The 72,089-nt window shown below is 39.6% G+C and overlaps 1 pseudogene; it reads right to left on the reverse strand.

The window, feature by feature from the left end:
* Positions 1 to 11,532: 11,532 nt before the first annotated feature.
* LOC114698343 lies at positions 11,533 to 53,128 on the reverse strand (annotated as a pseudogene).
* Positions 53,129 to 72,089: the final 18,961 nt, after the last annotated feature.

The raw sequence follows: 72,089 nt of genomic DNA on the forward strand, positions 1-72,089 counted from the left end.
GATACAACTGTTTGTTTTTGTTGTTCTTTTTAATAACAAAAGCTTATCTCAGTGAAAGTCATGATGAAAATCTCTGAGGAGACAAATAAATTCACTTCCTTCAGCATCTATTCATGACCAATGCTTTACTTCATTATAACTTAAGGGTAAAAAGATTAAAAGATGCTCCTTATCCTATAAGAATTCACCAGTCACTAAATAAGAATAACAAATATATTCTAGAAAATATATAAACAAGCCCATACATACCTGGGGTCCTAGTTGACAGCATAGAGAATGCTTTGGATCTCAGAATGCCTCAGCCAAAATTCATTATCTATCATTCAACTTAGAGAAAAGAAAGAAAAATGTGAGATTATCCATCCAACTGGCAGCCCACAAATCCCTGCTCGGCAAATGCCCCAAGAGGAAGAAGAACAAGTACTCTAGTATAGCATGGAAGATAACTTCTCCAGATTCTTCTCTGTATTCTTTAAATGTAGATGAAATTCTAAACGGTCTTATTAAATAAGAGACACAGAGCCAAGTACAGAGTTAAGAGCCCAAGAGATCTGAGCACTTGCTGCCGTCCTTCCCCTGAGAGAGAGATCTTCTTCCTGTGTGTCTTGTATTTTATTGCTTTCCTGTTCTGCTTTCTCATTGGCTCTAAGCTCAGCCACATAACTTCCTCGCCACTGCCTGTCTACACAGACCTCCTGGTCTCTATGGTTAATACTGGGATTAAAGACTCAAGGGCACCATGAGCCACCATGCTTGGCTGTGTCCTTGACCACACAGAGACTCTGTCTGCCATGTGATTGGATTAAGGACGTGGACTACTACCACCTGACTTCTATTCCTGGCTTGTTAATGACCTCTGATCTTCAGGCAAACTTTATTTGTTAACATACAAATAAATTCACATTTCAGCACAATTAGAATATCACCACAAACATCACTAAAAATTCTACCAGGAAAGAGAGGTTGACATGGAACCGATTGGATTCAGGCTGCCTGAAAACTTTAAGTAACCAAGAAACATTCCCTATGTCTTACTGAAGATGCCACTATCACTAAGCAGGTCTTAGGGAATTGCCTTCTACACATTGAAGCCTTCTCCTCTTGCCATGTATTTTAGGGTTTATTGGTTCTTTCAGTCTTTTCCCTAGACCAGTGGATTAGTCATTTCAATGCCATCACCAGTTCCTCTCTTTATGTCATATGGCTCTTTAAATCAGTTACTTACATTGCTGATTCTTCTTCAACAACATCCGTATCCATCTCCTCTCTCCTTCCAAGACAAAAGTGCACTTTTTCCTTTTCTGGGTGTAAAATAATTTATCCATTTTCTTGTTGAGGGTCATTTGAATTGTTTCAGTTCTCAACTTTTGTGACTAGAGCTTCTGTGAAGATGAGAGTAAACATCATCAGTTTCCTTTAAAAAAAACATGTGTAAGAAATAGTTCATCCAGCATTCCTTCCAAGAACCAAAGACCGTCTATAATGTCTATTCTTGGTTGTCTACTTGACTACATCTGGAATTAAGTAAACCCCGCCCTCCAAAAAAGGCCAAACCTGTGAGAGGTTTTTATTTAATTTGAAGTAGGAAGATTAACTTCTAATCTGGATCTTGGAGATACAAAGATACAACTTTAATCCATATCTGTTGAGAGAGGGAGATGCACCTCTGTCTTAGATAGGATTTTCATACCTATGAAGAGATACCATGACCATGGCAACTCTTAGAAAGAAAACATTTATTTGGTATGGCTCACTTACAACTTCAGAAGCTCAGTCAATTGAAGCATGATCCTAATAAGTTTTAATAATAAAACCCCAGCATCAGATATTGTGGGTGAAAGCTAAAAGTTCAGAGAAGTAGATCAGCCACTAGAGAAACTTCTTACCTCTAGGAATCCTCAGACTGAATGGAATGGGGAAGATCCTATCTCTACCCACCTTATATTCCTGTCTCCACCACCCTAGTGCTGGTATTAAATCCATATGCCACCACCAAAAAAAGAAATAGTTCATCATATTTAGTCATATGTTTTATTTAATTCATAAAAAATAACCAGCATCAAAACTGATTGAACCATTTTGTACCCTACCAGGTCTACATCCTGGCTGATGTTTAATGTTCAGATTTTTAAATTAAAGCAATCCTAGAGGGGAAGTGGTATTCTATCTTGTGTCAGTCTGTACTTCACTGATGACTAGAAATGAGCAAATATTTCAAAGAATTAACCCCTGTGCATGAATCTCCCTTTGGTAAATAAAACATTATCTATTGTTATTGAGACATCTTATTATTATTATTGGATTTTATGTACTCTGATACATCCATATAAATGTCCTTTTTCATTAGTAATATACTGTTAATATGTGCTTTTATGCTGGCCAATTCATTCCATTAATGTGTATTTTATTTTTTAAGAGATAAAAGTAAAACAAAAGAAAATATAATAAGATGAAACAAAAGCCAACACATCTGATTTGGACAAAAAAAAACAAACAGGAAAAGAGCTCAAGAGAAAGCAAAATAAACAGAGACCCACTCATTTGCACACTCAGGAGTCTCATAAAAAATACTATACTGGTAGCCATAATATATATATGAAGGACTTAATGCAGACCTATGCAGGTTCTGTGCATGCTACCTCAGTCTTTGTGAGTTCATACATGCACTGATGCTGTTGAATTAGCGGGCTTTGTTTAGCGGGTATACTCCATCCCCTCTGGCTCTTACACTCTTCTGTCTCCACTTCTGCAGGGTTCCTTGAGATCTGAGGGGAGAGATTTGGTAGAGACATCCTATTTAGGACTGAGTATTCAAAGGTCTCTCATCTCTGCTTAATGTCTGGCTGTGGGTCTCTGTATTTTTTCCTATCTGATGCATGAGCAAGGTCTCTGATGATGGCTAAGCAAGGCACTGATCTCCAAGTGTAACAGAATTGCATTAGAAGTCCTTTTATTGCTATGGTTTATTGTTGTTTGTTTGATTGTTAGAAGGAGTAGTATTTTGTTTTATCCTAGGTCCCTGGTAATCTAGTCTCAAGTGTATGGATGTGACTATAATTACACCAAAATCATAACATCAGAGATGGTCTTTTCAAGAGGTAGATGTCTAATTCCTAGGGATTGGAACTCTATCTCAGGTAAAACAAAGTCAAGATGGGTTGAATGCATAGGGTCAGAAGGACAAAGAGGAATGTTGAAGCCATGTGTGGAAAATGTAGCAGTGAATCTTTGGGGCCAAGATTTTTTTCAGCAATAGAATACCCACATTAAAATTTCTCCAGTCTCAGAAGTGGAATATAGACCAATTCATGTTTCTGGGAACAATATTATAAGATACTATAAAAACAGCCACCAACCAATTTAGGCTGTACATAAATAAAGCACAACTACTGTTGAACTCTCAGAATTACCAATGACCTTACCTTTAAAATGGCTAACTGATAAACCTGTCTGGGTTGGACAATGACCTATGACATAAGAGAAACTAGAAGATTTAGAACAGCTGGTTCAGGAGTAGTTAAATGCTCAACATATTGAAGAATCTACCAGCCCTTGGAATTCTCCTGTATTTGTTATTGAAAAAAAATCTGGTAAATGGAGAATGCTGACAGATCTGAGAGCCATAAATAAAGTAATTCAGCCTATGAGCTCCCTACAAAATGGGATGCCCTTGCCCTCTCTGTTACCCAAAGAATGACCTATTATAGTGAATAACTTAAAAGACTGTTTCTTTATCATACCTCTACAAGAAAATTATGGAGAAACACTTGCCTTCACAGTACCTACTTATAATAATTCCCAGTCAGTCAAGAGATATCAATGGAAGGTCCTCCCAAAGGGAATGTTAAATACCCCTACCCTATGCCAATATTTTGTGCAAAAACTGTTGGAAATAATTCATGCAAAATTTCCACAATCCATAATCTACCATTATATGGATAATATCTTATTAGCTGATCCAAAGTTAGGTACCTTAGAAAGCATGTTTGAAGAAGTAAAGAAAGTTTGCCTCACTGGGGACTACATATTGCTTCTGAAAAATACAAAGAAGAAATTCTATTAATTACTTAGGATATAAGATAGATCTACAAAAAAAAAATTAGACCCCAAAAGTTACAACTCAGGAGAGATCTATTGTGGACTCTTAACAATTTTCAAAAATTGTTGGGAAGCATTTCCAATTTATAGAACATCATTGGAATACCTAGAGATGAACTAGTAAATTTGGCCAGTACTGTAAAAGGACTTAAATAGTCTAAGAGAATTATCAGTTGAAGCCGAGAAGAAATTGACTCTAGTAGAAAAGAAAATATGAGAGGCATGTGTGGATAGTATGAATCCAGAACTTAACTGCATTCTGGTCATACACCCCTCCAGACACTCCCTCATAAGGATTTTGATGCTGAGGGAAGATATTATATTGGAACGGATGTTTCTATCATATAAACTGAGTAAGAAATTAAAGACTTATGTAGAAAATATCTCTGATTTGATTCTAAAGGGAAAATTAAGACTTTGTCAGTTGACAGGAATGGACTCAGCAGAAATTGTAGTACCTTTAACTAATGAGGAAATTTCCTCTTTATGGAAAGATAGTGAATACTTGCAAAGAGCCTGCAGAAACTTTTTGGGAGAGATTAATAATTGTTATACCAAAAGCAAGAGAATAGAACTCATAAAAAGAATTGAATGGGTCCTTCCTCCCATTGTATGGCAAAAAAAAAAAAAACCTCTGGAGTTCCCATATTCTATACTGATATAAATAAATAGGGAAAGGCAGGATATAAATCAGGACAGTTGAGTAAAGTGGTTCAAAGCCCCTGTAATTTTGTATAAGAGGCAGAGCTGTATGCCATTCTTATGGTACAAATGGACTTCACAGAACCTCTCAATGTAGTCACTGACTCTCAATATGCAGAGAGAGTTGTTTTACATATTGAAACTACTGAATTTATTCCTGACAACAAAGAATTAACTTCAATATTTATACAATTACAGGAAATCATCAGAAATAGGGAACATTCTATATATATAACAAACATCAGATCCCATGCAGGTCTTCCAGGTCTTTGAGCACAAAGTAATGATGAGATTGATCAATTATTAATAGCTAATATGCTAGAAGCCTCAAAATTTCCTAAGAAACACCATGTAAATAGCAAAGGTTTGAAGAATGAATTTTCTATCACTTGGCAATAAGACAAGAAAATTGTAAAAAAAAAAAAAAAAAAAAAAAATCCTACTTGTTCCTTCTCTAACCAAACTCTATTACCTGCAGGAAGCAATTCTAAAGGTATAAAAAGAAATGAAATTTGACAGATGAGTTTGTTTTATTTTTCAAAATTTGGAAGATTAAAATATATACACTATACCATTGATACCTACTCAGGATCTCAATGGGCAATTCCTATGAGTTCTGAAAAGGCTAACTCTATGATTACACAGCTATTAGATGTTATGACCATCATGGGAATACCTGTACAAATTAAGAGTGACAATACTCCAGCATGTGTCTCAAATAAAATGAAACAGGTTTTTGCTTATTACAATATAAAGCATATTACAGCTATACCACACAATCCCACAGGCTAAGAAGTCATAGAAAGATCCCATCAAATTTTAAAGAATATGCTAAATAAACAGCAGCAAGTAACAATGACTCCTAGAAATAGATTACATAATGCTTTATTATCCTTGAATTTTCTCAATGCTGATGAGAAAGGGACAACAGCTGCAGAGAGACACTGGACAACAGAAAAACTTCTGAGCTAATCCAACCAGTTTACTTCAAAGATGTGTTGACCTAGGAATGGAAACCAGGATATGTCCTATGTTGGGAAAGGGGTTTTGTTTTCTTTCTTCAGGAGAAGAAAATATATGGATACCAACAAAATTAATAAAAATTTGCTTCAAACAGGATTGATGAGAAGTAATAACTCATCCACTGATGTGACAATTCTATAAGTTGTAAGGAAAACTCAACAAACAAGGGTTGGGGTAGGGTTCTTTTTTCTGTCTTTACAGGATAATAGGAACACCCATCTTCAAGAAATCATAAGGCCTTGTATATCTGTACATCTACAGCAGAAGAGAAGGACCATTTATTGTATTGGCCATTTGTATAATCTAGATTCTTTTTTTTTTAGATCTTTACCTGTGTAGTTAGAGTTATACTCTCAACAGAGGTACCATGAAAGAATTAATGCTCAGTGCTAAAAGTTTTCTGTCATTTATATAAAATGAAATACATTTTCCTATGAATTTAAAATAGCACTGTATTATCTAAGTAAATTCCTGCATGTGTAGAGAAAATAGACAGAATGCAAGGATAAATGGGGAAAAAAGGTAATTCCCAATTTTAATGGTCTTCTCAGATCATCAGTTACTTGTTTCATTGATTTTTCCTTACCACTTATTTTCTGTTGCTTATATTTTGAATATTAATTTATGTTTCATCAATTTTCACTCTGTATTATTCCATTTATTCTACTTGTCTTGAGTATGGTTTGCCCTGACTCTGTTCTCTCCCTCTAAACTGTAAGCATACATGGCTAATTCTAACCCATACCGCTTTCAATAATCTACTTTTTTAGCCTATCATATCTATATCCTATATTTTTATATCATACCCCCTTTCTATTTTTAGAAAGAGATTGATTATGACCAACAACAATTTGTAACCAACAACCTAAACAAAGACAAACATTCATCATTCATATTTGGGAATGTGGGCATAGTTTTCTAGGCTACTTCCTGCTGATTGTGAGCACTGGTAGTCTTGAGAAAATTTGAGATAATAGTCAAGTCAAGACTGGCTATAACCTCTGTTGATAGGTACCATCTGTTAAGTTTCAGGAGGTCTGGCTTGATCAAATCTGATCCATCTTAACCTGGAACAAATCCATAGCCTCTTGCTTCCTGAGGAAACAAAAGCAGAGCCTCCTTTCCAAAGCAACATATCCTTAGCTCAAAATTTTGAAGTCAAGATACCTTAAAAATATTCATATTGATTTAACTGAACACTGTTTACAATCAAATGTCTTTCTGCAGTTAAAAATCCCCAAAACAATATAATACAGACTCTGTGTGATTTCCATCTTTACATGGCTTATTTTTTATATTACTTTTACTATCTCTTTAAAGACTTTATTTTTTTAACTATTTCTTTATATAACTGGTTATCCTCCTTTTCCAAGTCTACATGGATTTTTACACATAATGTAAACCATTTAAAGTCTTATTCCATCTGAATCTGCCTTATTGTGAATCTATTGCTTTAAACTGCAGTGGCTAGTACTGAAGCAGAAAAGACTTGACTGCTGACTCCATCCACTTCAGCTTCCCAATATGGTAGTGGTACATTTACCATCAGCTCTAGGAGCCATGTGCACCACCAACTCTTGGAAGCAGTAGGTCTATGCCTCCAACAAAGCAGTGTGTAGCTCAGAAACCATTTTTTTTTTGTCTAAACTAGCAAAAACTAAATCCAGCACGCAGCATACTGTGTGGCTTGGAGATACCTCTGTGTACTGAGGTGGGAATCTGCCATGTGGCAGGTCAAGCCCGCATGCCACTGTTTACCCGCCATACTGTAGCTCACAGCTTGCCTGAGAGAAACAAATAAGAAGCCATTTTTGTAGCTGGAGAGTTTCTTTCCAGCTCCCTCCAAGCCCCACCAGTCCCGGAGCCCACTTATAAAATAAACGCATCGACTTTTGTATTATTTAAACTGCTGCCCATTAGCTCAGGCCTACCATTGTCTAGCTCTTACTCTTATACTACGCCCAATTTTGTTAATCTATATGTCGCCACGTATTCCGTGGCTTTACCTGTTGCCTCTACATGATGCTTCCTGGATGGCAGCTGATGTCTCCCCCCTCTGCCTTCCTCTCCTTTTCCTCTCTCCTCTTTGCTAGTCCTGCCTATACTTCCTGCCTGGCTACTGGCCAATCAGTGTTTTATTTATACAGAGTGATATTCATAGTACTTCCCCTTTTCTTTTTTTTTTTAAAATGGAAGGTTTTAACTTTAACATAGTAAAATTACATATAACAAAACAATTATCAAGCAAGAATTACAGTTACAATATTAAAGAAGATATCCTATCTATCTTATATTTGTGAATCTAAGGTTTTATATCTAGCCCATCTTTTATCATAACTGAGGAAATTATAACTATCTAGTCTTTAACCACATCAAAGACCTCAGAAAGATATAATGCTACCTATGAAATGGGAGAAAGATACAAGCAACTTTTGGGAGTCTTGTAGGGTAGACAGAGACAGCTGGCAGTCTGGACAGTCATCCAAAGTTCTCTTGTAAAGTTGGGGCATCTGTCTTTAGCCCACAGGGCTAGAGTCTCTCAGTCATTTTTCTCAGTGTCCTGTAGAATGTCTGGCAGTTTCTTCTGCGAAGCAGGAACCTGAAGGACCATTTTGTCAAGCAAAGTTCAGTGGTCATTTTTTATGGGTCCTGCATGTCCAGTCAATCAAGCAGTCCAGGCAAGAACAGTTTCTTGCCTAAATGGCTATTTTTGTCAAGGTGAAGATAAACTCCATATGGAGTGTTTTCAATGCCCATCCTCCTCTCTGAAGTAAATCAGTGCTGCCAGGAACAGACATGTCTCACTGTCCAGAAAGTCTAAATTTTTAAAATATTTTAAATGCCTTTTTTTTAGGTCTTTGAAGTATTTGAAGATTACCTATCTATCTGAAATATATCTATGTATACCTAGAAGACTTAACTAACATGGCTACGAGTATGATTATCATAGATAACTAATTATTAATCTATTTTTAAATTATCTATTACAATTTTAAATGAGCTGTACAAACATGGTTCCATTTTATCTAGGTCATTATCCCTCATTACTCCTGGACAATATTTGATAACCATTCCTTTATATATAGTCTTCTATTAGGTTAGAACCTTCTTTTTTAGACAAAAGGGGGAGATGTAGTGGGTAGCCATTCTAGCTTTGATCTGGAAGTTCCAACCCCCATTGAGGCTTTGGTAACTGTCACGCCTACAAGGTGGGGCCAAGGGAGGACCCTGAAGACCCAAGATTCGAATGTGTGAGCTCCTTTGGTTCCTGGACCCTGAACACTGGAGGTAGACCAAGCAGAGTTCTCCAGAGAACACTGCCAGACTGCACCACGCCTTTCCTAGACCCTGCAACATACCTATCCATTCATTTGTAAGTTATGCCACTAAAAAACCTCCCTTTTAACTATGTGGAGTGGCCTTAATAATTTCACCAATACATTTTTAGCTCCGTTTTAGAATCTTTTTTTAAAAGGGCTTTCTCAGGTTTTAGGTGGAAACTCTTGCTCCACGTTGGGCAGCCAAATGTAGTTAGGAGTTTTCCTGTGTCCCAGACGGCTGGCAGGTGGGAGAAATCTCTCCCACATGCATCCCCAAGTAAACACACAGAGGCTTATATTAATTATAACTGCTTGGAAATTAGCTCAGACTTATTACTGACTAGCTCTTACACTTAAATTAACCCATAATTCTTATTTATGTTTAGCCACATGACTTGGTACCTTTTTTCAGTTCTGTCTTGTCATCTTGCTTCCTCTGTGTCTGGCTGGCAACCCCCTCACTCAGCCCTTCCTCTTTCCAAAATTCTCCTCATCTACTTGCTCCGCTTATGCTTCCTGCCTGGCTACTGGCCAATCAGCATTGTATTTATCAACCAATATTCACAGCATACAGAATGATTCCCCACAGCATTTTACCCTGACTCTGCCCTCTCTCCAAACTGTAAACATACATGGCTAATTCTAACCCATACTACTTTCTTAAAATACTCACTTTTGATTATAAATTTCCATCTAAACATTTTATCCATAACACATAAAATTTGATAGTTTGTGCTTATTATGATTTATTAAGGTATTTTCTAGCATTACCTGTAATTCCATGAGCTGTGTAGATACTTAGAAGCATATTGATTTCAGAAAGCACACACTGGCAAATCAGGGCTGCTGTGGGATCACCTTTCTGTATGCTGTGAATATGTGTTGCTGTTATTGGTTAATAAAGAAACTGTTTTGGCCTATGGTAAGACAGGATAAGAGCCAGGTAGGAAATCCAAGAAAGATACAGGAAGAAGAGGGCAGAGTCAGGGTAGATGCTAGCTGGCCAAGGAGCAAGATGCCAGCAGACCAGTAATACCACAACTACATGGCAAAATATAGATTAATAAAAATGGTTTAATTTAAGATGTCAGAGCTAGCTAGCAGTAAGCCCTGAGCCATACACTGAACAGTTTATAATTAATATTAAGCCTCTGACTGGTTATTTTGGTACTGGTGGGCAGGAGGGATTTATCCCATTCAGAGACACCGCAGTGCAGAAAGGCCATGGTACAGAGACACAGTGGCATTCAAGCTTGAGCACAGCATGTATTCCTGTCTCAATACACAGAGGCATCTTCAAGCCATGCAGCACATTCCATGGCAGATTTAGCTTTTGCTATAAAGTTTCTGGGTTGCAGACTGCTTGGTAGAGGCATAGACCCACTGCTTCCCAGAGTTGGTGGTGAGCACAGCTCCCAGAGCTGGCAGTAAATTAACCTCCACCATATTGAAAAACCAAGCAGGGTGGAGCCATCAGTCAAAACAGAAGCTTTGGTCCAAGCCATGCAGTTAACAATTTAAATACTCTCCTGGTCAGAAAAGATTTACAGATGCACAATAGTACAGATTCAGATGGAAAAAAAAATTCTAAATGGTTTATCGTATGTGTAAAAATGTATGGTAACTGTACAATTGACCATAATTCTAAATTTTCTCAGGATCTCCATAATATTGCCAGCACCCTCAATCAGCAGGAAGTAGTATAGAAAGCTATACCAAAATTTCCAAAATATTGTTTATAAATGCTTATTTTTATTTGGAAGAGAAAAGAAAAGGAATATAGGCAGTTTTTTTTTGGGGGGGGGGGTTGCTGTTTTTTTTTTTTTTTTCACAGTGGCCTTGATCTTTATTTTTCTTTACCTGGAATTCTACAAATTCCACAATGGATCAATTGATTTCTCTTGTTTAATGAACAGCACCAGTTGTGTCCACTGATACAATTCAAACCTGACTTTCTCAGTTCTCAAGTTTATTATGAAAACACTGTGGTGACTTGGGCAGTAACATCTTCTTACAGGAGGAAACAGTTCTATTCAAAACAACTCACCAGGTTTTCTGACAATAACAAAGAACAACATGGGGCTGAGATTGGAGAAGGGGATAAACTGAGTGCAGACAAATCATACAATTAAATTAAATGGTATCCCTGAAAAGAAACAAAACAAGAGGGGAGGCCTTGGTACTTATTTTAAAATGTTCATTAAGCTCCAATGATGGTTTGCTATCCTCATCTACAGTCATGCTGAGTAAGCTACAGTTAAGTGGAAATCAACTGGACTCACAGGTGTTAATGTTTACATCCTATTTCTGCAGTCTCTCGAGAAAGCAAAAGTAACCACAAATAGCGCTATGCCAGAAACTAGATTCTTAACCAACAATGTCACGACAGCATGCAGTGAACTGGTTCATTCTAAAGTGGTCACGGCTGTTGATGACAAGAGGCTTTGTATTTTTATATGGCACATCTTTTTGGTCCCTGTGAAAACAAGTTTTTTGAATGTTAACTATTTTCTGACACTTTGGAGTTACTGTTGCTCTTCCCAGTTCCATTAGGTCAATATACGGTTCATGGCAATACTGTACAAGTTTAAATTTTCATTACAGGAAGTAGTCTGGGGTATGACATGGCTCGCCTCTACGAGGCACTGGATCAAACTGCAAGAAAGAATACTTAAGAGTGTCATCAAGTTCCATGATTGCAGCTTGGTTACCACAGCAATAGCAATAGTTTGGAGCACTGAAAAATTGTTACTACATTCTGGTCATGGCACCAGTTACATCCCTCCATCACCAGCTGGTGAGCTCTGGACACCAATGTGAGGCCATTGGCATGATTATGTCTCAGAAATATCTTGGCCAAAGGTATAACCAGTTCCTCGAGGAGATATCCCCCAGCCACCACGGCCATCTGGATCTGACCACAGCAAGTCACACATTGGACCCTCATGAGGAACTTCTTGGAGGCGGTCAAGTGCTCGGATGTGATCCAGTGTGTCTATAGACCACCATGTAGACAGAAGATCTGCCCATCCACCAAGGCAGTGAGAGGAAGATAGTCAAAAAGGTCTGTGAAGTATTTCCAAAAGTTTGCATTTCCGTATTTTCTTAAACACTCATCGTAGAAACCATAAACTTGTGTGATCTGTCTGCTCTCATGATTCCCTCGGAGTATGGTGATATGCTCACGGTAACGAACCTTAAAAGTTACAAGCAGTGTAACTGTTTCAGCTGAGTAATATCCTCTGTCCACATAGTCTCCCATAAACAAGCAATTTGTATCTGGTGATTTACCACCAATTCTAAAGAGTTCCATGAGGTCATGAAATTGCCCATGCACATCTCCACACACATTGACTGGACATCGAACCTCTTGCACGTTGGATTCTTTGGTCAGGATTTCTTTAGCCTTCTTGCAGAGGCTCTTGACCTGGGACTCAGAGAGCTGCTTGCACTTGTTCAGCTGCTTGACCCACTGGTCCAGCTCCTTGGTGAACAACTTCTCGCACCACTGCCTGCACCCTGGCCACACGCACACGCTGCAGCCGATCCCCGGGTACTTCCTGTGGCCCCTGGAAGGTGCTAGACCTGCCCTCTGGCTTGCTCCACCCACAGTGCTGGGCCGACAACCGCTGTGCCTCCTCCTCCGCTCATCCTAGCTGGGGACTCGGCTTTCTGTAATTGAATATAGGCAGTTTTATAAAGAAATAAATAGTTTTAAAAATAAAGTCTTTAAAGAGACAGTAAAAGTAATAGAAATATGCAATGTAAAGATAGGATATACATAGTCTGCATTATTATTTATATTATTGTGTTTTCTTTGAATTTTTTGACTGTTAATGAGCTAACCGCAGAAAGACATTTGATTGTAAAGGTTGCTAAGTTAAACCAACATATATATATATATATATATTTTAAAGTTATCTTGACTTCAAAATTTGGGTCTAAGGATATGTTGCTTTGGAAAAGAGGTTCTGCTTTTGTTTCCACAGAGGATGATAAGCTGTGGATTCTTTCCAGGTTAATATGGTTCCATCAAGGAAGACCCCATAAAAGGTCTCTTTTGGTCTTTTGGGATCTATAGCCCAGATAATTCAACATCCAGAACAGCTTCAAGGCAACTGGCTGAGATGATGCAGCCTTAAAGACTATTCCAGTCAGGACCTGACCATAATTCTAAATTTTCTTAGGATCTCCATAAGATTACCAGCATTCTCAATCATCAGGAAGTAGTATGGAAAACTATAACCAAATTTCCAAAATATTGTTTATAAATGTTTGTTTTTATTTAAAGAGGATTGATTATAATGGTTAATGGTCATAGTCAATCTCTTTCTAAAGAAAAAAGGAGGATATGATATAGAAATGATAAAAAAAGGGTAAATTGTTGAATCTATGTTAATCCAAAAAACAACTGTTAATCTCAAAATACATTAGTATGGATTTTGATTTATTGATACAAATTTAAGGTCAATTTTGTTTTATTGTATTATATTTCTACTCTTGTTTAAGGTATGCTTATGCAACTCATTTAAAATTGTAATGTATCATTAAGAAATACAGATTAATAGTCATCTATAATAATACAATTTATAATCATGTTAGTTTTCTAGATATGCAAAAATATTTAAATTAGGTAATCTTCAAACACTTCAAAGACCTACAGAATATGGCATTTAAAATGTTTTAAAAACTTAGACGTTTCTGAACAGTGAGACACATCTCCTTCTGGCAGCACTGATTTACTTTGAAGAGGATGATGGTCATTGAAGACATTCCATATGGAGTTTATCTTCTTCTTGGCAAAATTGGCAATTTGGGCAAGAAACTGCTCTTGCCTGGACTGCTTGACAGTGTGTTGTATAAACTGGACATGCAGGACCCATAGGAAAATGACCACTGAACTTTGCCAAATCAAGGTGAGATGGTCCTTACCTACAGGACACAGAGGAAAGCAACTGATGAACTTTGCCAAAATAAGCTAACAGTTCTTCAAATTTAGTGCTTCACTGAAAAATCTACCAGATACTCCAGGCCTATAGGCTGAAGACGGATGCCCTAATGTTACAGAAGAATTTTGGGTGACTGTCCAGGCAGCTAGATGTCTCTGTCCTTTCTAGAATTGTGGAAGTTGCTTGCAATGCACTTCCTTTTTATTCAGGTAATATTATATCCTTCTGGTGTCTTTGATGGAGTTGAAGACTAGATAGATATTAGATTAGATGATTTATAATAATAAATTAGATATTAAACTTTAGACTCACAAAAATAGGATAGATGATAGAGTATTTTCTTTATTTTGTTAAATACAAATAGACTGGATATTATAACTGTAATTCTTGCTTGATAACTGTTTTAATATATGTAATTTTACTGTGTTAAAATGAAAACCTTCCTATTGGTGAAATTATTAAGGCCACTCCACATAGTTAAAAGGAAGGTTTATTTTGTGGGGTAACTTATAGGTGAAGGGATAGTTTACAGGGTCTGGGAAAGGTGTAGCGCAGTCTGGCAGTGTTCTCTGGAGAACTCTGCTAGGTCTACCTCCTGCGTCCAGGGTCCAGGAACCAAGAGAGCTGGCATATACGGATCTCGGGTCTTCAGGGTCCTCTCTTGGCCCCACCTTGTAGGTGTGACAGTTACCAAAACCTCAATGGGGGTTGGAACTTCCAGATCAAAGCTGGAATGGCTACCAACTACACCTTCCTTTTTGATTAGCTAGAAAAGGGGAAATGCTACGGGATGGTCTTTCTGTATGCTGTGAATATGTATTGCTACCATCAGTTAATAAATAAGCTGCTTTGCCATAGGCCAAAGCAGCTGAGAGTCAGACTGGAAATCCAAGCAGAGATACAGGGAAGAGAAAGGTAGGGTGGGAGGAGACACTGAGAGCTGCTTGGGAAAGCAAGATGTAATGCAATACAGGTAAAGCCAGGAGACTCGTTGCAATACATAGATTAATAGAAATGGGTTAATTTAAGATGTAAGAGCTAGCTAGTAAGAAGCCTGAGCCATAGACCAAACAGTTTGTAATTAATATATAAGCCTCTGGGTAATTATTTTACAAGTGGCTGTGGGACTTCAGTTGGGAGAGATTTGTCCAGACTGTGGGCCTGGGGAGGACTGAAAAACCTCCCCCTATACAGGGCTCTTCAACAAATAGTGCTAGAAGAACTGATGCAGAAGAACAAAACTACACCCCCATTTCTTTTGTTGCTGCTTATTTTTGAGATTGTAATTTAATTACATCTCTCCCTTTCCTTTGCTCCCTTCAAACTTTGCCATGTACCCTTTCCCTATTCTTCTTCAAATTCGTGGTCTCTTTTTTCCATTATTAGTCATGTAAACAAACAGAATGCATTTAAAAAACTAAAATGTGAGACCTAAAATATAAAACTAAGGGACAAGGGAGGGGGAAAGGAATAGGAGGAGAGGAGGAGGGGAAACTGCGGTAGAGATGTAAAATAAATGAATAAATTTAATTAATATTATATATATATGTATAATTACTGAAAGAACACACGAGTACACACACACACACACACACACACACACACACCAACTCATCAGATGTATAATTTGCAAATCCTAGATTTCTCCTCTTATTCCATGATTGTCTTTCTACTCTGTTGTTTCCTTAATTTGATCTTAGTTTGAGTTAGCCCACACATCTTTGTGGTCTTGTTTCTGGGCTCTTGTTTTCTTTTTTTAAAAAAAAAAAAACATTGCCTAGGTTAATGTCAAGAAGTTTTTACTCTGTGATTTCTTCTGGCAGTTCTTATTATTCCAGGGCTTACATTCAAGTCTTTAATGCATTTGTGCTTGGCTTTTATGTATAGATAGTGGTCCTGGGCAAGAAGCCAAAGTTAAATATGGTCTTTCCCTATCCCAAGATTCAGAGCTCTGTGCTAGCTGTTTTCCAATGTCTGAAAACAGTTTCTTTATAGAATTTGCCTGATTTTATAGTTTTTCATAGCAAAAGGGAAGTCCAATAACGATTTCTCCCCTGTGGCTGGAACTGTACCTGCACTGGAATATAATACTTTATTTCTTCTCATAATAACTCTATGAAATAAATATTATCAAGCCACTTTGCAGCTGAAAAGATTAGCCTTTCTGTTATCCTCTAAGACCCTCAAGGGCACAAAAAAGAATCATATTTGCTTTGTTGTTCATATCTGTTGACCAGGTGTTTGGTACACAATAGATGCTTAAGAAATAAACCATGGCAGGTGCTGTTTTCTTCATTATTTGGATGAAAACCTGAATCTCTGAAAAGAAAAACCAGAAACGTGAAGATGCCACTGATATCAAGTAAGTGCTGGGATTTTCAAACAGTGGGTCACGAGACAAAACTTGCCCACTTCTCTTTTTTTCTTTTTGTAAAATTGTTTTGAAACACAAGTGTGCTTATTTGTTTATGTGTTCCTTGTCTGCTCACTCACTATGATTATCAGCCACCTGAATATTTAGTCCTGCAAAACTTAAAATATTTACTATATGGTACTTGACAGAAAAAGTTTATCAGTTCCTGATTAGTGGCACTGTTATATACTTTTTGCCTCATTAAATTTCATAGCTACCCTGTGAGGTGAGAAATAATATCATTAACTAGATGTAGATCCTCAGACCCAGAAAGGTACTTGCCCCAGGTTCAATGGTTCATAAGAAGCAGAGCACAAATTTGAATCTGATTTATCAGGCTCTGAATCCTATGTTCTTTCAACTCTTAATAGTCAGATAACCATGAAAAGAAAATAGAAGATGATAAACAGAAGGACCCCTTTAGTGATTTGTACGTCATTATATATCAAGTGGAACCAAATCTCATGTAAGATGAAGAGTCAGATTTATATATTACAAAGAGCAATTTAAACACTTGTTATTTATTTTAAAAATATTTTTATGCCAAACCCTCTCCTCATTCAGAATTATGTGTGAGGTGTTTCTTATATATATGCAAGTATTTATTTGATTATATTGCTTATAGGGTATATGTTCATGTGTGCATGTATGGACTGTATTACATGTGCATAAACTTTTGCTTATTTTTTCCTGGTCATTTTATGAAGAAAAATTAACATAGGTATAGAAAGAAATGTTTTCAAGATCTGTAAGGTGGTAATTGGTAAATCAAGGGTGGACCCTAGTTTTCCTAATTCATTAACTCTCTACCTCTTTCCATTCCTTCTCAACTCTCCTCTGTGTATTCATAACATCAAACATTACCCTGCATATGAGGAGGGATAAGCTCTTAGTGTCCTCTAATGTCACACAAAATACCGAAAGCACCCCTGCTGGCAGCCTTGTGGGCCCCCAGCTATGCAGCATCACTGTCCAAATCAGTGCTTCTCTCCCTGCTTTTTTAAGTGCCTTAAACTCTGATCAATTGTTACTTAATTTGAAATCATCCTCTGATTTTCTCCACGTGCTGAGAATGAGAATGATTTGGGGGAAATAGCTGTGGCAGTAATTGAGAAGGAAACATTTGGAGAAATCTTCCCCCTCTTTTCAGGAAGAGCTGTAATCAGGATTTGTGACAACATGACTCCTTCCTTCGACTGTAACAAAGTTAGAGAAAGTGCTGGTACTATAAATTGAGAGTTCAGGAGGTGATGCTATTGACCTGGTCTTTTGAACAGGATTGGTATTATAGTTTCCCGCATAGAAACCAGTGCAAAACATTTCTAAAGCAATTTCTTCTTTGCCGGCAGCCCTTCCCTCCCTCCTTATACCTCTTTGCTCTCCTAAAGTGTTCCAGGTTCTTCGATCTTTCTGGTGGCTTCTGTGCATGACCCCCTCCCCCACCTCAACAACCTCCCATGGTGCCCAAGGTCAAATTACTCATTGGGTATAATTAGCAGCCTTTCTCACCATTTGTCCAAGCAAGTTTTCTGATCATTATTTCAAAGAGAGTTCTCTGTTAATAAACAGACAAACGGATATTATACAGACATGAAGAATGTCAACTTTGCAATACAACTAGCAGTCTGAGGAAATACAACCTGCCTGATCAATAGATAGCTTTCTTAAAGGACTCGTGTTCTAATAAAGATCAGAGATACATGCCACAGCTATCCTTATGGATGCTCTGAGTAAGTAGCCTTACAGACAAAGATTCTCAGAGTGAAAGTTGGTAGTGGAGTAAGAGTGTAGAACCTGAAAGCAAATGTAATAAGCCTCTACAGCCAACCAAGAAACTCCTGTGTGATAGGAGCTGGGCAGTCATTTCTCCAATAATAGACACTGCAGTAACATTCTATCCCACAGGGAGCAGAAGCAGATCTGACAGTCTAGGGGAGACCAAAGCGTCAGAGAACCACAGCAAAGAAGTGAGTCACTAAGTGGGCCACCGAATCCCATGGGGCCTGCAAAGCTGGCCACCATTTCAACTAGATCTGCACCAAAAGTTTTTAATTGAGTCTGTTGAGGATTTTCTTTTTTCCCTTAGGGGGATAGACCCTTGATTTTATTATAGTCATTAACAAGGGTTCATTTTAGAGCCAAGAGATAGAACATATTATTTCCATAACTTCAAAGCTAACCATATCTCCATGTGAGTTTCCACATGAAAGGTTCTATCCTGCCCACTGGATATCTACCCAGAGCTCACTTTCTTCCATCTTTCCCTTTTCCTTCAGTATTGCCTCTCCTGGTTTCAGACTTCACCCTCGGCTTTGCAGCTCCATTCCCCTTCACTTCCCTAAATCTAGCACAGTAAAAGACCTAGCCTAAGAGCTTGCATCAGTATCTGATTGGAGTTGCCTGGAGAAGTAGTATCAGTCAAGAGGATTAGAAGTTAACAGTCACTTGACCTTCATCATTCCCCTGCTCCCTGCTTCAAAATCCTGCAAAAAAATAAAAAATTAAAAAAATAGGTAGAAAAAAAAAGAGTAAAGGACCAGGCCACTCTTTTCTCCATTTCAGGTCACTTTTGGCTGAGGTTGTTGAGTCTGAGCCTCAGAAAGGAAAAGAAATGAGTCTAGAATTGAAGGTTTCATAGTCTGGCTTTTGTCATAAGGAAAAAGGCCCCCAAAGCACTGTGGTCATCTTAAAACATTAATAGAGAATAATAATGGAGGCATTCAAGAAAGCATGTGCAAGATGGTAACTAAGATACAACAAAGTTTTTTTCACACTAGTCTTGTACTGAATTCAGATGGATAGACAGATTATACTATTTTATCCAAGAGACTAGTCTAGACCAGTATGAAAAATACATTCTTTGGGGTCTTACTCATCTGTTTTCTAATTTGTATATCTTAATACCTAGGTAAAAAGGAGCTCCTCACATCTCAAGCTTGTTTTCATGTTGTTAAGTAAACATATCACCTCTCCCTACCTCACAATCACCATGAGTGTTACTTGGGATAAAGCATGCAACGTGACAGACACTACTCTGGACACCTAAGTGTTCAATACATCACTCTGTTTTTTTAATCACATCTGATTACCCTTAATCTGTTTCCCTCATGTCATCTGATCTAAATGCTGTGATTCATCTTTACATCCTACCTCTTTTTGAATCCATTCTCAACTCAGGTTTTGAGAATTTCATCAAAATATTTGCAAGTGATTATCAGGATAAAAGAAAAGGTTGACATTCTATACAGCTCCGGGGGGGGGGCAGTTTTATAGAGAGATGAAAAGCAGCATTTGGCTCAGTATCTGGAGTTGCTTTCCAACAATTTAAGCTAATCAATAAAAGATTAGAAATTGTGAATGCCTCATCTCCCCAGGTAGGGATGCTGCTGAACATTGCTGTATAAAAGCAGATATAAGCTCTGGTATCTGATAGACTCAAGTTCTAATACCAGCTCTGTCACTTACTTATAACAAGACTTTGAGTTCTGTAGCTTCTCTGAGTCTTTTCCCTTAATGTGAAAATTGGTCTTAATACCTGTCAGACCAGGGTTTGCTAAAGATTAAACATAGTAAGACTCCTTCCCCACTGCCTTGGCAAAAACAACAGAAAAGCTACCTTGGCCTCCCAGGGTTCCAGCCAAAAGGATAGAGAACCCATGGTGCTCCAAAAGCCTTAAGCAAAAGATAAGGTCATGATAATGTCAGCCAGTGTCAGAGAAGCCAGAAAGACAATAGCCAAAGACCAGTTCAGAGAAATAGCATTTACAAGACTTTCATTTGCAACATTTTCATGATACTCTCTTGACAGTAGCCTTACTATCATAATCCTACATCCAATGACTAGAAAAGAGGGGTATTTTTCGAAGGGGCATGAACAGAGTTTGGAAACAGGACTTTATGACCTTTCTAGAAGTGTCCATCTTTTATTTTTCTGGCTTAAGCATCTTTTCATACAGCATAACCTTTTAGGTGTTGAATTTTTGTTAAAGTAGGTTTAGATGTCATATAATAATAATTTGGATAGATAGTGTTTTCTGCAGAATTGTTATTGGTATGTCAAAGTGCCTACCAATAGTATCCTAATCACTTATTACACAGGGTAGAGATAATAGACCAAGTATGTAGTTTGGGATTCCAACACCTCAAACCACTTGATGTGTTACTGTAGGGAGTAGGAGGGGTAAGGTCCCTGATCTCATAGAGCTTATTATGCATTCAGGTCAAAATGGAGAAGGCAAGAAGCACAATATATAAACAAATGCAAATAGACAAGACTATTCTGGACAGTGATATGTGCTACAAAAGTAACTAAACAGAATACTATTATTGAGAGCAACTAGTAGGAAGGGTTGGGGGATTGGGCTATTTCATATGGAGTAGCTAGGGAAATTCTTTTCTAGGAGGTAATGTGCACGCTGAGACTAGAGTGATCCAGGGATCAAGACCTGCAAAAGTTGGGCAGAGTCAAGGGGGGCACCTGTATGTTGTGGAATTGATGTAAAGTCTCTCATAAGTCATGTGTTTGAACATGTGGTCCCTGCCCTTGATGGTATTTTGGAAGGTTATAAAGCTTTGAAGGTGAAGGTCAGTGGAGAAAACAGGTCACTGAGAATGAATGGGCTTTGAGGTCCTTCAAGCTCATCCCCACTTCTTGTCACTCTTTACTTCCTGGATGCAGAGGCAATGTAACTCTTGTTCTGTTGCTATGCCTTCCCTTCCACAATGGACTATGCCCGCTGTTACTGTGAACCAAAACAAATCTTTCCTAAGCTGCTTCCTGTCGAGTATTCGGTCACAGCAACAAGAAAAGTAACTAACACAGGGTACACTGCCCCCAGAAAAGGAAGTAGCTAGGGGAAAAGACTAGGGTAGAAATGGCTTGTCCCATCCCAGGAATGAAAGCCAGGTCCTCAATAACAAAGTAAAAATCCATAGGCGAGGAATTTTGAAGAATGCCCACAATAGAAGACTGAGATGGTTGTCCAGGATCCCAGCCAACAGTATCAATAGTGTGAAAATGTGGGACACTGGACAAATGTAACAGGCAGAAGAAGAAGAAGAAGAAGAAGAAGAAGAAGAAGAAGAAGAAGAAGAAGAAGAAGAAGAAGAAGAAGAAGAAGAAGAAGAAAAGAAGAAGAAGAAGAAGAGGAGGAGGAGGAGGAGGAGGAGAAGAGAAGAGGAAGAAGAAGAAGAAGAAGAAAGGCTAACTGTGGAGATAACAATAGGCAAGGATGTACAGATTCCCTGTACATCTCAGCTCATTCCAGGGACCCTCCTTGTAAGTCAAGGGTTCTCAACCTTCCTAATGCTACAACCCTTCAATATAGTTTCTCATATTATTTATTCTTGTGTATCTCATATGTTATTCTCATATATTCCCCCACCATAAAATTATTTGTGTTACTACTGTGCAACTGTAATTTTGCTATTGTTATGAATCATAATGTAAATATCTGATGTGCAGGATATCGACCTCTGTGAAAAGGTCATTTGACCTCCCAAAAAGGTCATGACCCTCAGGTTGAGAACCACTGGTAAGTACTCCTGAGGAAGAGGCTCATTTTACACACAAAAGCCCTTTCCATTTCTCCGTCTTGAAAAAAGAAGTCAGAAAAAGAAACTGTTTTAGGCAGGCTCTAACATTCCTTTGGGCTTTACAATTTCCACAGTAGCTAGTATTATAAGGAAACAGCTACTGAAATATCTAAATTTAGGTAAATTGTTTTGCTGTCATGAAGGAGTAATTAAATTTCATGTGGAAACAACTGTTTGATTGGCATTACTTTAAAATACCAAAAATGGGATTTGCTGATATTTACAAACTCACTGAATATTCTTGGGGAGAAAATTCACACGTAGATTTCCTGATTCTAAATATTTCTTTCCAGCCCTTCAACTATTAACCTGTGAGAGAAAGCCTGGTTCAGTACAGTGATGTACATCCTGGGCTTCAGAAGACAGCTCTGTTTCTGTCATATTGCCTAACATCTGTGTTACTTTGAGGAACTGACAAAATTCTCTTGCCTCAAATTCATTAGCAGAAATATAAAAAAAGTAGCATGCTCTCCTCATACCAAAGACTAACCATTATGATACTGCAACACATCTTTCCAGCCAGATTATTTGTGCATGTGTGTATGTATGCATGCTATGTGCATGTGTTTTCTCAAATGTAGGAGTGAAATATATAAGAGTGGTCTCCCACTGCAGCCACCGCCAGGACAAGCAGCATGTGAAGATGCTGGTAAGCCACCAGCCACGTGGCAAGGTATAGATTTATAGAAATGGGTTAATTTAAGATAAAAGAACAGTTAACAAGAAGCCTGCCACGGCCATACAGTTTATAAGTGAAAAAAAAAAAAAAAAAAAAAAAGAGTGGTCTCCAAAGTGAGTTCCAGGAAAGGTGCAAAGCTACACAGAGAAACCCTGTCTCGAAAAACCAAAAACAAACAAACAAAAAGAGTGCATATAAGTATACACATGTACATGTGCAGATGTATATGCATGTGTGTGGAGGCCTGAGTTTGACACTGGGTGTCCTGGGGCAGAATTTTTCTGGAACCCAGAGCTCACTAGCTCAGTGCCATGTAGTCAGTTTGCTCTGGAGATTCTGTCTATGCCCCCTAGGGTGAGATTTCAGGTGGCCCTTCACATTTCCTAACATTGTGAACAGATTTTCTGAATTAGCTCATAGAGTGATAGGTTTCATATGTCATCTTTCAATATCCTTAGTTTTGTTAACCTGCCTCACCAACTCTTCTTCCACCTCATTTCCCTGCCCCTTTCTCCCTTTAAATCTAACTACTCCAGTATTCCCTGCCTTCACTCTCACCTGCTATTCATGTGGGTGTTGGGGATCCAAGCTCCTGTTCTCAGGCTTCCACGGCCAGCATCTTAACCACTGAACCATCTCTCCTGTTTCCTAAAAATTATGTTTTAATTCTTACATATGCAAAGACCCAGGTTGTGCAATGCAGACAGAGTTCAGCAGAACAGCAAACTGAAACTAACAGCTCTCCGTTATATAGAAACTGTAAGCACCAACTTCTCTCAATTCTAAAATGATGATGTCAGGGAACCATCTCTACTTTTCTAGCAAAGAATGATAGATGTTCAATGCATTTGAGGTATTTTGATTTTGTGAAATTCTGATTTTTTTTTTTTTAGAAATCCAGCCCCTTTGGGAGAATCTTCTAAGTGAGAAGTTATAAAGAGCCTGTGGGACATGAAAAAAATCTGGCAGAGTTGAGCCGCAGGAAGACTTGTTCGTTCCTGGAACTCATGTTGATCGGTTAGTTATCTTGGTACTGAAAATAGAGTACAGCTAAAAATATCTACTGGAGAGGAGATACAGGTCCATCAGGAGGAAAATATGAACACAGGAAGATGCCATATTTTTCTACAAGCTCTGTAAAGGCATCAACTTATACAAATTATGATTGATGTGGAGGAGTAGGGCAAGCCAATGGTTGTAAATGCTAGCATCCTCTCAAATAAATATTGCCACAGGTCATAGTGACAGATAACTGTATGTGATGAAAGATAGTATCAAACATAAAACCCAAAATAAAAAAGCTTGGGAATATCAAGGACGATGATTTCAGGCCTGCCCAATTGGGAAACCACTAGTGTCGCTGACAAAGGAAAGGAATGAGCCATTCTGAGAAAGTGTGCATAGAAGGAAAAGAAGGGTTTTGCTTGGCAAATGTCACATGGTGTGGAGAAAATCAACAGCCTACTGGAGGTATCCAAAAGCAGTTCAAGAGAATGGGTGGAAAGCAAAGAGAGGGGTGCCATTTTTAACGATGCTGTGTAGGAAGCACACAGATTGTCTTCAGCGAGAGAAAGCATCCAGAGCCTGTACTAACTTTCAGAGATGCTCATAACTCAGAGTTGAGTGGCATGAGGAAGAAAAGGAAGGGTTTGAAATACATTGGGCAGAGAAGTAGAATGACTTCCCTCGGGAACAGAGTGCTTCATGGCAGGTAATCAACGTATTCTTGACCTTATTCAGAGATGTCACTAAAGGAAAAGAAAGATTCCAAGAAGAGAGGGCTCCACAATTTTGGTAACAATTCTACTTCAGGGTAAAGGAGGAAAACAATTTGGAAATCTATACAGAGGGAAGGTCTGGAAATGTGAGAGAGAATAAATAAAGCTAGGAATGGTATCTCAGAACATATGTAACTTCAAAGAAAAATAGAGACACAGAAACCTTCAAGCTACACAGGACAGAGAGATAAACATGAGGTGGGAATGTACTGGACTAAATAGAAGACCTTCCTAAAATGTGAATAAACAAAAGTGCAAAGTCATTTATGGTGAAGAATGTGGTTCAGAAGGATTATGAAATAGATGCTGGGAATTGTTAAGTAATTATATACAAACAAGGAAAAACACACAACTTAATTAATGCTTAATTGGTCACTAGTCACAAAATTAATATTTGCTGGATTCCTTTGTGTTATATGTACATGTATTTGAATCCAAAAATATAGAGTTTGTATTTTTCACTAGTGACACCGTGTGATAGGTCCAGAAAGATATCCAAGATTTTTTTTAAAAAAAAATCATTTAGAGTCAAAAGAAAACCACTAAAGAACACGGTGGGGCTGAGATTAGAGTCTTGTGCTGCTTAGAAAATGCCTCTCCAGATTCTAATGTATTTTATTTTATCCAGACAAAAATTACTACTTTCATGATTCCTCAAATATTCCATCTTGATCTTAGATATTATTAAATATAGTGTACTTTACATAGTGTTACTGTGAACTCTGGCCATGGACAGCAGCTCCACGTGAATTCATTTTAAATACTTTGGTCTGTATAACATGTCTATACTAGTGAAAATTCTCTTGGTTGTAACAGAATATCAACTTGAACTGACATAAGCCAAGCAGGAATCCAATAAATCAATTTGCTAACAATAGGAAAGAGGTAAGGCAGGGCCCTAAGATGAGTGAAGCCAGATAAACAACCACGGCTCTACCTCTCCATGCTGTTTCAGCACACCCACAATTTTCATTTTCTTCAACTGCAGAATGACTTTTAATATTGCTGTGGACAAAATCAGTTACACAGTCTCGATCATTCTCTGTGCTTTACCCCAAGGTAAAAAATCTTGGAGGAACGCTCTGAATGTGATTATTCCTGGACTTAGGAATTGTACATACCATATGTGAACTATAATTGTTCACAACTGAATTGTTCAGGTGCCCAGACCTGAACTATCAATAAGAATTATGAATAGTACACTCCAAGTATGTTTAAAAGTGGTTATCCAGAATAAAGGAGAAATCACAGTTACCTATAAAAATGACTAACCATGAGATAAATGTATAAAATAATTTTAATAGATGTCATTGATCTTTTGGGCAATTTTATTATGATTGATTTGATTTGTTTTCTTTTGTATTATTCAAAAATATTTATATGTAGAATTGGTAAATTAAATTACAGTTGTTTGTCCAGTGCAATATATAATAGCAACAAAAAATGAATGAACTTACAGTTACATAGAGATATATCTCACCACTACAATGCTGAATGAAAAGGAAGACTATAGAAAGGTGCATGACATAAAATATTCTATTTATTAATAAGTAGTTTGTGATGTTACAAATCAGGAAATTTTTATATTTTGTCTAGAAGACAAGGCAACAAAGGACTGGTAATATTTTATTTCATTTTATAATTTTTGTTTATTTATGTGTCTCTGTGAGGATTTGCCACATGTGTGAAGATGCCCATGGAGGCCAGAAGAGAGGGTCAGATTCCCTGGAGCTAGAGTTACAGGTGGTGTTTATCACTAATGTGTGTGCCGAGAACTGAAACTTGGGTCCTCCTGAAGAACAGCAAGCACTCTTAACTACTGAGCCATATTGCCAGCCCCTTCTTTTACTCCTTCGTGTAAATGATAAGGCAAGCAGATGGTCACTTTGTAACAATATATTAAACCACATATTTATTTATAATTTGTGTTTATCTGTAATGATATACTTAAGGAAAGATTTTGTCTATGAAATACTTGTTGATAATAGAAGGAAAAAAAGAAATGTATGGTTTCATCCGAAGAAATGACACACTAATAATTAGAATGTTATGGCCTCACCTAAAATACAGATCAGGAAACAAAGATTCAGACATTAAATACCGGGTTCTAGATCACACTGATAGCTAATCATAGATTCAGAAATGAAGACTTTTCTTGTCTTCCAATCTAAAATCCAGAACTTTCCACCAGCCTGAAATAATTTATACAATCCTATTTCTGATGCCAATAACTGTTTTTATTCATTTATTTGATATCTATAATAGGGCAGCCAGTAAGTTTTTGTCTATCAGCTGTAGCCCAGTAAGTACTGGAATAGGAATATGAGCATAATACTTTGTAAATGCATACAAAAAAAAAACCTATTTATTCTGAGTAGACTGGAGATGTCTTCACAGAGGTACATTTACATACATATTAGATAATCCAAGAGTCATATATTCCATAGTTAGGTAGATGATCTTGTAAAATAAGATTGAAACCTATGACTTTATCAATTACCTATTAATGAATATAACCTTAACACAATCACTCCATGCTTTGGTTCCCCTAGTTGTTAACTGAAGATGATCTATGGGAGCTGATATATGCAAATACTTAGAAGGTCTTTGGGTATATGCCTTAGTCAAATTTTGGGATACTAGCAGATACATCAACTGCTTTCCCAGATTGTAATATGAAAAGCCTCTAGTCCAGTCATCAACACAGTCCTTGTTCTTCTTTGAAGCCTAACAAGGATAATCTTTACTGTCTGCCTTCCTTTTATCATTCTGATCTTCAACATCACCACTAGAATCACCCATTAAACTCTCATTGTAGAATTGTAAGAACTCCAAATCTTCTACATTTCTCTCATAAACCAATTCCAAAATTCTAAAAACCACATGGTCAGACTTATTGCAGAAATGACCCAACTTCCTGTACCAACTTTCTGTATTAGTTAATTTTCTCATTGTTATGACCAAATACCTCCAAAGCAGCAACTTAAGTAAAAAGGGCCTATTATGGATCATGTAGCTAGAGTTTTCCTCTGGGTTTTGCCAAGCCCCAGCAATCTGACAGCCCACTTATAAAATAAACACAGAGGTGCTTATATTATTTAAACTGTTTGGCCTAATGGCTCAGGCTTCTTGTTAGCTGTTCTTATATTTTAAAATAACCCATTTTTATTCATCTATAAGTTGCCACATGGCTCGTGGCTTACCGGTACCTTACATCTCACTTTTCATGGCAGCAGCTGGCAGCATCTCCCTGACTCAGCCCTCCACTTCCCAGCATTCTCCTCTCTGCTTGTCCCACTTATACTTCCTGCCTGACCACTGGCCAATCAGCATTTCATTTACACAGAGTGATATCCACAGCACTGGATCATAATTCATTTGATCCTTTCCATCCTAAGGAAGAAGGCATGGGAACAGAAGCAAGTTGTTGCTTGTATTTGTGGCCATGCTGTTGGATAACTAGTTTGGTATTAGCTGACTTGAAGGACAATGAGAATGGACCACTCTCTCATACTCAGCAGTCTAGAAAACAAAGCACTGACACTTCAGGACTCTTATCAGAAAAAATGGGGTCTGAGTCATATCTCCAGCCCTACTAAAGGATTTGACATGGTAAATAATCCAGATGCTCATTAATAGATAACTAATCTAAACATCAAAAGATTAGTATGTAAGAGGAGGCATTCTGATAAAGAACATTTTCATTGCCCATTTCTTTTAATCCAAGTGGGCTAAGCAATTATCTGGGCAGAAAAAACACTTTCGGGAAAAGTTACTTGTTCTAGAGACTTTAAAATAGTCTAAAGACTGCCTACAATGAGATCTGAATCCCTTTTGGCATTGTCTTCTCTCACTCCACTTTATTCTGTAATAAACACTACCTATTTTCTACACTATGCTCTGTGTGACTCCTCTGAATTACTTCAAGAAAAATAATAAAGATGTGAGAGCAGAGGGAAGTCCAGACAGACAGATCCTGTTGAGAGAAATAGGAGTTTGCTTCATCACTCTTTTTTTTTTGGTTTTTCGAGACAGGGTTTCTCTGTGTAGCTTTGCGCCTTTCCTGGCGCTCACTTGGTAGCCCAGGCTGGCCTCGAACTCACAGAGATCTGCCTGCCTCTGCCTCCCGAGTGCTGGGATTAAAGGCGTGCGCCACCACCGCCCGGCATGCTTCATCACTCTTAACAGAGTGGAAAACAAAGACTGGACAATAAGTGAGGCCCACTTATAAAATAGAGGGCCAACTTCCAATGACCCACTTCCTCCAGCAATGCCCCACATCTTGGTTTCTGCAACATTCCAGAACAACCCTTTCAGCTGGGAGGCATTATATATACAAACCATCACACCAACACAAAAAGGGTACTGTGTTTTCCCGAGCAGAACAGTATTGTTACTGAAAAAAGCAAATTGTATCATTGTGAGGCTTTCCTCTGATGAGCATCATTGAGGCCACTCACAACTCACATGTGATTCTTCAGTCTGCAGTTCAACATTTTCCCCAGTCCTTATCATTACACTTGGTTTCCTTTCTGCACTTAGGAGTCAAGGATGGTGTGTAGAGATCTTCCCTTGAAAGCACAATTCTGCCAATGAACTATTGCTGTGCAGTGGTTTTCACTGCATCAATATAAGCACCTATTTTAATGATAAGAATAATCAACTGCTTTGTCTTCTAAAGGGTTCTTATTGACAACACCTTAGAATTTCTCTCCATGAGTGCAGTTAAATAAAGGGAAGGATAAAGCCAGATAATCCATAAATGCACAAGCACATAAATAAAATTTTAGCTTGTTCTTCTCATCACTCAGTGACTGGGCTGTCACCAAGACAAAAGATTCATTTACATAAACAACCAAGCACACCATTAAAGTTCATACCAGAGGCAAGAAGGCTCATCCAGGACTGGATGGGAGAATTGTAAGAAAATACTAGATTCTAATGCCCTACACACGTGAAATGGTATTTCATCCTCTTGCCTTAGCTTAGCCACTACTAGGACCATCGAAGATACCAGGACACAAATAATTTCCTTTCACCCCTCTCCGAGATTGCTGCTGCTCCTTTGTGTTTAGTCAACAATTGCTCAGCTAGATTCTTGTAATAGTGTCCCTCTAAGCAGATCTGCTTCTGTACTTGCTTCAGGCCAAGAGTGCTCTATAAAACCTCATGAGGAACCTCTCAAATTTGAGAAACAATCATGGTATTTCACCATTTGAAGCCATTCTTTCTTTTCTCATGATCCTATTTAACACTCTGGCTACACAGAACCACTGCAGGTTCTGAAACCTCCACTAACCCACAGTCCCTCCAACTTCTGTGTTCTTTATTCTGCTGAGGAATGTACCATTTGCCACCCATCCATAACTCTCTACTGAACCTACAAGGCCCAGTTCAAATGCTGCTACCTCTCTGGAGATTCCCTGAACTCTTCAGGTTGCCAATCTAGATGCTGTATTTTCACAGGCTTACTGCATCAAACACAGACCTTGGTAAAACAATCTCATTTTCTAATGGCTTGCTCACAAGAATATCTTCCAGGACTGAGACGTTACAGACCATGATAACAACAATTACATCATTACAATAGCAGTAATAGATCTTTGCTTTTGTTGACAACAAGGCTATTAATGATGAATCTTTGGCAGATTCTAGGCATTGGTTAAACTGTTTATTAACAAAAATGAATATAACTGGTGTTTATATTGATCTAAATGGCTATATGTTGGTAATGAAGTATAGTTTAACACAAGCCATTCATCATTTTATCAGATATTCACCATAATCCTAAAAGGTAGCCAATGTTATTGTCCTCAATTTGGAATGAGAAAAGTGAAGCTCTGGGTTTTAAGTGACTTCTCCCAAGGTGATTCAATGAGGGGGAGTCAAGGCCATAATATATAGTGCCCAACTCATCACACACTTCACCAGTTTTGTGCTGCGACTCCCAGAACACATTAAGCATTTAGCTAATGAACCAAAGATATGGGATACCCAAATATATGGCAATGGTTCTCTAACATAAAGCAGCAAGCTAGGATTCAGAAAATGCAGGAAAAGCAAATCCTGATGTCTGCTGTGAGTTGAAGCAACAGTTTTGGCAGCTGGCATGGGCAGTTAAATACTGAAATGAGTTAATAAGGAAAGCTACAGAATCTTCTTCAAGGGAAGGCTTTTGGTCCCCAATGGAAGACAGACACATCCTCATCTGTCTAAAATGGTTTAAATATAATCCTTTGTAAGGTCAATAAATTGGGCTTGCCAAGTCCTTCCCAAGGTCCTTATGATACTTGGATACACAGGCTTAATGTGGCTCAGTACACAGCCTGAAAATGAGAGGGTGCTGATCCTCCCCAGCCCGAAGTAATCCCTTCTTCCTTTAAACTCTCTTAGCCCTCTGACTCGACTTTCACTGTGACACATGCACTGATTGTTGCACGATGTTCTGCCCTCTGCTAAAGCAAAGCCCAACTGAAGCACTAAGCATGGGAGCTCTATTTTCACATCTTCCAGGGCACCTGATGCAACTGTACATTTTTTTTTTCATCGAATAAAACTACTCGTACTTATTCAGGAGAGTCCTGGAGTCAACTGAGAATAAGGCCATGGTTTTGTCCAAAATCTGTTGTCAAAACTGAACAACCCACACCATAAAAATGTTGTCCATTATCATCAAAGACATAACCTAGTTTTATGCATTCCTCCTCTATTTGTCTATCTATCTATGTATCTATCATGTATCTATCTATCTATCTCTACATGTACTTCCATAGGTATGGATGGACAGGTGGATATGGGTAGGTTGGAGTGAGTGTGAGATTTATTTTGAAATATGATCATGAGATGGTAAATTGTCCCAGGTTTGAAATGTCTGAAATAAACCAGCATTTTAGTCAATAAGAGAGAAATTCAGGTGTGTTACAAATAGAAAAGAGCATGGCTAAATATTCAAGCAAGTCAGTCAGCTACTAACTAAAAATAGTTCTAATGGAAAGGATTTTTCCATAGTTGTCAATCCCAAATGCTTCATAGTAATAATAACTAAATAAAATAAAAACACTTATTCTCACCATAATAACTATGGTTATTTAGAACATTAAAGTGAAAAAAACTTTCAAATGTTTTGACTCATTTGTTCCATATAACAGTCCTTACCATTTATATCACCACTTTAGAAGATATTTACAGGAAACTTGGATTGGAGAGATGAAGAAAATTGCTATGAGTCACACAGCTAGCAAAAGCAGAGTCTAGCCTGGAACCCAGGCATTTTCCTTATTCCAAATTTCAGAATTTTTACACTGCATCTTTTTGTCCACACAGTCTTTAAAAGGAAAACAGTTACCTCGGCAATATAGAAAATCTAGTTTTAGACAAAGTGACCCATTTTCTGGAACAGACAAGCTTTCTGAATGTTGGCAATTAAGCTTGAATACTAATTCTTCACATCTTATAAAAATATCAGTAGTTAGCATCATTGAGCACTATATACTGCCACAGTACTAAGCACAGGACAAGGAGTGCTCATTTAATCCATATATGTCTGTCGAGTTGGTCTTCTTTCCATGTTACAGAAGTGGAAAGCAGGATCTACAGTAATTTTATGTTAACTAACTTATTAAGTAACTTTCCTATGCTCATTTGAATGATAATAGCCCTCGTAGGCTGTATATTTTGGAACTGTTTGAAAGGATTATGAAGATAAGGAGATATGGCCTTGTTAGTGTGGGTGTGGACTTGTTGGAAGAAGTATGTTACTGGGTGGACTTTGAGGTTTCAAAAGTCCATGCCAGACCCAAACTTGCTCTCTCTGCCTGGAGGATGTAGCTCTCACCTACTTCTCTACCACCACATCTGCCATGCCTGCTAACATGCTTCTCAGCATGGTGATAATGGACTAAGCCTCTAAAACTGTAAGCAAACCCCCAATTAAATGCTTTCTGTATGAGAGTTGCCTTGGTTGTGGTCTCTTCACAGCAATAGAACATTGACTAAGACATTTTCCAAGGTTGCATGGCTGTGATCAGAACACACATCAGCTGACCCAGATCCAGGCTCTGTAATAATCTGGTGATCTAGTGATGTGTCTGGCTCCAGGCTTAGTTAACCCTGGGCAGTGGCTGCATTTCTGGGTATGTTCCAGCATGTTATGTTCTCTGGGCACACAAGAGAATCAGGAGCTCCTGAAGGGGGGCCCTGAGATGTGATTCAGTAAGTTGTCCAGGTACTTTTGAAGCACATAGAAGTTAGAGGTACACTGTGAGAAACTGCAGCAAGAAAAAGCAGTAAAAGAGGCCATGGATCTGAAAGAGAGCAAGGAAGACATATGGGAGGGTTTACAGGGAGGAAAAGTAAGGAAGAAATTATGCAATTGTGTTACAATCTCAGAAAGAAAAGAAAAAGCAGTAGTCATTTTCAAGCAATCTGTGACTTCTCTGTACCACCAGGGACAGCAAAAGTGAAGAGAGAGAAGTTGGGAGCAATTAATAAGACTGTTGGAAATGAAAATCTTTAGGGGAAAGTAAAGCCAAAAAGGGAAGAATTAACCTTAAATGGTGCATGGGAAAGCTGAAAACAGCAACGATGAGCAATTAATCAGGCAATATGGTACACTGTAATCAAGATTAGAAAATTCCGGAAGGCTAAATGACACAGAGTTTATTGCTGCGTGGTAAGTGATCATTAATAAATGTGGCTGTTAAGAGAACTAAAGAGATGAATAATTATAGAAGGAAATGTCAGCTGCTGAAGGAACAACTTGTGGTCTTAATCATTTGGAGAAATTACAGGTAGGGACAGTGCAGAACAGAAAGAAAGCTGTATTGTGAGAACAATATGGCATGAACTTGACACTTCTTTTATATAAAATCAAGGTGGTTACATAGACACCAGATACCAGTTAATGAAAGCTTGATCTGGCTAATATACCACCACTAAAAATAATAATTTGCATAATTTTAATAACACATTGGTTTGTATTGATTTCTGTCTTTGGTAGAGAAACAAGAAATTTCTTCACCGCAAGTAACGCCTGTAATCCTGGCGTTACTTCACTTGGAAGGTGAATAGAGGATAGTCAAGAGTTCCAAGATATGAGTTCAACAAGAGCCTCAGCTCCTTAGTGAATGTGAGAATAGCCTGAACTGCACAAAGGTCTGTTTCAAAAACCCAAAACAAAAGACAACAATAAGAAAAGAATTGTCTTGATAGAGTTGGTTAGACATAGAGATTGCTTAACTGGGAATTTACAGGGCCCCACTGGCTATTCCCTGACTATACCTGACTAACTAGTCCTGCTAGTGAGTAAGTATAATTTCTTAAAGGAGTAATAACTGCACATGAGTGCCTCTGAACCAGGGACAGACAGCTTCAAAGGCCATCATATTCTATAGCCTCACTAGGTCCCTTTAGAGGACTGATTTATTTTTCAAGATACAATGTGAAGGGACCAGAAAGTGATATCAAGAAGGAAGAAGAAGAGTAAGGGTCTATCTAGTACAGCTGCAAGGGAATGTGAAAGGAGAGGGGGTTTAAAAAAAATACCATAGAACTGTACAATAATCCTCTCATTTGATGGATACTTCTTTTTGGTTTTTCGAGACAGGGTTTCTCTGTGTAGCTTTGCACCTTTCCTGGATCTCGCTCTGTAGACCAAGCTGGCATCAAACTCACAAAGATCTGCCTGGCTCTGCCTCCCGAGTGCTGGGATTAAAGGCGTGTGCCACCACTGCCCGGCTTGATGGACACTTCTTAAAAACAAATGCACATATGTGCATGTCCACATACACACACGATTCCATAAGTTAAGGGGGAACAAATCAAGGAGAACACATTAATTAAAGTCAAAGGAAATATTAACAGTGAAATGGTCTAAATGTGTTTCAGCCAGCTACAGTACGTTCTTCTCAGACTTGGTGTTTTGCAGCAATTGTATAACTCATCCATAAAATTCACTAAGGTGTATTGTCTACTTACTACATGCCAGCAATCATTCCAAATTTACATGAACTACTGCTTATAATTTCCATAGTGGTTTTATGATGAATTGCTATTGCTGTATGACTCCATTTCATACTTTATAATGACATTGGAGGCAGAAAGTTAAAGCTACTATGGTATATAGTCTCCATGGACAGCACTAAGTACTTCTGCCCTTCTCTACATATACAAGTAGCTCCCCCACCCCATGAAGAGGTGACATGTACATTCCTCTCTTTGTACCTATGCTGGAGACAGGGAAACTGTGAGAGGTGGTATTCTAATATTTTTAGGGTGGCATCAGTAGTGGAATGGAGGACAAAGGAATAAAATTCTACCCACCCACTTGCAACTTGGAAGTCTTAGCCAACACCATTGAGAAGAGGACAATTCCGGCCATCTGGCCTTCAAGCTAAACCTAAACATTGAGGCTACCTATAACAAAGAGAAGATTGGTGGCATTCTAATTTCATAACACAGTATCTAAAATGTCCAGGACATAATAGATCAAAACACGGGAAAGTAATAGCATGTCCATCATCCCCACCACCAAGAGTATTCAGATAATGGAATTAATGGAGGAATTATAAACTCTCTTGAAATGAATTAAATAAAAATGAGCTCCAACAAAGCTACCTCTGGAGCTATTTAGAATTGGCAGCTGTAACTGAAATGTCTTTTCTTCTTTACAACACAGGAGTTACTTATTCTTTAAGCATAAGGATAAGTTGCTCACTTGTAAGCACTTATTGATAGCCCTTATTTTCCAAAGAACCTGAGAACATATTAGTACTCTCCAGTTGAACTGACTAAAGAACTCACAGGCACTGCAATGTGCAAATGCCAATAAACTTAATACTGTCATTTCTTTGAACTTGCTTTTCTGTCTTCCATAAATTTCACGTGTACTCATTTGCCCAGTATATGTTTCCAATTCTTAAAACTTGTAATAAAAATCTTTAGGACATGCTAAATGAAAGAAATAAGTAATTTTAACTTGACATTGCCTTCTGGTCACCCTTGTTGCCAATGAAAATGTACTTTCTCTTTCTGATGAAAACAATTGACAGATGTTTACTGAGGGATAAGACCTTGGAGACAGAAATGTCTCCTCCGACCTTTCCTCATTGAGTTTTAGGTTTATGTAGTATGAGTCAAGAGGTGCCCCCAAAGAATGCCTTTGCCTAATCCCTACCATAAACGCTCAAATCACAGTCTTTGTGCATTAAACTTTTTTTTTATTTTCAGGCCTTTTCTCTTTAACTGAAAACAATCTATGGGGAGCTGAATGTCAGTGATGAGGACCTGAATAAGAAGGAAAGAACTTGAGCTGTATTGGATGAACTGCTCATTCCTGCCCCATGTAACTTTTAACCTCTTTACTCCTGCTGAGTTCTTTTAAAAGTATAGATAACCCATTTAGCTATCTGTTGTACTTGACAGAGTAACAAGAAAGTTAAATAGCATGTGCATGGTTGTGTTATACAAATATAACAAGCTCTATGCATACAAGTGATTAAAGTCTGCCGGTAAAATTTATAGAAATTAGTAGAGTTTTGAACAAATTCGTTCCCATGTCAGAAGAAACTGCCCAGTAATAAAAAGATACAAATATGATTTTAGAGGCTTCCAGGAAGATAGCAGAAAGATTAGAGGGCTAGGGTAATAACTACATTACTAAAATTCTTGCCATGCAAGCATAAGACCTGAGTTCCACCCCTAACATCTGCATAAAAAGTGGCATGCACCTGTAATTCCAACACTGGGAGGAGAAGGTTGGGGGATACATGGGGATTCAATGGCCAGACAGTCTAGCCAAATTGGGGAATGCCAGGTTTCATGAGAGAACTTGTACCAAAAATAAGGTAGAGGAGCTAGGATAATAGCTCCCTGGTTAAGAGTACTAGCTTCTCTTCCAGGGATGCAGGTTCAATTCCCAGTACCCACATGGCAGGCCACAACCATCTGAAACTGTTCCAAGGGCTATGAAGTCATCTTCTGATCTCCTTGAGCACCAGGCATATACATGGTACATGGACTCACATGCAGGGAAAACACCCCAGACACACACACACACACACACACACACACACACACACACACACATTAATGGGTAGAAATTGATAAAGGAAGGTACCTGATATTAACCTCTGGTCTACACATAAACATGCACCTACTCATACATACTCATACACACACACACACACACACACACACACACACACACACACACAGAGAGAGAAGAGAGAGAGAGAGACAGAGACAGAGACAGAGACAGAGACAGAGAGGCAGAGACAGAGACAGGGAGAATGAGAAAGAAACTACCATAAGCAAATTTTTTGCTTGCACCCATGTTGTCCATACAGAGATGGTTATGGTTTGTCAGGATGAATTGTCCTTGCAACAATCAGTGTACATGATCAGAACCAAGAGGAGACCTAGATTTCTGCATGACCTTTGTGCACATGGCATCAAGGTCCAAGGATGTGTCTGACCTCCAAACGTGTCTGAACATTAGACAGTTCCTACTATCTCTATGGTATGTTAAGCACTCCTCCTTAATATGCATTTATCTTTGTCTAAAAGCCATTACCTGTCCTACTGTCTCAATACCTGAAAGCTCCAGAGTTTTAGGAAAACATAGGGGAACAAACATCCAAAGGCTAGGGTCTAATATTACTCCATTACTAGTTTATTGTGTGGCGCAAGAGTTCATCTTGTCAGATAATTGAGCAAAATATTATACATATTTACTATCTGTGGTTGGTAGACATTTTTTTTTCCAATTTGCTTTACTCCTTTGGCATCTGCTTTTATACAAAAAAAAAAAAAAAATACTGGTCTTAAGGCCTGTTTCCTGAAATAGAGCTTAATTTTCTTGCAGCCAAACTATATGTAACATCACTCAGAGTGGTGACTCGCACTACAGTTTCACAAGTGTGTATATGTGTGGATTCTGATAATTTTGTACTCTGTAGGAGAGGAAGAAAAATACAACTCAAGTTAAGGAAAAAATTGCCCTCCAAAATGTTTCTTTGCAATTGGTTTTAGAGATCTTTGATAAGGTTAGAGTTGAGATCATGTTAAGGTAGTAAATTCTACCAAAGAATTATGGCAGAAGTCCAGGTTTAAGAGTCAAAAGACCTGACTTGAACCCTGGCTCTGCTACTAACAGGCTGTATCCAACTTCATATAGCTGGAAATTTATGATAGTATCTGGCTTTGCAAATCATATTGTTTGTGGCAATTAAACATGTGACAATAAAACCCTTGCACAGGTAAGGAAGCCAATCACCAAAAGGTGGTGATTTTAGAATGATGAAGGTGGTAATTACTTGGGTTAGAGAAAGAACATAAAAGGAAAATTCCAGTTTCCTAGAGCAGCAAATTCATCCTCATCAACTAAGAACATAATGATCTTTGGTCAGAAAAAATTTCAGATCAGCTCCATAAAGCCTTCAAATAGAGTCTGTAATCCAGACTGAATCCATGACACCTAGCTTCTTTACCCTTTAAAATGCCAAATGTACCCCACAAAGTTTGGCTGATACTCATCTCCCCATGAGCTGCAAGAGAAGACATGCTTTCCAGTTTCTAGAACCAAAGATGGTGATTATAGCAATATAATAATAATAATAATAATAATAATAATAATAATAAATGCAGTATAACATCTACTATTTATTGAGTCCTTTCTATATAGGCCAAACATAGTACTAAGTCCTTTAGATATATTATCTTATTTAATTATCTCATCAATATTAGGTGGCAGGTATTATTATCTCATTAAAATATGAAGAAAGGTCTCAAGGTTCAAAAAGGGTAATGATTCTGAGTGCCAAGAACCACACACACTTGCTTATTTCAGTACTTTATTTTGCCTTGTTTGAGACACTAAAATACTTAGCCTTGTTGATACTTAACCCAAGCTCCCCAGCTGCTAGGAATTTTATGCAAAATTATATGATTAGAATTTCAAATTTAGGGCAGCAACTGAGAATTCTTATACTTCACCATGTGACCTTACAAAAGTATTTGCTATAATAAATTTGTGTGCAGTCTTCACAGGAGTCTACAGAATCTTAAAGCAGAGTCACACACAAAAAACAGAAGAGACACAAGAAATGAGACTACAGCCTTCACAAATAAAGTGCCCAGATTAAATAACCTTTTCCTTGCAACTACATTACAACATCCAACATGCTACAGATATAGCTTAATATAATCCTAACAGAAGTTCTGTGGGGTGAATGCTATCGAAGGTCCCCATTTGATAGATGAGATCACAAAGGCACAAAAAAAATACAGTTATTTTAGAAAGAACTGTTTGAACTGCCCAGGATAGGATGAAGTCCTTAAAAAATCAAATAACAGGAAATAAATGTAGAACCAAATGCCAATAGTATGAACTACAGTCTAGGAGTTGTGCCTTTATTAAGAGGCTTTCATAATCAGTTTACAATAAGTTAGACATGAACTTCCTAGCCATGTTGAATTGCACACTACTGAGAAATTCACAGAACACTTTAGGTCAATCCAATTTAGAACTAAGAGCTCTAAGACCCAAATGTCTGCCATATCCCTGTAAGGAACCTTTAGACTTACGGTATCCACCATACTTATCATTCTTATTTTTCTGTACTTCTCTTTGAATTGTTTCAACAGTCCAGTCACCTAGGTTTCATAATATAGCTAGACCTGTGTGGTAGTTTGAATAAGAATGGCCTTCCTAGGCCCATATATTTGAATACTGTTATTAGGGAGTGGCACTATTTGAGAAGGATTAGGAGGTGTGGCTTTGTTGAGGAAGTGTGTCACTGGGGGCTAGCTTTGAGGTATCAAAAGTCCACAGTGGGCCCAGTGTTGCTCTCTCTGCCTATTGATCAGAATGTAGAACTCTCAACTACTTCTCCAGTACCAAGTCCACATGCATGCTGTCATGCTTCCCACCATGATAATAGTGGACTAAACCTCTGAAACTCTAAGCCAGCCTCAATTAAATGCTTCCTCTTATGAGAGTTGCTTTGGTCATGGTGTCTTTTCACAGCAAAAAACGGTGACTAAGACAACCTGGTTTCTCATTTTTCGTATAAAATTTAACAAGTTGGTTGTGACGCCTTCATATGTAGAACAGACACTTTCCTTTAGGGAATTAGTGATAAATATTAGGTCATCTAACAATTCCATAGCCTAAATTCCTTTCACTTTTAATAAGTTACTACCAGCTAGTGCTGCTTTTAGTGAGATTAAATGAGTAGAACTTGATTTCTTTGTTAAAGTGTCTATAGTCCTACAGTTTCAAATATCCCCAAAATGCTCTTGAATTTGAAATCTACTGTGTGACTTTGGTAATTCTTTTCTGTTTGTTTTGTTTTACGTGTGTGTGTGTGTGTGTGTGTGTGTGTGTGTGTGTGTGTGTGTGTGTCTTTGATTTTGAACACTGCATATGTGGGAAAGGCAGAGGACAACTTGCAGGAGTCAGTTATCTCCTTTCATAATGTGACTGAAGCTAGGTCCTCAGACTTGTAGACGAGTACCTTTATTCCCTGTGCCATGTCACTGGACAAAACTCTGGTAATTCTTAATGAGAACGCATTATTCCAAAGTGGCATTCTAGGGCAGAACTTGAAAATGAAATTAAGCAGACCTGGGTTTTGCCTTTTAATTTGTTAGTGCCTCTTCTCTTGTTTTTTAGAAATTGTGTTAGGCCTAGGAGTCGTGCTACAAATGGTGAATAATGCTTCCCAAAAGCAAGCACTGCAAGATGCTGAGCATGCAAAGATGATTAAGACATACCCACAGAGAACCAAACAAGACAGGCTACCAAAGCCACTCAGCTGACTGTCACCGGGAAATGGCTGGTGCTGTGTCGGTGTGTGACACCCTAGCTCTGTTCCAGCTCAGCATTAATTTTCCTTCTCTGTGTTCTGACTCGTCCTCTTGCATCCCATTCTTCTAAGGCTGAACCAGAACAAAGGTCACTTGGACTGGAAGCAAAATTCGGTGGCAACCAAAGACACCAAGATAAAAGTTGGCAGCTCCACTCAAGTTCGGGATTAAGAGACTTCCTCTTTAAGATCAAAATTCCAGATGATCCAAATATAGGCAAATGAGCCCCAGCAGAACATTTGGCTTTCTGTGCTGAATCCAGGAAAGAAGCAGAAATCACCATAGAAGCAACTCAGTTTCACTCTTTCCAACCCCGTGGGCTCTATGCTAATTGCCTACCCCAACAGTGGGATCGCATTTCAAAATATGGTCAAACACAAAACAGCCAAGTCAATCAGGCATTAAGTATTCAAGCACAATTATCCCGACACATGCCCGAGTACCAGCAGTGAAGCAGCTTAATTTGGGAGCCGCTCCGTAATCATCTCTCCAGGCAGCTGAGATTTTAACCTCTCCCCTCCGGCCTCCTGTTCAGGGCGCTGGCTTGGCTCCCTCGGTGTGAGAGATCACAAGGGGACCTGCTGCTCCCAGTTCCGGGGCCTCATTTAAATTCATGCTGAAGGTGGGGGAGGGGGCCCTGCAGAAGCTCCCATTGTTGGGGAGAGCTGTGTGGGAGCAGATGGCCAGACTGGTCACTCAGTCTGGCTGTCAGATGCTCCCTAAAGTGCCCCAGGGACCAGAGTGGGGGGGTTCTTTCTACTCACCCCTCTGGTCATGTGTGTTTGTTCAGTGTGTTCACTTCTTTATTACCCCTCAGACTTCCAGGACCCACAGTTGTCGACTCCCCAACTCAGCCACCCATCCCCCACCATCCCCACCCACACACACTCCTTTTCTATGATCTCTCAGCTTCTCCTGGATCAACCAATTGGGAGCTCCAAGGGCCCACTCACTGTAAAGGAGAGTCCATTTTCCTTTGTCTCTAGTTGATGCTGAACTGTCGGCCAGCAGCTTCTGACCAGCAGACTTATTCAGTTACTTAACCAACTACTCCATGGTCCTCATTAAGATTATGGGCATGCAATATTAACCAACCCCTCACATGGTCTTTTCCTCCTTTTGCAGGGGCGTGTGATGGAGTGAGCCAGACAGACTTTGGTTAGTCTTACACTAGCTTTCCATAAAATGACAAAGTTTAAAGGAAGAAATACATACGGCCCAAGTTACAGATGCAACTCTTGCATCAGGAAGGAACGGATTCAGCTTTCTATGTAAGACTCTTGAAGCATTAGCTGTTGAACACAACTCTTGCTCCCCAAACCCGCTCCCTTTTAAGACAGCACACAGCTTGTGCCAAGGTAGCTCTCCAGTTAAGATTCCCTCCAGCTCTGAATGCTGTTAAGTTTGTTACTTTCTAAGCCACATGGGCAGCCCAGTGCTTGCCAATGATATTCCTGTCATCTGAATGAAGTCAACTGGTATCTGAAATTGGGTGGCAACTTCAAAGTAAGAAGTATCATTCATGACCCCTCCTGTGGCTGGAATGAATCTTTTCCTTTCCCTGGCTATTCTGTGAACATAAATGTTTTCATTGTTCAGTTTTCAATCAATTGGATCTTCGTTCTGTGTTTATCGCCCAGATTATGAAATGTTGAATGCAGAAATGATGCCAGTCATATTTATTGGTATAGGTCTTCTCCTATTGTCCAGGTACATCAATACAGCTTAATAATTTTTCTAAGAAGGGGTCTTTATTAATGTACCTTTAACAAGAGAAAGTCATCACTTGAGCGAAATTCAAAGAAACCACTTTAAAATAGAATCAGCAGACATGTTACAGTGCAGACTGCCACCTTTCCCTCCCAAACGCATCACAGGCATTGCTAATCAATCAAGGTCTTAATTGTAGCCTTCTGCTCTGCTTCTTGTGGCACACTAGCAGCCTGTACTAATCAATCTGTGCTGGTATTTTTGGTTGCTGGTATTTGTCACCTTGACTTCGAAGGTAATAATCATATAGTCCAAATATAAAGCTACAGGAAATGGGCTCCGCTGCCCGAAAGGTAATGGGAAGACTCCATGATGCAACCTTCATTATCAAAAGGGCATTCCTGTCACTATCAGAAACTTCATCTTGTTTTACAATCAGCCAAAAGACACAGCCTGTGGGATTGAGTGGGCAGCATCCTGGGAGTGAGAATAAGAATCAATGGCAACGTAATAAATTAACATTTACTGTGTTCATGTGTGTCCATGGAGATGATGGACATTCATTTAGTTGCACTGAAGCAATACAAAGAGCTAGAAAGATCTCCAGTGAGAGGTGTTGTGGGATTAGCAGGATAGGAGACAGGAAGGCCATTTTCCTTGGACATCCCTCCCTAAGAGTGATGGGGGAAATCACTGGGTTTCATTTCCTTCTTATTAGGACATGGCTTTTAGAACTGTTAAGGGTCCCTCCGTGAGTTTGTTAATCCCCCCAAAAAAGTAAAAAAGTACCCCCCAAACAAACAGAAAAATAAAAAATACCCACAGCACACAGTACCACCCGCCAGGACCCAGCAATTGCTCAGCCTTTTCTTCACACCCCCAAAACTGAGAAATAAGAGCAAACTGCCTGCTTTATGGCTTTGGTTTTAGTTATCGTTTGTGTATTATCTGCTTTACATGTATGAATAACATCATTTGATCCTCAAAATGACCATATAAATCACTCCATTAAAAATATTTTTATTAGTTCTTAGAGAATTTCTTACATGCATACAACAGTGTTTTGATCATATTCACTCCCCCACTCTTCCCCCCAACCCCTCCTACATCCACACCCCACCCCTCCAAAATGTGTAACCTTTTTTTTTTTTTTAAATAACTCACTGGGTCCAATTTGTGCTGACCACATCCACTGGAATGTGGCCAACCTACCAAAGGCCACATCCGCAAAGAAAACTTACTCCTTCCCTCAGCAGCCAACAACGGTCAATAGGTCCTTAGTTATTATGGAGTTCATAAGCGCCTTCCTACTATATGCTGGAATGTTGACTGGCTTGATCAGGTTCAGGCAAGGACAGACAGTTGATGTGTGCTCATGAGGACAGAGGTCCTGTCATGCACAAAAATTACTATTTCTCATCAGTCTTCCCCACCTCTGGCTCTTGCGATCTTTGCACCTACTCTGCCTGTATTTTCCTGGAGACTTGGGGTGAGGGGGTATCACATAGATGTCCCATATGTGGCTGAGCACTCCACTGACACAGATTCTGTACTTTGACCAGTTGAAAGGTTCCTTGTTATTTACTGTCCCCTGAACAAAGAATTTTCTCAGATGAAGTGGTAGAGCTGTGCTAATCTTATGGGAATAGAGATATTAATTTAGAGGGCAGTTTAATAGTATATCCATTTAGTAAAATACCAGTAGTAGGTCTATCCCTTGGGCCTATGAGCTCTCCAAACTTGGCCAGATATATAGTACCAGGCATACATTTCTTTCAATACACTGGAGCTTTAATCCAATCAGAGAGTGGTTGGTTACCCCCATAACATTTGTACCACTGCTGTATTCATGTGCATACTTTGCCATGCTCACAAGGTTCGCCACTGAGTAGGACTCTTGATGGCTTTCCCTTCCTTGCCCCTGCTCCCCCAGAAGACTGCATAGCACCTTTCTGGATAAAGATAGCAAGGGGGAAGCTTCTCTGCCAGTATCAACTTGTTTTCTCCATGTCTTTTGACCAAAGAGTGTGGTATCTTCAGCCATGGGGGTCTTACTATCAAATTCTAGTGAACAACAACCAAGAGCTATAACAATAGCCTGTATTGTTTGGTCAGCCTTCAGAACACCCCTGACCAACAACTCACCGGGGGGCGGGGGGGGAGTACCCTGCACCTGACACTGGGATTTTTACTTGTTAACCTGTAGCTTCTAGGCAGAGCATTATCCCCTTTGTGGAGTAACTGCAATTAAATTCACATGTGTGCACACTTGTGCTTGGCAACAGGAGGAGGGGTTGCCACATTTATAAAATAGCAAGTTTCCATATGGCTTTTTCAAATATCCTTAGTATTACTTATTCATCTCCCACCCTCTCCTCTGTCCTACCAATGTCATAATCATTCCCATTTGTTAAAAGGTAACCAAGATGCAGTTAGATTAAAGTACCCATAGTCACAGATACTGACATGGCCAAATTGGGGTTCAGATCACATTGGAGACAACAAAGTCAGTGTTCTTTGACCACCTACTATAAATCCACCTCAGGGGTAAATGTCCTATGCACCTATTATACATTAGGGACTATCTATGGTCCTTCTCCCACTTTGGCATGAGCTTCCCAGGGTCTTCTCTTTCCCTATCTAATTTTGACTGGTTCATGTGCTATATCTAGGTCAATGTCAAGGTCCACATTAATAGGTTCACTATCTGCAACAGATAAAAAATATTTAAGGTACTCTTCTCATTAAGTGTCATAACCCTTTTCCTATGCAATGAGTACCTCACCAAGCTGTGAGGAGCCACATTTGAGCAGTCAATTGTAGTTTTAAGCCACAATTAGACATGACTACATTAAAGTTATAAATACCCTGCATAAGCTATTTCATTGACGGGAAGAAGACAATGAAATAGAAATAAGATTATTCTTTCTGAGATTTAAGGTCTTCTATGAATATGCTCTGCTATAATATTAAGAATATTTAACATCTAGTCTGAACCAGGCATCAACCAATGAGAATAAGCAGGTTAAGAAGGTTCCCTGTTGTGTCAGCATTATGAACCTATTGACTGCCAAAATGTAAGGAAACCTGGGAGGGTAGTGAGATGCCACAAGAAGAATCAAAGTGGTGACCAGAGTAGTATAAATTCATCAACATTTAACAAACTGATAGGGTCTAAGACGTGGCCCAAAGGAGAAAAACAGCCCTGAATACACTTCTTAAACCAGATTCCAACATGTCAAGAAGAGTCCATTGATGAAAGATGGTTGGGGTTATTACCACAGTGCACAGACTCTGAATGCAAATGCCAACAGTAGTTCCCACACTGATGCTGCTCCAGAAGAGACAGGGGTCCATCCTGCAGTGGTCAGCATGGTGGAGACAGGCCATCTGGAGTTCTGAGGATGTCCTCATTAACATTCAAGCTACATAACTAATCCCCTCTCCTTCCTTGTCTATTTTAGATTCTATTTTCTTTGAACTTCCATGCTGCTTTTTCTCTGTGAAAGAGCTAAGATGAAAATATTTTTATACAATCAAGTACATGTTGAGCGAACTTGGAGGATATAGTAGATGTCTGTTACATCGCTGCTTTCAGCACCCTTTCCTAATCACTTTTAAGTATAATAATTAACACAGATATTGGGCAAGGAAACCTTCCTAGGGAAAAGTTTGATTTCATCATGCCTAGTATGTGTAACTTGGAGTCTTGAAAGAACTGCTGCAGTGATCCCAGCCAGGTTTCACATTAAATATGATAGTTAGAGGGAAAAATAAAAGGCAAGCGGAATTATTTCTCAAGTACTGATAATGCTGGAAGTGCACACAGGCACAACGAGGGTTGGATAAGCCCAGAGATATAAAATCAGAGCAGATTAGTGTTGTCTCAAGTCCTCTGAGATTTCTGTGATAGAGAGAGGTTGTCTTCTCCCAAGGATGGTGCTGTCAAAGAGGATTAAATGGCTGGCCCAAAGCTGACCCATCTGATGATAACCTACAAAACTGTGGATGTTAGTAGCAGTCAAAAGTTGCTGAGAGAATCAACCTCATGTGCCAGTTCCTAGATTCTCCATCAGTAATGTACAAAGAGTTTGATCGTGAGAGTTGCAGGTCTGAACCACCATCAGAAGGGCTGAGTCAACAAGAAGGTCAATGCTGAAGAGCTCTGCCAGCAGCAAGACAGATATGCCCCTCCCCCACCAAAAAAAAAAAAAAAGGCTGCTAAAAAATTCAAGTCCTTTCTCCAACCACCTCTAATGGCACCACCCAATCAAAGATTCAAAAGAGCCCACTGAGCATGCCTGCTGCCTGGAGCACAAAGCAGGAGCTTGCCACAAGCTGCTGCAAGCAAGCTTCATGTCTACCATCTGTCCATACATATGCCTGAGCCACCTCTGAAGCCGAATAAACTCCTCCTATCACATGAGTGGCTTTCATTAGTGGCCTCTAACCTGGAACCACTAGGGAAAGAGCTCCTAGAAAACAGGCTTCCCGGCCCATTGTTAGTAAGTTTGTAGTTGTGGGTGGAGCTGATTTCAAGCTGGCAACTGGCAACTCACAGTACAGTATAGAGAGGTGGTCATGTATTCTGAGGGGATGTTAAACATAAGCTTCCATGCCTAACTGCTGTGGGATGTCTTTCTGTATGCTGTGAATATGTGTTACTCTAATTGGTTGATAAATAAAGCTGTTTGGCCTATGGCAAGGCAGCTTAGAGGCAGGCAGGAAATACAAGCAGATAGGAAGAAGAAAAGAGATGGGAGAGAGATGATAGCCTGCCACCCAAGGAACAACATGCCAGCAGGCTGGTAAGCTACAGAACATATGCCAAAACATAGATTAATAGAAATGGGTTAATTTAAGATATAAGAGCTAGCTAGCAAGAGGCCTGCCATAGACTATACAGTTTGTAAATAATACAAGCCTTTGAGTAATTATTTTATAAGTGGCTGAGGGTTGGCGGGACAGGGCAGGACTGGAGGAATGCAGACTGTGGGGCCGCACCTGAGAAAACTTCCAACTACACCTAACTAACTTGAAGGTGCCAAATTTCACTCAATCACTTAAAAACAAGTCAATTACATACTAAGATAACAATGGGTACAAGACAAAAATCTTACTTGGCAACTTTCTAAAGGATGGACTGCAATTGACCACTACAAATCTATGGTTCTCTAACTTATGAAAGAGAAGAGCCTGGAGTGCATGTAAAATACATCATGTGAAACACAACCAATTTGTCAGGAGGAAATTCCTATATGTAGGAGTGGAGCCCACATGTCCACAAAGCTGTCAAACCAAGCATGATCAACTGTTTCCAAAGTCTCCATTAATATTCATTTGTTGCTTGCTCATTTCTCTGCCATCAGCTGGTGCTTGCTACCATACAAGTGATAGCACCAAAGCTAAAGAATGAATTTGGGGAGAAAAATAGTGAGAAACCCCTTTTCTTTCACATGACACTTCTTTTCTTCCAGCTGCTGCTCAGGATTAACATTGGGCCACCTCAGCCCAAGCTTCCACTGGACAGTTTCCTATCATGTAAAGAGATTGTATTACTCCACAGGGTGTTAAGTTTCACACCCAACAGATGTTTGAAAAGTTAGGAAAGCAGAAATAGCCTGGCATCCAATAACCTGCCCCTACCAGGAGAACCACTAAAGATGAAAGCAAGAATTTTTCCTAACTAGATCATTTTTAATTACACAGCTCTAAAAGTTCTACACCAAAAATCTTCTAAGTGGTTCAAAATAGTGGACATATTGGTGAATTTCACTGACATTTAGAAGTAAAAGAATGTGTGTGTGTACATGTATAAATGTGCACATTCACAATCAAAGGTATGAACTATCTTTTCAATAGTTTAAGGGCATAGCCAGGAGTTTTGGCACTGAAGTGTCATTGTTATTAGCATTATGAGAGAGAGAAGATGGATTCCCTTTGGTTAACAATCTGAAAACCTACAACTCTGGTTGGGAAACCATTCCTAGCTTATTGGCAAAGTGTTTACTTAAGTACTTGTATGATGCACTGTCCTTTTAAAACCCAAACAGTTAAAGAAACAAGACTCCACGTGGCCTCAGAAAGGAACTGTTTAGAGGTTAGGATTCTGGATTCTCAGGCCCAATAGTAAGATAAAGTTTAGTAGAATTCAAGGCATGGTGTACATTGAAACTTTGGCTACCTCTGTCCCTGCCAACCTAGATTAATATATGATTTCTTGGTACCTTTGGAACAACACCCAAGTCTCTTACTGATGTCAGGTAGAACCTAAATGGTTAGCCTTCTGCCTACCAGTCCAGCCTTCCTGTTAGTTCAGCTGTAACCTTGATTCTTTCTTCACCCTGAACTTATTCCTACCTCATCAGCTTTCTACCTGTCATTTTGCCTATTATTCTCCTTCATAGCTCTTTTGAATCAGCCAGAGACCCAACTACTCCAGCTAAAAGAAATCCCGCCATCTGAACTCAGCCACTGTCATTCCAAGACCCCCTCTGGACTGCATAGTTCTGACTATCAGGTGAGATCAAAGTGTGTCCACAGTTTGTTTCTCCACCTCCCCTACTAGAGTATAAGCACTATTGTCATCCCCAAAATACATGAATGAGTTGAAAAGTTATTCCATCAATTGAGACAGCTCTCAGAGCACATGTACATTCTCAACTATTGTTTTATTCTTACATTCATTCAAAAAGCATCTATTATACACCTGGCCTAAACCATTTATTATACACCTGATAAAACCATTGTGTTTCTTATAGGGAATGGAGAACAGACAAAATTTTTCTCCTTCTGATGTTCACAGCTTCACATGAAGAGATGGTCAACAAATACATGTAATAATGTTTACAGGAGAAAAATAAAGCTTTGTATGGAAAAGGTGTTTGTGGTATTTCATGTCACCTGTTCTGTGACATCTTGAGAAAGTAACATTTCAACACAACCTTTAAAAAATGGGGAAGCTCCTATGTGATATCAGACAAGAGTAACTCTTCCTATGCAATGAAAAACAGGAAATGCAAGGACTCTAAGTTGAGAGTATGCTTAGCATGCTAAGGAATAGCAGGAATGCCAGAATGCCTGGGGCAGAAAACATGATATAGGCATAGATGGAAATGAGACTAGAGGCTTATTGGTGCTATATCCAAAGAGCAAAGGCAGAATCATACAGTGAGGCCTTTAAGGCCCTAGGAAAGCTAGAGCATGACATCTGCTCAGGCTTGATCTCCTTTGGGTTTCTAGTATTTCTGTGTGGATATTATCAAACACAGTAGCTTGACTAGAGGCCCACACTGACTGTAGGAAGCTTCAAGGGCTGCACCAGACTTTTAATTTTCCTGAGAGAAGGGTCAGATACGCAAAGAAGACAAACTCCTCTATATGCAATTCTGGGAACCATAGAGAAACTTAGGCAGGAAAAAAAATGAGAGTCAGAGTATTTTTTGTGACTACTATTTTTTATTTTATTTTTTATTTGTAAAAAAAACTAAAAAAAAAAAAAAAAAAAAAAATAAAAAAAAAAAAAAAAAAAAAAAAAAAAAAAAAAAAAAAAAAAAAAAAAAAAAGAAAAAAAAAAATGGAGGTGAGTTTTTGTGACTCACTAATTAATTAAACAACAGGCTTATTTTGACTGGTTATTTGTGAAATATCCATGGGTGGTGTGTTCACTTAAGCTTTGTAGATAATTTCTGGTGTATCACTGAGGAAAGCTTTGGAGTCCATATCAATCTACTATGTTAACCGTGGATACCTAAGCATCCTCACACCGAAACAACTTGATAAGCATGCACAGCCATTCAGAAACCATGATCTTGCTCTGGCTTATTCCATTGTCTGAGCTCTCTCAGGAGACTTCAGGACTTCTCCGTTGACAGGGTCCACATAGTATAAGATAGTATAAGCAGAAGATATATACTTTGAAGGAGAAAAGATAAATAAGAATAATAAAGAATTCTGAACTGTTGCTTTGTGGTCCCCAAAGTAAAGGGGGGGGTGATAGCAATACACAAGCATTTTCTTCTTGTTCTACCATATGACAGTATTAACTTTTCCCATTTCAGGAACTTGTTGTCCTCTCATAATCCCAGAGAAGTCCCATAGTAGGCAAAGGCAGGTGGGATATTGCCGTGAAACTTGCTCTCCAAAACTTACCCTTTGAAAGAGAGTTCAGCCAAGTTAGACCAAATCATCTGTGTGGCAGAGGGGTACTGTGTGTGTGTGTGTGTGTGTGTGTGTGTGTGTGTGTGTGTGTGTTCACACAAGGCATGGAAGTGCTTATTTTTACTTTACACCAGCCATCCTGTCTTGATGGAGTTTATACCTGGACATAACAATGGGTCTACAAGATATGATACTTTGGTTCTCAATCTCATCTCTCTCTCTCTCTCTCTCTCTCTCTCTCTCTCTCTCTCTCTCTCTCTCTCTCTCTCTCCCTCTGTGTGTGTGTGTCTATGTGTGTATGTATGTATGTATGTATGCATGTGTGTGTGTGTATGTGTGTGTGGTCAGTTGAAATCCACTCTGAAAAAATACACTTGAAGTAGAAGTAAGGCTACTCAGGCCTTACTTCCTCCCACTACCCCGTGAACCCTTTGAGCATCATTAGACTTTACTGATATTTCTCCTTCCTTTACTAGTCTTTGTCAGTAGATCTCCATGCCTAGTTTTCTGGGTGTTTCTTCACCAGCAGATCCCATTTTTTCAAGAACAGTTCTAAACTTCCTCTAGCTAGAACAGCACGCAGCTCTTAAAAGAAGCATAATCTGCCATTTCCCTCCCTAATCCAACCACTTGACTCCTTCAAGAAAATCATCTCTCTTCCCCCTACACTTGGGTAAGAAGCTGCACTACCATACAGGGTTTTCCAAGCTGTAAATGTTCCCCTTTGACTCCTTTTCTCAAGCTAGGCACTGTCTTTCCTGATCTTTCTCAAGTCATGCCTTTGACTTTAGCTCACCATCTACCTAGACTTTAACACAGTCCTCATCATTTTTCTTACTATTGTGTCAACCACTGCAAGAAGTAACAACTCATCATTATCAGTTTTCTTCAGAAGGATTTCAAAACAGGAATTCCACAGAGCTTGGATGTGTAGGCTGAGCTAGCTTGCTTGCACTGGTCATGGACTAGCTCCCATCAGCATTTCTATCTTCAAAGATGCCGAGAGCTGAATGTGCAAGGACCAATTGGTTGTTCACAAGGACCATCTGTTGCAAAAAGAAATTTCCTTGATTTGGGGTAAGGACTGCACTTAGCTGTGTATATAAGGATAAATATGTAGAATGTAGCTAAGGATTATGCTGGTTTAGTAAAATGGCAGTTGTAGTTTCTCCTCCAAGATCCATGATTTCACTAGCCCAGGGAATTGGCTAGGTTTCTGATACCAGACATGATTTCCCTCTTGTTGAGTGTCTGTCAACCAACAGAGACATTATAGAAAACTACAATCAATCAAAATGAAGAGTTATAGAGCCCTCTCCTAATGGATACCTCTACAAAACAACTCCCAAACCCGAGGCTCAGGAATCACTGTAGAAGAGGGGGCAGAAAGAATGTAGAACCAGAGAATCAGGGGAGTTATCTGTGAGATTGTGTCTCTTTTTGAATGCCTGAAGCTACAGCCATAAACCAACACCAAGTCACCAATATGACTGCCTTATCATGAGCTGAACAAGGACAAGAATAGTCATATTAATATGAAGGGGAACCAGGGGGCCTTAACCCTACACAAAGAACTACAGGCAACCAAAGAATGGTGAGAGCCGCAAAACAGTCTTCTCCAAGGAGGAGCACACCAGTGGGTTGTCTAATACCAAATAGTCAGCCCTGAAAACAAACATACAAGGAACAGTATACAGAATGAGGAGTTGTACTTATGTATGTAGATGTGTGTGTGTGTGTGTGTGTGTGTGTGCAATAACATTTAATGTAAAAAAGGTCATGAATTTGAAAAAGAGGAAGGAGGCATATGTGGAAGGTGTGGGAAGGAGGAAAGGAAGGAGAAGTATGTAACTATATTATAATCTAAAAAAATAAATATAAGGAACAATTGTTAAGAATTTATCTCCATATACATACTTTCAATAAGGAAGAATGTATTTACTGTGTTATAGAAAGGGTAGTATATAGATATAAGACCTGCTTTCATCATCAGGCAGAATGCAATGCAATTTTCTATGCAGAGTTTTACCTTCCTGTATGCTAAAATATCTTGCCCAACTAAGAATTTTGCTATTAATCAAGTATAGGTATAGAAAAAAATGATAAATCCAAGCAGGAAAGACATGCTATTTCTACAAGAATTGAAATTAAATAAGAGTTAATATAGCAAATGAAAACAAAAATTATCACCACCACCACCATCCTCATCATTTTCATCGAGACTATCATCCTCACTGAGAATGAAGCATGGTGGGCATATTTTAGATTTTGAAATATCATTTGGGAATTACCTGATTAGTTTAATTTCAAGGCACAAGACCTTGCACCACTTCAATCTTCCCACCTGAAAATTCAGATATGAATAGTGCCCATTTGGCAGGGGTGTTCTATTATGTGCCAGCATATACAATGCAAAGCTCTCCCTACCTGGCACACAATGGACGTGTGGGGATTCCATTTTTCCCTGGGTTACTTCCTTCTCTGGGCTCAGGCTATTCTAAGAAGCACCTGGCCCACATACAAGAACCTGGACACTCACAAACCTGCTGATTTTCAGGGGCCTTAAGGTGAGCAGCCTTTTCTTCCGAGTCCCTAGGCTGCGTGTCAGGCAAACGCTTGCGCCGGCTGGCTGACATATGTGGACTGCTGCAGACTAATGTCTTCTGACATGTTGCCTTGAATGCACAGTCACAGAGCATGTGCTGAAGTGCTAAACACCCCCAAACTGTGTGCTTTCCAATCTGTGAAAGCTTTTTGGTGGGTCCAGGCTTTTTCTCGACCTGAGGCATCATAATGGAGCAGCACATGGACACTTCGTTGAGGCAATCTGTCATCCTGCGAACACTTAATAGCAGCGGCGGTACCTGTGTGCCTCTCTCAGTGAGCCAGACACTGCTGAACAGCTGCTCCTCTGTTGAAGTTGGTACTGCATTAATAAGCTTGCAGACAAAGAAGTGTCTGTGTGGTATGTGGCTCTGCGCACAGACTGAAAGTAAAGCCCAGAAGGAGACCTGCACTCGAAAAGCATACGACCCCCATTACAGAAAATTGGTTTGGGGCTCAAAGAAATTAATATCTGTTTTGATATTCTGGAGTTAGACATGCTAGGTTGTCCCTCTGCCATCTTTTACTATGCTATGGCAAGCTCAGAGTTCTTTAGCACTCTGCAGCTTATATACTGTTTTCACACTTTCAGCCTCATTTGAACCTCCTGTATCCCTAAAAATATACTCTACTTATATATACAAATGAGCAAATTTGAATCCTTGGAAGGTTCAGCCCCGTGCACAAGTTCCTGTCACTAAGAAAAGGCAGGGGCCAGGGCTTGTGACATGGCTGGGTGACTAAAGTGCTGCTGCAGAAGCATGGGGACGTTAAGTTCAGATCCCTCTCAAGGACATAAAAGCCGCGGGCAGCAGTGGACTTCTGCAAACCCAGCACTGAGGGGTGAGACCAGGACAGGCAAATCTCAGGAGGCCACTGGCCAGCCAGTTTAGTCAAACTGATGAGTTTTTGGGTTTAGCAAGAGACTTTGGCTCCAAAAACATGGTAAACAGCAATTGAGGAAGACCCTCATCATCAGCCTCTGGACTGTATACATACATACACACACACACACACACACACACACACACACACACACACACACACACACACGAGGAGGGTGATGGAATCCAGAAGCCGAAGCCGTCTTTGAATCTAAGGGGCAACCAAGTGCCTTGGCTTTCTGAAGAATTCATCACACTTCCTCCCATTGCTCCAATCAAACTGAACATTCACTGCAGTCTTCAAAGAAGGGCCTTTAAAAGGCTGACTGTCTTTGTTACAGTCTGAAGTCCCTGTCTACCAGCAAATGAAAGAGGACAATTATGGCATCTCAGGCTTTCAAATTGTTACTATTACACCATTCTAGAGTCTTTTTCTGCCTAGCCTGTGGTCTTCATCTGGGATCCTCACAGAATGTTCCAAGCCACCAAAATAGAAGACCTATGATGATACGACAGTAAAAAACACAGAACAGAGGTAGACATCAAGTCCCAAGCTGCCCCTACTACTTTCTCCCAGTGCTACTACTCATAACGAAGCAGATGGAATATCAGTAACAGAACTAGGATCAGCATGCAGCATTTCTCCAATGTCTACTGTGTGATAACACAGCATTTGTCTGCACTGTTCAGTCACTCTTGTGCACCAGTGAACAGGGGCTTTCCTCGACCTGAAGACCTGAGTCCAGAGAGGTCAAACAACCTATTAGGAAGGACAACAGATTTCATACACAACAGAGTGATGCTAGATGCCCAGGTGTCTGGACTTCTAGGATGACCCATTTCTGCCAGTCCATGGCTGGTCCTCTCAAATAGGTTACCACTGAATGAGTTGTGTGCTGCAGGTAAGGGCATCTCTTCTTCATGCCAAGGCTGAAGAAGATGAGCAGGTCTGCAGCTGTCCCTACTTATTGTACAATGATATGCATGATCGCAAGGCACCCTCAGTATAGTTTTTGTTGCCTGCTCTACATCTTCTGAGTTTGGCCAAGAAAGAAAGGACAAAGGGCAGGTCCCCAAACTACCTGATTTCAGGTGTGAATTTAGTGAAATTATCTGACATTTGTGTTAAAGGAACTGTGTATTTGCACACACACACACACACACACACACACACACACACTCACACACCTATAACCATGCCATATGGGTGGAAGACAGGAGCAGAGAACAGTGGGCTGACTACATGTCCTTTCTACCTCCTGACAGCTATGAAACTACAAGTGGATAGATTATAGTCGAAGATAAAAATAGACATACTGCTGCTTTCTCATCCCAGCTTTTTAGTCCCTCCAGCTTGAAAGCATATTGTAGCATTTTATTGTAGTCTGGGCTCTTGTGACTTCCCTTGTTAGTTGGAAAACTAGAAACATTCCCTCTCTATAGAGAAATGAACTTAAGTGACAGAGGTGCCGGGATGTGTGTGTGTGTGTGTGTGTGTGTGTGTGTGTGTGTGTGTGTGTGTCCCTCCCTGGCTCCACTGCTCAGGAAGAAGGCAGAGAATATGCACGTGTGTGTCTGAGTGTGCATGTGCCTGGGTCCCAGGGCCTCTGAGGGAGGAGAGGCGGCAGAGTGTGAATTTGAATAGAGCGGAAATTGGAAATTGACACAGCTGTTTTTGTTTCACTGTAACCATTTTTAGAAGCTCAGGATGCACTAAGCTTCCAAGCAAGGCAGCCCACTCAGCTTGGGGATTAAACAGCAGCCAGAGATGAGAATTTATTTAAGCACACTGGACATACATCCAAAGCCTATCATAGATCCTTCTCCCATGCCCTGCAGGTCACTGGGCACGAACCATCTTTGGCTCGTGTTCTTCCTGTCAATTAAACTGAATTCTGCAAGTAGCTTCATGAAGATGCCATCCCCAAACTCTTCTCTTCCCTCTCCACATGCCCATTCTTTTTCCTGAGACTTTATTCTAGAATCACTTTAAACTCAGCAAGGCACAGTTATGATGGTCCATGGTATTTCATTTACCTTTCCTGAGCCACCACACCTCCAAAACAGCACAGCTTCTTACTCTTGGTTGGTTTTTCTAATTTTTAACTAAATGTGTTCAAGTATTTCTTTGGTGTGCGTGTGTGTGTGCGTGTGTGCGTGTGTGCGTGCGTGCGTGCGTGCGTGTGTGTGTGTGTGTGTGTGTGTGTGTGTGTGTGTGTGTGGTATTTATGAGCACAAGGACACCATAGCTTACACATGGAAGTCACCAAACGTGTGGGAGTTGGTTCTAGCCTTCTATCACGTGGTCCTAATAATGGAACTTGGGTCATCAGTCTTGGAAGCAGGTTCTTTTACCTACTAAGCCATGTTGCCAGGTAGGTCTTGTGATGCACATTTCTGTCCCCACCAGGTAGCAAGTGGATTTGTATCTATCATGAATCAGAACTTTTCCATGCCCCACTCAAATGCCAGTGGGGAACAACTCAGCCTAGCCTCACCCTCACTAGCTCCACCTGGTCAAACATGAGACTTGATCAACTCACACTTTCTCTGGGGTCTGTTTGTTAATCTGTAAAGTAGAAATGATGCTGGCACCTAATGTACAAGTTAGGAAGAAATGTGTGAGAACCCCCTGAGTGGTGGCACACACTTGTGGTCTCAGCTTCTGAGTGGTGGAGGCCAGATGATCAGGAGTTCAAGGCCATATCTAGCTACATTTAGTAGGATATAGGCCAGCCTGGGCTGTATGATACCTCATATAAATAAGTAAATAAACAAATAAATAAAAAGAACCAAATGAGAAGGCATGTTAAAAGAGGACAGTAAAGTCAAGAATGATGGACTTTGAGTGGGTGATTTGTGGTAAGTCACAGGGTCTGGAAACATTTTGAGGGGTTATAGGTGGAAGAGTGACCATCACTTAGAACAGAGGCCAGGTGCACTGAAAGATATACCACAATGCACAGAGCAGCCTCCTGTTAAAGAATGACCATCCCCAAATGTCAGTAAATGGCCTTTTGAGACACCCAGGTACAAAGTCCTGTACATCAGATCTGGGCTCCCATTCTTAGGACCACTAGTCTCACTTTGGGATCACTGATAGGTAGCTCAGTCACTTTGAACTTTAATTTCTCCAGCTGTAAAATAGGAATAAAAATGTCTGACTTAGTAGCTTAGTGGGGGGGGTACAAAGAAGCAATATATAAAACATGCCTGGCACAGATTCAGTACGGTCTTTTCTCTTAGTTCCTCACTCGGGTGTAAAAAGAGGATGATTCATAAGAATTTAGGAAGCCCAAGGCTTCCTCACCTTTAATTTATCAAGTAAGACACTTTCCAAGTTGGCACTAGCCAGGGCACAGATGGCCCATCATCTGAGCATGCATGCATGGCCAGGCCCTATTACTGAGGTTAGGAATCATAGGGCTTCCTATTGGGTGAATACTCCAGGACAACCCCATAGACAGGCTTAGGGTGAAATCCCTGCCCTGGATGCTCTGTTAACACCGTGATACTATTTTAAAATAATGAAGAAGCAGCTTGTTGGGAAAGGAGAGTACAAAGCCTAAAAATAAACCCTGGCAAAAATTCAAGATTTCCTTTTGATTTAAGATGTACAGAATTGCCACCAATTACAATTATCCAGATGAATGGGTGAGATTACAGGTACAGACAATCAATGTGATGGTTTAGATTTTATGTGTGAACATAGATGCAAAGGATATGCAAGCCTTGGTGGATGCTCCCACACGCTAGTGCTCCGTCTCCTCACAACTGTGGTCTCGTGGCAATCCCAGGTCTAGTCAGTAGAATTACTCTACTCTGGGACAACCTTAGCATATAATGACCACAAACGGGACAGTTGACAGACCTCCGTTAACTTGCACAAGAAAAGAGATGCCATCCAGTTCCTCTTTACATCCCCAAATCACTCACTCCAGTCAGCTTCACATCTCCTTCCCCTGCTTTCTGGCAAAACCTACTCTAAACGATTGTCAGAGAGCAGAACCCGCACCTTCTCCTACATCATGTGCAATAAGCACAGTATGACCAAGGGCATAGTTCAAACCCTTGAGGATTGGGGAAAGTGAAGGAAAAGACCTCTCCCAGAAAATCAAGGGCTCTTATTCCCTATGAAAGGATACAAACCAGATCCAGTGTTCTTACTCTTCATTGGCAGAGACTAGTCATGTGCCTTCCTCTTGGGAAAGGCTGAGCAGCGAGCTGAATAAGCGGCTCTGCTACGGGATTTGTGCTCAGGAGAGAGGTGGAATGGAGTAAAAAGCACATAACTGCTTCCCCAGCGCAGAGCCTGGAGGAAGTCAGCAGGCAGGTGCCTCCTTGTTCTCCTCCTCCTTGTCACACACAGCTGCATCTCCAGAAGCATTTACTTCCTAAGCCTATCACATGCACTGTCAATTCATCCTGTACCTCCGGATGTCTCCCTTTAAGGAAATGAGACTCTAGGGCAATCCCAGTAGAGTGCAAAGCCAGAGAAGTTCAGATCCCCAGTCTGCTCCCTGGCTGGTGTGTGGAGAAACCCTCACAAATTTTTTCGGGGGGAGGGGTGAAAGGCATGTAACATCCCTATGGCATCCCTAGTGTGGGCCGCAGGATGTTATGTTGTGCATAAAGAACTTTGCCCAGTTTTCCTCAGCCCTGTCATCCTTGTCCAGAAAAATTGAATTCACTTTCCCTGGGTTTGGGACAAAAGGCAGTGTTGTGCAACCCTTATAACAGCCCTGAGGGTGTGTAGGTGGGAACTTCATTTCATAGTGACACAAAATAAGTCTCAGAGGATAGACAAGAACACCCTTCAGGATGCCCCCTTGGCTATCAAATCCACTTTATATTGAAATCTGTGCAAGTGGTTTAAAAAGAATCTGATCTTGTTACTTTCTGACCTAAAACCATTCCAAAGCTCCCAGGTTGCCTGAGGCCATACTTCTCAACCTGGGTGCACAATAGAATCACCTGGAAAACCTGCAAAAATGGCATTGCCCGGGCCACAGCCCAGACCAATTAAACCAGGATCTGTGGGGGTGGAGCTCAGGCTTGGTACAGGTGAGTTTTGAAAGCTGTTGAGTGATCCTGATGTGCAGTCAAGATGAGGAATCACTGCTCTGAGAAAGTCAAATCAGGATTCTTTATACCTCTAACCATCTCCTCCATCCTCTCCCACTTTATCCTCCATCCTTCATCTATTCTTATCTACTTGGGGCTCTCAAGAGGAGCACACACTAATGCTGGGAAATATTATTTTAAGGTGTGTTACTTTTGTTTATGATGCATTTGTTTAACTCTGTGAAGCTGTGTTACTGTGTCTGTCTAAAATACCTGGTGGTCTAATAAAGAGCTGTACAGCCAATGGTGAGGCAGGGGAAAGGACAGGTGGAGCTGGAAGGCAGAGAGAAGGAATAGGAGGAGAAATCTGGGAGAAAAGGAAGAAGTAGCCAGAGAAGGAGGAGGACATCAGGGGCCAGCCATCCAGCTACACAGCAAGCCACAGAGTAAGAAATAATGAAAGGGATATAGAAATAGAGAAAGGTAAAAGCCCAAAGGCAAAAGTAAATGGGATAATTTAAGTTAGGTAAATTAAGTTGGCTAGCAATAAGCCAAGGTAATGTCAGACTTTAGCAACAAGCCAAGGTAATGCCAGACATTTATAATTAAAAATAAGCCTCCGTTTGTGATTTATTTGGGAGCTGGGAGGCAGGATCCTCAAAAAAGGAAAAACAATCAACAACATACTAATACTTCTTTCCCATCTACCTGGAGACTGAGCTCAGTACTTCCTCCTCCGCAAAGCCTTCCCTGATACCATTCCAGTGTTCCTTTTAGGTACTCAGTATTAGCATGCCTTTACCTTTCCAATGCATTACCATACATTGTTGTGTATCTCTCCTTAAATAAAAGCAGTACCTTGATCAGATCAGAGCCTGTGGCTGTGCCTGTGCTCAGTACATGGAGCCCTTGATGCAAAAGAATTGAAAGCTAGGGTGTATTCATACATGCATGCCTTATAGATGTTCATTGAAACATTATCACAAACAGACAAAAAGGGAAAGCAAGCCAAATAACTATCTACTAACTGATGAATGGTGTGGTGGCTTAAATTAAATTAGAAACACCCCACCCCCACCCCCAGGCTCAGGCATCTGAACGTTTGGTGCCATTGTTTGGGGGAACTTGTTGGAAGAGGTAGGCCACTGGAAGTGGGCTTTGAGAGTTTAAAGACACTAGCCACTTCGGTTTTCACTCCCTGCATAGTGCTTTGTGTTGAGACACAGTTCCTGACACCAATGCCTACCCCTTGCTGCCACACTTCCCTGCCATGAGGGATGCCTGTACCCCTGGAAATGTAAGCCCAGATACACTCTTCCTTCTATAAGTTGCTTTTGGTTTGTGCTGATTATCACAGACACAGTGCAGGAATGAGAACAGAGATAGGTACCAGAGAGTAGGTTCTTCCAGTGACAGCCCCAGACATGCTGTTTATGGGAGGACTATGGAAGTGATTGGCTGAAAGCAGGTTTGGGTTAGTGTCATGTCATTGCAACAGAAATCTAGCTAGGACACATGGGTAACCAAACTGTGTGGGTACAAGAGGATGTCATTCAATCTTCAAAAGGAAGGGAATTCTGTCACATGATACAGCATGAATAAGCTTGAAATACAAGGGTAAGTATCAAACGAACCCCTTTTATGAGGTACATAGATCATACAAATTTATTAAGCCTGAAGGTATAATCATTACTAAGGAATAGGGATAGGAGATAAGAATAGTAGGAAGCAATGTTAGGCAAGTATAGAGATCATTCATGGAACAGCAGAAAAAAAAATACACAAAAATAGGCTAATGGTGAAGGCGGCATAACTTTGCAGCACTTTAAAAATTGTTAAAATAGTAAAATTTCTCTTGTGCGCACAGTGTAGTTCATAAACATATTTTAAAAAACTTATGGAGTGTATAAATAATCATACTGCATTTATAAGAGCATGTAAAAGCATACCTGTGACCTCTGAATCTGTGGGTCTCATCTCCTATTCTTCTCCAAAACATTCCTCTCTGCCTTTTTGACCTGCTGATTTTTCTGCAAAGGCACTGGCCTTTTCGCTTTTTGAGTTCCTTATGATTGTTGTCCAGTGACTAAAATGTGCTTTTAAATTTTCACAAGCCTCCCTTACTCCCTCTCTTAATTAAATAGCCTACCTCAGAAGGCATTTGTGAGTACCTCAATACCAACTGCTCTCTGTAGTGGTTAAGAGGATGCTTCCTGATATAAAACCATAACAATGTCAATGACTTAAAACTGTCCTAAATTTTAGTGTGAGTCCAAATTATCTAGAAGACTTTTTAGAAATGAGATTACTAGATGCCACCTCTCAAAGCTCTCTAAAGTTTTTAGTGTGGTTCCTCTGGTGTGGAGCCTAGTAATTTCTACAGATGGCAAGTTCCCGGGAATGTTTGTGTAAATGTTGTCTCTCCTCCAAAATCCAATTTAAAGTTGATCCCCAATTCAATGATCTTAGGCTTTTAACGTGGTGATGAGGCCTTGGGCTTCACCCTAATCAGTAGAATTAGCAGCCTTACAGCTAGGCTCTTTTACTTTCCCACCCTTCCCCTTTGCCAGGTAAGGACAGCATTCAATGAATCATCTTAGAAACAACAAGAAGTTGCCATTGGTTATCCAGTATACTGTGACTTTAATTTTGAATCTTCCTGACTCCAGAACTATGAGAAATAAATTTCCAATACTTAAAGTGATCTAACCTAAGGTACTTTACTGAAGAAGTCTGAGACTGAGACCATGAGTGATGCCAATGCTTCCAACCCAGCAATCCCACTCTGAGAACCATTAACTTAGCACGATTCAAGATTTTTCCATTCTGATGTATCAATAGAATGGAACATTCTACCATGGGAAGAATTCCTCTATGTAGTGATTCAAAACACACACACACACACACACACACACACACACACACACACACACACAATGTTCATGGGAAAGAACTAGAAATTTTTTGTGGTCCATATCTAGAAGATGCACGTGCTGCTCTCGTATTTCAGTAGTCAGAACTCAGTATGAGGGAGTCAAACGACCAAGGCTGATGATAGCTAAGATGTATGTCCACAAGGCAGTGCAGCTGGTGCTCCATCATAGCTGTGTGTATTATATTTATCTTCATAATAAGGTTTACTTCCCCCTGATATTAAATCATACATGTATTTTCTAACCTTCATGTCCACCTGCCATGAGAGCACATGCTAAAAAGGACAGGAACTCTCTTCTTTCTAACCCTGTGTCTTCCAGACCTAATATAGCTTTTGGAACACAGTAGGAACCAAAGTCTCTTTCTTACATTACTAATTGCATTTTTCTTCCCTGGAGTATACTCTCCTGTGTGTTTCTGAAACCATGGTCTCTTTCTTGCTGGTGTCACTGGTCCCTTCCATCAATCCCCTCAGACCCCTGCCTTTTCTAATAGTCCTGAGGACCAGCTCTTCCAATAGTCCTAAGAAAGCTGTGCTGCCCTCTCCACTGACCCATCCTGGGTGTGTCACTTATGCCAGGTATTATTCCCAGTGTTCATTTTCATTTTGTCTTGTAGCCTTCCATTCAAGGCCAAAAAGCAAACAAACGAAATAAAAACAATGACAAAAAAAAAAAAAAAACCCAACCAAACAACAACAACAAAATGACTCAAAGTCCATTCCCAATCAGACTGAGGACCCTATGAGCTGATCTAGCACAAAGCACACTCTATAATTGGAGATGGGAATGAAGACAAACAGCTAGCTACCCTGTGGACTGGAGAAGTTTAAAAACGGTGAGCAGAAAACCAGAGTAAATAGAGAGCAACAGACACACTAGCTTTGAAGAGGTACTGGGTATCAAGAGGAACAGTGTCTGTCTTGGATTCTCAGAGCCTTCTGTTTTCAAAAGCAGTGAACTGCTGGATCGCCTGAAAATAAATTCCCTTTACAAGAGAGTCTGACAGAGTCACCACTCTTCATTTATGCATGAGCCATGCCAACCAATGCTAGAGCCTGTTGGCAAGATGGTTGAAATTTCAATACGGTGTTCAGTGAAACTTTATTTTATTTTCATATGCCACTTAAAGCTGGCCCTGCCCCTATTAGGAGAGCTGCTTCCCACACACACTTGGGAAAGAGGGCCCCACCCCTCACCTGGGAAGAGTGGTCCCAGTGTCCTGGACCAACAAATTTAGTTGCCATCCAGGTATACATCCAGGTCTTGGAGTTAGCACACCCCAACATCTACCCCACTTATGACCTGCTGGAGTGCATGAGGAACTGGCCCTGAGGAATAATAGCCTCAAGAGCTCCATGACTGGGCCAACAGCAGGATGTCAGAGAAGAATGTCAGTGGAGGTCCAGTATTGATGGTGTACCAAAGCCAGAAGCCTTGAACCTGGCCAACAACTCGTTACACAATGAACATTTGCAAGGAAAGCTGTTTGGACGAAAGGGTATGTACTGTATGATACACAGCGGCTCTTAGTGCCACTAAGACGAATGAAGGAGGAATGGAAAGGTGGGGAAGGCAGAACAGCAAGGTGTTTTTCCTTTTTAAAATTATTGTTTATTTTTATCTTATTTTGGTTCATTTTTAGCTCTCCTTTGGAGGGGATACTATGTGAGTGACAGGTGGATTCAGAGAGACTGGGAGATGAGTGGATTAGGGTGCATTGTGTGAAATTCCCAAAGAATCAATAAAAAAGAAAGAAAATTTTAATAAAAGAATATGAACCCCTCTATGCAGATATGCCCTGTGGGGTGGTGTTCTGCAAGCAAGTTGTTAGTTCATACCTTATCACCTCTCGTAAGGATAACACTTCAGTATCTTCCTCTTTCTCACCTTCTCTGTACCATGAACCTAGACTCCCTTTCCACATCTTCCAGTGTTTGCCCACAAGCCACAGAACTACTATTTAGTTTGTGCCCATGCAGTAAGAACTCTCTCAGCAGACTATATATTCCTTGTCTCCCTTCCTCAAAACAATCCTACATTCAAATTTTCATTTTTTAGGTATAGTGACTGGGTTCAGGAAAAGACCGACTAAATTACCATAGACATGGATCTAGGAATGAGTGGGAAAGGATACGTGTTCCTAGTTGTGAAGGGTCACTTGTTTCCATGTGCAGGCTTTCACCCATTCAAATGGATTCTTGCTGAGGGTCAAACATTTGCCTCAAATTGTGCTAGGTATCTGGATTATAAGACATAATTTCCTGATAGATAACTTTGAAACATTAAATGGTACATTAAATCTAGCAGACAGTAGGGAATATAAATGCTGAAGGTGCCAACTACAGGAGTCCCTAAAAATGGCCTCAAGGTTCAGAGAAGCCTTTCCCTAGACAGTGCTGAGTTTCCACAAAGTTTGAACAGGAATGGAAGCATGACTGTCTGTCAGGGATATTGTGCTGTGGCTGAATATCTCCATGATGCTTTATGCAACAACTCTAATTCTCCTGGAGTAATGGACCAGGGAAAGGAGTGGGAGATACTGGATGGAAGGGATGCAGAGAGAATTGTCAAATGATTTGACCAAAGTATATTTTATATTTCAACAGTTCCTATCCATTGGGTTTACAATAGCCCCTGTATAATTTGAAATTAAAATCCATCTCCTTACCCAAAAGCATCTCTCTCTCTTCCATACAGAGATGCAGTTTCCTCCCTGGTCTACTGGCAGGGCTAATTATGTTCCCCATAACACATTCCTGATTGCACAGAATTAAGTAAGGCAGGTGTGGAGGTGGCAAAATAAAACAAAATATGTGACTTATATGACAGACTGATTGGTTTCAGAGGGGACGGAGTAAAAATAGAAAATGATGTATGGAGATTAGGGAAAGGCACGACAGTCATACTTTTTCAAGGATAAATCAAATCAATTTAAAAATCATTTTTACCAGTTACTTCTTTTATAAACATAGTCTGAACACACTGCCTTGCTTTATTTCATCCTTTCATGGGCTCCTGATTTGTCTCCTACTTAAAATGCAACTAAGTTGGTAGAGAAAACAGTTTTAATAGAGTATGTTTGAAGGTTAAATCACAATCATCACTTCCCACTATGTCAAGACAAGAGTAGGATACACAGATTTCACCTTTCTGTGACTAGCACCTGATAAAAACAATTCATTTGGACCCATAGTTTTAGAGAGTTTAGTTCTGAGCTGTTTGGCCCCATGTTCTTGGACAGAAGTCACTATGATTCAAGCATATGTCACAGGAAGCAGATAATGTGAAAGAAGGAGCCAGACACATGTATACAAGCATCCACACCCAGTGATCCATTTCTTCATGCTGGTCCCCATCTCCCAAAGTTTCCACAACTCCAAAAGTAGTACCACTAGATGAGAACCAAGCATTCAGAATCAACTTATAGGAGATGCTTCATACCCAATCAAAACACCCCATCCTCAACTCTCAAAAGGCCTTGACCATCTCATAATGCAGGAACACATTTGGTCTGTCTGCAAGAGTCCACGCAATCTTGGCATTTCCAACAATGTGCAAAGGTCCAAATTCTATGTCTGTTCTGAAACTCAAGTAAACTCTTAGATGTGGACCTATGTAACATCAGAAGCAAGTTACACACTCCAAGATAAAGGCACAGAGTAGACACCCAATTTCCAAAATGGAGAGGAAAGTGAGTAGCAGAAAAGGTAAGACCAAAGAAAGCCAAAACATAGTAGGGTAAGCATCAGGTTCTGTAGTTCCATTTTATATCTGCCCATTGTTCATGCCCTACATTTCTATCAGCCTTCTAGGGCTTCTGGCCTGCATCTCCAAATGTTTCCAAATTCCCTCCACAAAAGAAAAAAAAAGTTCCAAAGACTTAAGCACCGTGTGCTCAGGTATGCATGACCATGACTGATTTCTCTGGTATCAATTTTTTGTACTGGTTTACCTTACTCATTGCTGTGGCAGAGTGCTGATAATCAACATAAAGGATGGAGATACCCACTTCTGCTAATGGTTTCAAAGGGTTTCATCCATCATGGCGAGCTGTGGAGCATAGAGCAATTTGTATCATGGCATAAAGGAAGCAGAGATAAAGACACCAGACCAATGCATAGTCCCAAAGGGACTACTTCTCTTTGGGACTAAGTAGTCCCTAAGTGTCTACTTCCTCCAACTAGGCCAAATCTAAAGTTTCCAGAACCTTTCAAAGTAACACAGTAGGACTAAGGAATTAACAAATGACCAATACAACCAGTACACTATAAAAATATATCAAAGGTAATATGAATACTTTCCTCTATAAGAGATTTTCTAAGTAGAAACAAAGATGAAAAATGAATTCTGATGGGAAATAGAAAAGATAGCCAAATAAGACTTTCTGGCCAACCTACTAAACTCTATTTACAGCCAACCCTGAATAAAGTATGACCTTAAGACTGAGTTCTGGTCAATGATGTGTGAATGGAAGTCATAATGGGAGCTTCAGGTCACAACTGTCCTCTTAATATACATTAGGGTAGGGAACAAATGTACTAAAGAGTAGAGCTTTGGGTGGATTTTCTACGCCTTGTGATGAATTTTAAGCATAGTGTATAAGCAAAACAACAACAAAAAGAACAAAAACAGGGTCCCCTTGAATCAAACGACAGAAGTTCTAAAGAGTTATAAATGTCTCTAGATACTGATCATTGACAAATTTCTTTTCCTGATGTTTAAAGTATTTTAGTAGCTTTTAGGAGGCCAGCACACTTAAAAGACCCCAAATTATTATTTACAGGAGGAGTGAACAGAGGGAAGATAAGCATGGAGCTATCTAAGATGCATCTTCCTCTTTTGCAAAATCCTGGAGAATAAGAGGTCACAAATTTGAATGAGAGCAAACAGGGCAGCACATTGAAGGACTAGAAGGAGTAAAGGGATGGGGGGTAAATTATATAACTATAATACAATATTTTTTATTTAGTTAATTGTTTTATTAAGAAATATTTATTCATTTTATGTACCAACCTCAGATCCCCTCTCTTCTCTCCTCCCACACCCCCAATCTCCCACCTCCATTCTCTCTTCTGAAAGGTAAAGCCTTCCATGGGGAGTCAGCAGAGCCTGGTACATTCAGTTGAGGCAGGTCCAAGCCCATCTCCCTGCATCAAGGCTGTGCAAGGTATCCCCCCATAGTTAGTGGACTCCAAAAGGCCAGCTCATGCACAAGGGATGGATCCTGATCCTACTGCCAGAGGGCGCCTTAAACAGAACAAGCTACACAACTGTGTTGCTTATGCAAAGGGCCTAGTTCAGTCCCATGGAGGCTCCACAGCTATTGGTCTCAAGTTCATGCATTCCCACTAGTTTGGTTTGGTTGTCTCTGTAGGTTTACTCATCATGATCTTGATACCCCTTGCTCATAGAATCCCTCTTCTCTCTCTTCGCCTGGACCCCTGGAGCTTGGCCAGCTGCTTGGCTGTGGATCTCTGCATCAACTTCCATCAGTTACTAGATGAAGGCTCTATGATGACAGGGTATTCACCAATCTGATTACAGGGGAAGGCCAGTTCAGGTACCCTCTCCACTATTGCTAGTAGTCTAAGCTAGGGTCATTCTTGTAGATTCCTGGGAACTCCCTAGCATCCAGTGTAGCTGGAGTTTTCTCCAGTCCCACTCGGGCCCGCAGCCACTCAGACCCAAGTAAATACACAGAGGCTAATATTAAAACTGTATGGCCTCATGGCTCAGGCTTCTTGCTAGCTAGATCTTACACCTTAAATTAACCCATTTCTACAAATCTATACCTTGCCATGTGGCTCAAGGCTTACCAGTATCTTTACATCTTGCTTCTCACAGCGGCGGCTGGCCGCGACTCCTGACTCAGCCTTCCTGTTCCTAGAATTCTCTTCTCTGTCCGGCCTATACTTCCTGCCTGGCTCCTGACAAATCAGCATTTTATTTATTAACCAATCAGAGCACCACATTCACAGCATACAGAGTGGTATCCACAGCAATCCAGTTTCTTCCTATTCTCATGATGTCTCCCTCTATCTTGGTGTCTCTTTGCTTTCTCACTTCATCTGTGTTCCAACTAGACCATCCCTTTCCCTTATGATCTCATTCCCCATCCCCTACCTTCTATTCCCCCCCCACCCCTCAGTTTACTCAGGAGATATCATCTATTTCCCCTTCCAAGGGTGATCCATGCATCCCTCTTAGGGTCCTCCTTCTTAGCAAGCTTCTTTGGAGCTGTGGGTTGTAGTCTGGTTATCCTTTGCTTTACAACTAGTGCCCACTTATGAGTAAGTACATACCATATTTATCTTTCTAAATCTGGGTTATCTCACTCAGGATGGTATTTTCTAGTTCCATCCATTTGCCTGCAAATTTCATGATGTCATTGTTTTTTAATGTTGAATAGTAAGTACTCCATTGTGTATATGTACATTTTCTTTATCCATTCTTCGGTTGAGGGGCATCTAGGTTGTTTCTAGGTTCTGGCTATTACAAATAATCCTGCTATGAACATAGCTGAGCAAGTGTCCTTGTGGTATGATTGAACATTCTTTGCATATATGCCCAAGAGTGGTATAGCTGTGTTTTCAGGTAGATTGACTCACAATTTTCTGAGAAACCGCCATACTGATTTTAAAAATGACTGTACAAGTTTGCAATCCCACCACAATGGAGGAGTGTTCCCCTTGTTCTGCATCCTCTCAAACTAAAGCTGTTAATCTTAGCTATTCTGACAGGTATAAGATGGTATCTCAGAGTTGTTTTGATTTGCATTTCTTTGATGACTAAGGATGTTGAGCAATTCCTTAATGTCTTTCAGCCATTTGAGATTCTTATGTAGAGAATTCTCTGTTTAGCTCTGTAGCCTATTTTTTAAATTGGGTTGTTTGGTATTTTGATGTCTACTTTCTTGGATTCTTTATATATTTTGGCGATCAGCCCTCTGTCAGATGAGGGGTTGATGAAGATCTTTTTCAATTCTGTAGGCTGTCATTTTGTCTTGTTTACTGTGTCCTTTGCCTTACAGAAGCTTCTCAGTTTCAAGAGGTCCCATTTATTAATTGTTGTTTTCAGTGTCTGTGTTACTAAAGTTATATTTAGGAAGTGATCCCCGGTGCCAATGCATTCAAGACTATTTCCTACTTTCTCTTCTATCAGGTTCAGTGTAACCGGTTTTATATTGAAATCTTTCATTCACTTGGACTTGAGTTTTGTACATAGCGATAGATATGGATCTATTTGCAATCTTCTACATGTTGACATCCAGTTATGCCAGCACCATTTGTTGAAGAGGCTTTCTTTTTTCCATTGTACAGTTTTGGATTCTTTCTAAAAAAAATCGGGTGTTCATAAGTGTGTAGAATGATGTTAGGGTCTTCAATTTGGTTCCATTTGTCTACATGTCAGTTTTTATGCCAATACTAAGCTGTTTTTATTATTGTAGCTCTATAGTAGAGCTTGAAGTCAGGGATCATGATGCCTTCAGAGGTTGCTTTATTGTACAGGATTCTTTTAACTACCCTGGGTTTTTTGTTTTTGCATATGAAGTTTAGTGTTGTTCTTTCCAGGTCTGTGAAGAATTGTGTTGGGATTTTAATGGGGATTGCACTGAATCTGTAGATTGCTTTTGGCAAGATTTCCATTTTTACAATGTTAATCCTACCTATCCATGAGCATGGGAGATCTTTCCATTTTCTGATATCTTCTTCAATTTATTTCTTCAGAGACTTAAAGTTCTTGTCATACAGGTTGTTCACATACTTAGTTAGAGTTACCCCAAGGTATTTTATGTTATTTGTGGCTATTGTAAAGGGTGATGTTTCTCTGATTTCCTTCTCAGCCTGTTTGTCAATTGTATATAGGAGGGCTACTGATTTTTTTTTTTTAGTTAATCTTGTATCCTGCCACATTAGTGAAGGTGTTTATCAGCTACAGGAGTTCCCTAGTAGAATTTTTTGGGTCACTTATGTATATAATCATATCATCTGTAAGTGGCGAAAGTTTGACTTCTTCCTTTCCAATTTATATCCCCTTGATCTCCTTTTTTTGTCTTATTGCTCTAGCTAGAACTTCACGTACTATTTTGTGTAAATATTGAGAGAGTGAACAGTCTTGTCTTGTTCCTGATTTTAGTGGAATCACATTGTATTTCTTTCCATTTAATTTGATATTGGCTGCTTGCTTGCTGTAAATAGCCTTTATTATGTTTACATATGATCCTTGTATTCCTGATCTCTCCAAGACCTTTATCATGAAGGGGTGTTGGATTTTGTCAAAGGGTTTCTCAGCACCTAATAAAATGATCATGCTTTTTTTTTTTCTCTTTTACCTTGTTTATATGGTATATTACATTGACAGATTTCCATATGTTGAACCATCCTTGCATCTCTGGGATGAAGCCTACTTTGTCATGGTTGATAATTTTTTGATGTGATCTTGGATTTTGTTAGCCAGTATTGTATTGAGTATTTTTGCATCAATTTCATGAAGGAGATTTGTCTGTAATTCTTTTCTTTGTGGCGTCTTTGTGTGGTTTGGGTATCAGGGTAACTATATACTCATAAAAAGTGTTTGGTAATATTCCTTCTGTTTCTATTGTGTGAAACAATTTGAAGAATATTGGTATTATCTCTTCTTTGAAATTCTTTTAGAATTCCAAGTTGAAACCATCTGGTCCTGGGCTTTTTTTGGTTGGGAGACTTTTAATGACCGTTTCTTTTTCCTTAGGGGTTATATGGCTATTTAAATTGTTTATTTGGTCTTGATTTAATTTTGGCATGTGGTACCTATCTAGAAAATTGTCCATTTCTTTTAGATTTTCCTATTTCATGGAGTACAGGTTTTTGAAGTATGATCTATGATTCTCTGGATTTCCTCATTATCTGTTGTTATATCCCCCTTTTCATTTCTGATTTTGTTAATTTGGATGTTCTCTCTTTGCCTTTTGGTTAGTTTGCCTAAGGGCTTGTCTATCTTGTTGATTTTCTCAAAGAACCAACTCTTTGTTTCATTAATTTTTTGTATTGTTCTCTTTGCTTCTATTTTATTGATTTCAGCCCTCAATTTAATTTTTTCCTGGTGTCTATTCCTCCTGGGTGAGTTTACTTCTTTTTGTTCTAGAGCTTTAAGATGTTCTGTTAAATTGTTAGTGTGAGATTTCTCCAACTTCTTTATGTGGGCATATAGACCTATGAATTTTCCTCTTAGCACTGCTTGACAGTATGCCATAAGTTTGGGTATGTAGTATATTCATTTTCATTGATCTCTAGGAAGTCTTTAATTTCTTTCTTTATTTCTTCCTTCACCCATTGGTGATTCAGTTGAGCATGATTCAGTTTCTGTGAGTTTGTAGGTTTTCTGTAAATTTTGTTGTTGTTGAAATCTAATTTTAAGCTATGGTAGTCTGATAAAATACAGGAAGTTATTCAATTTTTTTAGTATCTGCTGAAATTTGCTTTGTGATCAAGTATGTGGTTGATTTTAGAGAAGGTTCCATGGGGTGCTGAGAAGAAAGTATATTCTTTTGGGTTAGGGTAAAATGTTCTGTAGATATCTATTAAGTCCATTTGAGTCATAACATCTGTTAGATCCCTTATTTCTCTATTAAGTTTCTACTTGACAGACCTGTCCATTGGTGAGAGTGGGGTGTTGAAGTCTTCCACTACTAGTGTTTAGGTCTGATGTGTGATTTAAGCTTTAGTAATGTTTCTTTTACATATGTAGGTACCCTTATATTTGGGTCATAAATGTTCAGAACTGAGACTTCATCTTGGTGGATTTTTTTTCCTGTGATGAATATGTAATGTCCTTCCCAATCTCTTTTGATTGATTTTATTTTGAAGTTTATTTTGTTATATATTAGAATAGCTACACCAGCTTGCTTCTTAAGTCCATTTTATTGGAATATCTTTTCCTAGTCTTTTACTCTGAGGTAGTATCTGTCTTTGAAATTAAGGTGTGTCTCTTGTATGCAGCAGAAGGATGGATCCTGTTTTCATATCCATTCTGTTAGCCTGTGTCTTTTTATATGTGAATTGAGTCCATTGATATTAAGGGATATTAATGACCAGTGATTGTTAATTCATGTTATCTTTTGGTGGTACTGTGTATTTCCCTTCTTTGGGATTTACTGCTGTAGGGTTATCTATTGCCTGTATTTTCATGGATGCATCTAACTTAGTAGCTGGAGTTTTCTCTCTGGGTCCTGCCAAACCCTGGCAGTCTGACAACCCACTTATAAAATAAACACACAGATGCTTATATTATTTACCAACTGTATGGCCATGGCAGGCTTCTTGCTAACT

The sequence above is a fragment of the Peromyscus leucopus genome, chromosome 2 (assembly GCF_004664715.2).
Source record: "Peromyscus leucopus breed LL Stock chromosome 2, UCI_PerLeu_2.1, whole genome shotgun sequence".
Taxonomy (NCBI): domain Eukaryota; kingdom Metazoa; phylum Chordata; class Mammalia; order Rodentia; family Cricetidae; genus Peromyscus; species Peromyscus leucopus.